The 69,712-nt window shown below is 49.6% G+C and overlaps 3 protein-coding genes and 2 pseudogenes across 3 annotated transcripts; 2 read left to right on the top strand and 3 right to left on the bottom strand.

Annotated features, from left to right (window-relative positions):
* The window catches only part of LOC141963255 (insulin receptor-like), an 8,349-nt pseudogene extending 3,343 nt beyond the window's left edge, over positions 1-5,006 (bottom strand).
* A 5,710-nt stretch (positions 5,007-10,716) lies between these two features.
* LOC141963254 (E3 ubiquitin-protein ligase RBBP6-like) lies at positions 10,717-19,927 on the top strand. The gene is made up of 5 exons (XM_074912440.1): positions 10,717-10,882; positions 13,764-13,863; positions 14,461-14,497; positions 15,584-15,628; positions 19,880-19,927. Exons 1-5 carry the CDS (start codon positions 10,717-10,719, stop codon positions 19,925-19,927), a joined length of 396 nt encoding a protein of 131 aa, XP_074768541.1.
* Positions 19,928-35,768: 15,841 nt separating this feature from the next.
* On the top strand, positions 35,769-44,172 carry LOC141963253 (E3 ubiquitin-protein ligase RBBP6-like). Its single transcript, XM_074912439.1, has 5 exons — positions 35,769-35,934; positions 38,817-38,916; positions 39,514-39,550; positions 40,637-40,681; positions 44,164-44,172. Exons 1-5 carry the CDS (start codon positions 35,769-35,771, stop codon positions 44,170-44,172), a joined length of 357 nt encoding a protein of 118 aa, XP_074768540.1.
* Positions 44,173-54,424: 10,252 nt separating this feature from the next.
* On the bottom strand, positions 54,425-55,930 carry LOC141963252 (T-cell activation Rho GTPase-activating protein-like). The gene is made up of 6 exons (XM_074912438.1): positions 55,888-55,930; positions 55,543-55,634; positions 55,184-55,345; positions 54,990-55,099; positions 54,639-54,834; positions 54,425-54,451 (listed from the first exon to the last, which is right to left on the bottom strand). The coding sequence occupies exons 1-6, from the start codon at positions 55,928-55,930 to the stop codon at positions 54,425-54,427; spliced, it is 630 nt and encodes a 209-aa protein (XP_074768539.1).
* A 1,438-nt stretch (positions 55,931-57,368) lies between these two features.
* LOC141963251 (RNA polymerase-associated protein CTR9 homolog) lies at positions 57,369-69,175 on the bottom strand (annotated as a pseudogene).
* Between the last annotated feature and the right edge of the window lie 537 nt (positions 69,176-69,712).

Below are 69,712 nucleotides of genomic sequence, written 5' to 3'. Positions count from 1 at the left end.
TCTCTCTCTTGGGACTGGCAGTATCTCCTTTTCCCAAAGAGCACAGCAAGATCAGAAAACACACAGCAGGAGCCCACCCCAGGTAATCCCACGCTTCTGACAGACCACCCGTTGTGATCTGCCCAGACCCATCCTGCAACCGAACAACCCCGGAGGAGCACTCTGCACCTTTTGCTTTCTTCTGCATATGCAATTTTCTCCGATAAATTAGTTCTGCACTGCTAATGACAGCACCGGTTAGGAGAAATCCTCTCAGATGGGTCTCCTCGGGACAAAACCAGAACAGTGCCTGTCGGTCTCCTCTCAACACCGCCCTGAGAAGGACCCTTGGAGGCACAAGAAAGGACTGAAAACCAATTCTTTCATTGCTCTACACTTGGTTTCTTGACAATTCTTTATTTGCTATAAAATTTACCTCAATAACCCCCAGGTAGATGGGGACAAATCTCTATGCAATTTAGGAAGTCGTTCCTAGCTGTAATTTTTAGGATTCAATGATTTTTCCTGTCCTTCCTTGACCTGCACCATCCCTGAATCTCAGGTAGTCTCCTGGCAGCAGAGATGATGCAGGACTGGACTAAGAAGCAAACGCTGTTACCTACTTACCATTCGGACTATCTGTCTGTACTGGATGGAGGATCTCTGTGCAAGCCCAGAGCCATGAAACCGTGTGTGCTGGATGGAAGCACACAGGAACTGTGCTAATAAAGAACCACACTATTGTCTTAGGCCAGCTCAGGACCAGATTACTAGCTTGACACACTCCATCAATAGAGCATAAGATTCTGTCCTCTAGGTTTTTAAGGTTCGTTCTTCTTCAGTAGTCCTTGCTCCACTCATCTGAGTCTAGTGGTGAAAGTGCCTAAACTGAAGTTTCTTTCACACACGAGAGGGGTTCCAGAAGCAAACGTCTTTGAAGGCCTCAGCATTACTCATTGAACAGCACATTACTGAATGCAAACCAACAGCACATTAATTCTGAACGCAAACCAAAACAAAAGCAACACACAAGATGGTCAGAGTAACCCAGCAGAGCATCAAGCAGCAGCATTCCAATTGTTTATGCCACACAAGACTATCTTAGATGCACTGCAGTGAACTGAAAGCAATAGAAACAGAACCAAAACCTTCTGTTAAAATAAAGGAAATGCATTCTGCATCCCACAGCCGTGCAGAGGGGCTGTACTCCCCGCTCCCCTCGTCACTCTCAGGACCCTCCTCATCACTGTCCTCACTTCCAACACGCTGCTTTCCGATGGCCTGAGATCCTCCCCATTGTTCCCCTGCTGCTTGCATCCCGCTCCTTGTCTTCCTCAAGGAGACTTTCTCCTGACTCCGCCCATTTGAGCTCCCCAGGAACTTCAGGACTCTGACGCTGTACTGCTGTTGTATCTTCATCAACAATTCCAGCGTCTTCCCTCGCTGTGAGATCTGGGTTTGCCTTTTCCTCTTCATCTGCTTCAGCCTCAGAAAGGCTCGCTGCGATTTTTTGTATTATGTGCTCGGAAGATCTCGCGATGTACGGGAACAATAGAGGCGCATGAGAGATCTCATGATGTACGGGAAGAACAGGGAACTAAAGACCTCGCGATGTGCAGAAAGGCGTATATAAAGCGATTGCACGGTTAATAAAATTGAGCAAATAGCAACCACCATATTGCCGTTTGTGCTTTTGTTCCCGCGAAGGTTTTAACCTCCTGCAAGGGTTAGCTCTGATCTGAGCGCCACATGTCTGTGGATTGGCAGGTAGAAAAAGACAGCGAATGCCTTACCACAACACTGCAACAGCCTTCTAAGGGAAATAAAGCAAGGAGGTGATACAAGGAAATGATCACCTGCTTTGCAACTTCTTTACTTATAGCAACTTATATCGACTCCTGAATATTGCTTAATAATCCTGCTTGCCCTGACTGCTCTGTGAAAGCTTACCAAGGGCTACTGTGTTCAGCCCTGGGGGACACCACTCGTGACTGGCTGCCAACTGGATTTAACTCCCTTCACCACCACTCTTTGGGCCCGGCCAGCCAGCCAGTTTTTGACTCAGCAAAGCGTGTGCCTATCCAAGCCTCGAGCAGCCGGTTTCGCCAGGAGAATGCTGTGGGAAACGGTGTCAAAGGCCTTTCTACAGTCAAGGTAAACTCCATCCACAGCCTTTCCCTCATCCAGTAAACAGGTCGCCCTTCGTAGAAGGAGATCAGGTTTGTCAGGCAGGACCTGCCTTTCCTAAACCCATGCTGACTGGGCCTGAGCATCTGGGTGTCCCGCATGTGGTGTGTGATGGTATTCAGGTTGAGCTGCTCCATCAGCTTCCTGGGTACCGACATCAAGCTGACAGGCCTGTAATTTCCCGGATCATCCTTCCATCCTTCTTATAGATGGGCATCCTCTTCAAGTGGCCCAAATGCTTTCCTATACTTCCCACTTCCTTTTCATGAGGTTAATATTGTGCAACAAATTCTAGATTGCACTAATTGAGAGACACAGCTTCTGCTTTTATCGCATAAAGCAAGATAATAGATTAAAGAAAAAGTCCACCTACCAACCCGAAATGGCTCACAGTCTTAATAACTCAAATTTTCTGGTAGTCAACTCCCAAGATCAAGAAGTTTACAGACTCCTACAAAGGTTTCATTCAGGGGGAACAGGAGAACTTGAATTTCATCATATCCTCTAGGGAACAAAGCCTATATTTCAGATATCCATCTTCATATTCCAGGAATGCAGCCCTTCGGGATTCACTAAGGGCCTGTCCGATACTGCAGATCATTTTCCTGGTCACTTCTATTTGCCTGTTCCACTTTTTTTTTCCTATTACCTTACTCCACCTCCAGATGACGCAATATGCAAGTAAAAGGCTGAGCCCACCTTTACAATTAGATTGTCAAAAACATCAGACTGCTTCAAATGGGGTATAAACAGAGAAGAATGCAAGGACAATTGGCAGGAAATCCTGTTTCAGAGGGAATTGTTCCTTCCACAAGTGGACTGAGAGACATATAGCATTCTTATTACATTAAAAATAAACGTGGAAAAAAATGCAAAATATGAAAATCATCTTTGGCAGATCTAGACTGAGGTCTAGGACACGGCATTTCCAGCGTCTTTGTTGTCTGCATTCTTCAGCAAAGACACTCTCTGCATGAACACATTGCACTGAACCAAGAACTACATTTTTACGGCAATAAAACTAAGTATGTATGTACAAAATGTTATAAAAATGTCAGCTGCAAAAGTACAAAACCTTCGGAACACACTTGGCTGCCATAACAGCATCAGGCTAGACCCAAAAAGACTACATATTCTCTCCCTTCCGACCCAAAATGTAACATGAGTTGGCCTTAACTGAACAAATTTGCTTTTCACTAGAAATTGGCCACAAGCTGGCCCCCAGACAACCCCTTAATCCACAGAGCTACTCCCCCTGCTCCAAAAGCACAGCTAAAAAGAGGCATGCTAATACAGTTGAAGAACTGGAGTTCAGGGGTTGCAGCAGCAGCAGCTAAATTTCTGACCATACCTTCTCCCCTGAACAAAACCCCAGGTCAAAGCCCAGGTATTTCACCCTCCCCGGGACTCCTGCTGCGGGCAATCCCCACCCAGGTCCTCTCTCCTCCTTCTCCTTTTCCCTTCAGCTCTGACTTGGCTTCCAGCTTCTTGCTCTGTGCAAGCATTGCTCACTCACCCACAGGCCTTACACCTTCCTACACCAGTAATGCTTCGGTCAAAATGGAATTGCACCTGTACAGAGTTGGGCTTCTTCCATCAGACTTTTCTCTCCTGTTCTGTTGCTGCCTGCAGCAGCCTTTCAGTCAGTCTGGACTTTTAATCCCTTACCAAAACCTCAGCAGAGATACTAATACCACCTTAAATATGACACAAGGTACCAGATACACCCAGAGTCAGTTACACTTGTGAGCTTTAGGCAGTCCCTAACGTGGCAAAGAAACCAAAGACGACATTCTTGCATACTTTATTCACATAGGTGAAAACTGATAAAACAGCCCCAACCCATAGGCCCTCTCTTCACCTGAATCATGTTAATTTTGAGCCTTGCTTTTAGGAAGCTGTGCTTAAAGGTAGCAGGTTAATAGGCACCTATTATCCCACCAATAGGTCTGACAGGTTAAAAACTGACAGCAAAACCACAGCTGACATGCACCACGCCCCAGACTCACCTCTCTGACAGCCATCGTGGGTCCAGCAGCGTTCACTGAAAATGCCATTTATCACAGTAGGTGCACGGTTGCTCTTCCCTCTCACGGCTCCTGGACACACATCTCCACACTCTTCTTTGTCATCCTTGTTGGCCACAATGTAATTATCTTCTACAGAATCTAAAATCCTTGACCAGCCCATCGTGGACAAGTCACATGATTCATTGTTCTTCTCAATCCGCACAGAGCCTCGAGTAACGTCCATCAGGTTACAGAGGCCGATCTCCTGCAGGTGAACCATCTCAAGAATGACCAGCGCCGAGTTAAAAAACAGAGGAGTTCCTCCACTCGCAGTGAGGTTGGGAAAAGTCCCTTTAAACTCGTCAGGCCACGCACACAAAAAAGAAGCAACTAGTTTATAACCATAGTCAGTTTAGGAAAGCTGAGCTCACGGAAATCTTCAGGCTTGGTTTTAAACATCAGCAAGATTTGCAAGTGCAGTTCTCCAGCGTGTTCAGCCGGGTCAGACTGTTGTGACTGTCCGTGCTTCTGCAGACTGGAAGGCAAAGAACAATGTTATTCATTTATTTAATAAAATGTAATTCGTTTAGTTTTCTAAATACACATTTCTGTCCAACCGCACCATAACACATAGCTACACTCAGAACTCACGACCAGGACCCTTTCAGTAAAGCGTGCTTCAAGTGCTAAGAAATATCCTGTGGGGAACATTCCCTGGTGGAGGATTACAAAAGAAGACTGAAGGGGTATTTCCTAATTTTTTTCTGCCATCTTGGTTTGCTGGATGTTACCTCTATCACAACAGCCGTTGTAACACCAGTTCTTAGGCATCGTTTGCTGTTTACAGAAGTAAGAGATGTCTATGCAACAGAGTCTGCTTTCTTTAGATATTGCCAGTGGCACATCTACTCATCTCAGATTGTGCCATTAATGCCAGTGGATTAGAGGAAGTAGTTTAGAATGGCTGCAGGGAGGGGCAGAAAGGACAAGAACAATGGCTAGGAAATGGTAGTGCTGCGGCAGAGAGCGGAAGAACCTGGACGTACACACCTGCACGAGTACAGCCCACACTCTCGCCCAGACTTTGCTGACAGCAGTCATTTACTACACTAGTAGTAAAAGAATGCCCTAAGCATTCTTTTCAGATTAGGTGTTAGGGCTTTTTTGATATTATTTTCTCAAGGTTGCGAATCTCCCTGCCTTGACTATCCAGACAGCTTATTTAGTAGAACCAGAAACACCAAGACCGGCAAAGTGAACAATTACATGAAACATAAATTAGAAGGTAAACTGAATAACATGAATCCAGGCCCCAGCAAAAGGAAAAGACAGAAAGCAAAAGCTTTGAATAGGGAAATACTTTTCTAATCTCTCAGCACAGGTAAGAAACCAAGAAAGAAATTCAGGGGGCCATGCCTGTACAGCACAACCAAAGCCCCGGGGATAACCCTTTTCAACCCAAACTTCACAGAAATATACGGCTGGACCTTGAAGTTCAAGGGAGAAGCCTGTGGAAAGGCAAACCTGCTTGGCAACACAACACTGCAAAACAACCTGTCCTGTTCAGGGGAATGCTTTATTAATTATTTTTTTAAGACTGCGTCCACTTTAGGGATTCTCTTTTGGCTACAGCTGAGACAGCCCAGCCCTGCCCCTCTCCCCCCTAAGAATTTAAAGCACAGGATCGTTGCTCTGTTTGTCACTCTATGTAAAGCTCACCAACTATAAAATTATCATGCCACAGCTCCAAGAAATCACCCAGCAATAATCAGGCCGTACAAAATTGATGTGGACACAGATGTTTAATAGTGACAATTGTCTGGCTCCTCATGGTTTTACACAGACCACTGCTGTCTGGGATAAAAATAAGTTCTATGCAAATGCCTTCATGATTATTCAAAACTCTGCTCCCCTGCAATTAAAAAAAATAAATCTGGCAACACTAATACAGGATCTGAAGCAATCTTATTGCCCAGTGGGATTTTCTGTCACTAGACCCAAGTCGTTTCATAAATTGCTTTCTGGAAGAAGAAGCTAATGCACACAGGGCCTCGAAGAGCAACTTTTTCAAAGTGGGAAAGGAAATCTGATGACCAATTACCAGCAACCTCTTTGCCCCATGAAAAGCTGCAGCCAGACTGGAAGTAAGCCAGAAAGCTGTCTTGATGCACATCCCAACCGTGGGCTAAAAGAACTGGGAAGCAACAGATTCAGTTTAAGTACTCTAAATAGCTAATTGTCAATAATTAAGACAGGAATTTCCAAGGAAGCAAGTGTGTGACAGGGCAGGCCAGTGGTTTCTTCATGAAAGGAGAAACAACAGAAGGGCAAATAAAACTCAATCACTGAAATTCGATGTACAGGACACCGGTACAGCTAAAGCTACCTGATAAATGCAAAATCCAACATCTTGCTTCTTATTTACTGCTTGCTGAGCACACAGGCCACATACAGCAAGCTAAGGTGGTCCCACGGCCCAACGGCCGTGTCCCAGGATTAACTACTACCTGGAGTAATCTGACTGTGCACAGCTGACCTGAAGGAAAGGTCAAAAAATACAGCTCAGCTCTACAGACTAAGAATTACTTCCGAGAGTAAAAGCTCTAGGCTTTTATTGTGGCTTAAGGCCACAAAATGCATCTATACACTAAGCATAATTACCCGAGTCTTTCACCATTTTCACTAGAATTAGGTAAATCACTAGAAACTGGCCACAAGCTGGCCCCCAGACAACCCCTTAATCCACAGAGCTCCCCTGCTCCAAGACGCAGCTAAAAGGAGGCAAGTGAAGCTTGGGAGTAAACAGCAAAGCATCCTGAAGGGTTAAATCATCATATAAATCTACCAGAGCTGGAAGCACACAGCCACAATCCATCAGCTGTCTGCATCTTAGAAATATTTCTGTATTTTTCACCAGCTCTCAAACAGAATGCATTATTTGTCATTAGTGCTGCCAGCGCAGACCAAACAGGAGGTTCTACGCGTCCTGGCAAATCGGGATGTGACCCGAGTTGTTCAAACTCTGCTGCTTTCAAAGCTGAGCAACAGCAACGTAATAAACTGGCACCTTGTCTGCTGGGCTTCAGGGGTTCCAGCACTGGGGGCTCCTGCACAAGGCCTCTTCATGGAAGGCAATGGCAGAGGCCAGCCTCAGCCTGGAACAGAAACTGAGGAGAAATTTAAAGCAAATTAGGGTGGGTTTTGTGTTTGTGGTGTTGGTTTGTTTTTTTGGGTTGGTTTTTTGGTTGTTTTTTTTTTTTTTTTTCTGAAATAAACAATAGAACAAAAGGCTAATAGAATTCTAAATGTACAAAGATTAAAAGGGTTTATACAGATTTTTCCACAGTGAGAGAAAATTGCACTTGAGAATTACTTTTCATGTTTGACTTTAGTTTGGCTTTTAAGTGATGAATACCACCATGGTATCGGAGCTTTTTTTAACCACCTCAAGGATCAAGGAGAAGAGTAAAGAGTTAAGAACATTTGAAAGAAAATCTGCTTTTGTTGCAGCGTCCTCATGCGTTCTCATGCTGAGTTCCACTCAGCAGTTTGTAACTTCTGTTCATGCAGAAGCTGCTTAAGCCACCCCATCAAGTTATTGTTACCAAGACAGCAAGAAGCAGTTCTAAGCAAAGCAATAAGTGGTTTTCTGTTGGAGAACGGCTTGCAGAGAGCAAGGCCATGGGTCTCTGCAGGAGCTGGTCACAGCCACCTGAGGTAAACAGAGGAAAAAACCCAGGGTACAGTTATGCCTAACAAAGGACTGTTATGTTAACAAAGAGAGAAACTGAGGTACACAATGGCCTTGATGGTAAAACAACCTTGGGAAAGGAGGCAGGCCAGAAGAGGGAAGATGTTGTGACATACCTGAAATGCCACAAGGGGCTGGGATATTATAATGTAGCCTTTTACATGTATCCAATAGATTTGTGAGTAGTATGCATGGTTATTGTAGAGTGCTTATATAAGGGGTGACTTCTTTCAATAAAGTTGAAGCTTGCTCTATCATTCACATTGAATCGGCTGCTTGCTTCCTCCGCCCGCAGCAGTTTTCCACAACTTCTCTTGATAGTATTGCTTCTGCAGGGGCAGGGGAATTAATCAACAATTCAGTATGAAGGCTATGCAGGTGTGATCCCAGAAGAGGGAGACCAAAGTTGAGCAGTCAATTAGAATGCAGACAACCTGGTCACAAAAAATACATAAATCAGCTTTCAGGAAAACCCAGATCTCAAATCGATTCTCCAGTAGGAGGCCCAAAAATATTGCTGGTCAAACGACTGGCAAAATCGTTACTAAACATAAATGCCCCAATTTCAGCAGAAACAGGCCCCATGTCCAGCAGCACAGCATTGTTCTGCCAGAGAGGAAACACTCCTCCATCCCTAGTTACCAAGTGACTCAAAGTAACTTAAAAAAAACACCATTACAGACACGTTTCATCAGAGCCCCAAGAAAAAAAGTTGCAAGGCTTGCTTTTTATAAACAAACCAACAAAAAAATCCCAAGATGCCAAAGCCTCTTGAACAAACTCGTTTGGTACCAACCTTAAAGTACTGAATGAAGAAACTGGATTGGATGTCAAAGGTTGGTTTTCAAGACAGAGTCTAACCAGGGGAACTTAAGCCCTGTTTCCAGTAAAGCATGTGGGTACCAAACCTTAACGACTCCCTGCTTCAGAGCTCTGGCCATCACGGAAGACCAGAATAAGGCAGCACTGCACAGAAAGATCACAAACCATTTAAGCTGTTCGTCAATCCCGCATTTTTATAGCGTTCACTGCCTACTTGAATAAGCAAATTACTTAAGAACAATTACACTCACTTCGGTCAAGTCAAAAGCTTTGCAATTCTGTGTAAGGCTCACTTTCAGAAGTGGTGTTGGGGAACTGGAAACAGGGCTTTGGGGTGTGTCTGGGGATAAGTGCTGAGAGAGGAAAACATCCTGTCAAGTGGCAGGTTAGTAGAAGCTGTAGGACAGCTTCTAGCCACTGGAGCGAGAGTTTAATGAGCACTCAACAATCTAATGGTGACATATCAACTTTTAAACTCCGGTTTTCCCCCTCAGCCGTTTAGGTCTGAGCAGTGAGGCACAGGGAGACATGGACCCCCAAGTGAGCCTGTCGATAAACCTCCAGCCCCTGCGGTCACACCTCACTCCGCTGCCTCCCCTCTCTCAGCGCTCCAGGCCGCGCTGCCGCGCTGCGGGCAAACCTCTCCCGGGGCCGCTGCCTTTCGTGCCGAAGGCCCCTGGAACCCCCCAGCCCGGCCTCGGCAGCCGGGTTCGCTGTTCCCTCCCGCTCTCCTCCTTACTCCAAGGCAGAAGCAGAGTCCCGGCGGGTCAGGAGGCACCGGCGGGTCCCTCCTCAGGCGACCCGGGGGGAGCTGCCGCCCGTGCCGGTACCGCGCCAGCTCCCACCGCGGCCGCCCCCCCCCCCGGCCACAAAGGCCCGAAGCGCGGCGGGGCCGCCCCGCGCCGCCCGCCCCGGCCCCTCCCGCCGCGGGGCCGCCGCCGCCCGGGCCCCGCCGCCCTCCTCGGCCGCGCCCCCGGCCCCGACTCACCGGCCCCGCGGCTCCGGCCGCCCCGGGCCGCCGGCGCCACGGCCACGGGCAGCGCCGCCGCCGCTCCCGGGCCCGGCCCGCGCCGCTGGACCGGCCCCGGCTTCGCATCGGCGGTGACAGACCCGGAGAAAGGCGCCGCGGCGGCCCCTTTAGAGCGACCGGCCCCGACCGGCCCCGGCCCCGGCGGGAAACAAGGGGCTGCCCCGTCAGCGGGGAGCGGGGCGGCGGCAGAGGGGATGTGGGGCCTGGGTCGGCACCCTGAGACGTCCCCTCCCGTCCCCGCCCGGCAGCTCCGGCAGCCGAGGCCACAGGGCAAAGCCCGCTGCCTCTGCCCCAGGCTGCCTTGCCCTGGGGGCTGCTGGCAGGAGGGGACAGCGGGTGGTGACAGCCTGGGGGGGACAGGAGGTCGGGCCCTGACGGGCGCGGGGCTGTTGGGAGGGACCCCACAGGCCCAGGGGCTGGCGGGAGGGAGCTGATGCTGCGTGGTGAAGGCCTGGACAGTGACAGGGGGGACACCACAGGCCATGGGGGTGGCAGAACTCCAGGCAGGGACAGCCCCGGGGGTGGCAGGAGGGACACCGGGCAGGCACAGCCCCGGGCGGTGACAGAACACGGGCCTTGTGTCACCATGGGCCGGGTCATAATGCCGCGGGGTGGGCGTGGCAGTGCCGTGGCCGTCTGTGGCGACTCGTTGCCGTGGCAGTGGTGGTGGCAGGTCGCAGACTGTGCTGCTGGAAGCCTGGGAGCGCTGCCCGTGAGAGAGGGAGCGGAGGCTGATCCGGGGCCGCGGGGCCTCTCCCATCGCCCATCTGCTGGCCCGGGCTGCCAGGAGGAGCCGGGTGGGCGCTGCCGCCGCAGCCCAGCTCCATCGCTGAGGGTCCCGGGCCGGAGGCTTTGCAGGGGCCGGGGCCAGGGGCTGGCAGATACCACCTGCCACGCACGGCAGACGCTGTCAGGAGCAGGCGTCGCCAGGACCAGCCATGCCGTGCGTCCATTATCAGTTCTTCTCCCAGCTGCGCCGCGACACTGTCACCTTCAGCGGCCTCCACATCTCCGTCGGCAACCTGAAGCGCGAGATCATGGGCCGCCAGAAGCTGAAGGCGGCCAACTGTGATCTGCGGGTCACCAACGCTGAGACCGGAGAAGGTGCGTGGGGGCGGCGGGCGCGGGGCCTCGGGCACTGCCCGGCTGGCGGCGCCCGCGGCCTGCGGGACCACACGCTGCTCTCTGGGGCTTGTCCCCACGTGCCGTGAGTCAGCCCGGGGCCTGACCCGCCGGCGTACGCGGAACCGGCGCCAGCAATTTGGTGGGTTGGGAAGGGACCGTGCGATTCGGCCACCGTCGGTGGCTGTGGCGTTTGTGGGGACCTCACAGAGCCGTTCCGATCTGTTTGTGAGACAGGGAGCTGGGCGTAGAAGACTTCCTGCTCGATGTGCAATGGGTAGTGCTTGCCGAAGCCCCCCCTGTAGCCACTTACTGGCCATCACTGGCAGTAAAACAAGCTTTGTGCTAGAAGGGAGTAGGAATCAACGATGGTGTTGGCTCCAGCTTTGTTGAACATTTCTGTTGGAGCTCTGCTTGGAGAACTGTCAAAAGTAGCCCTCTTGAGTGTGATGTCACTGCTCAGCCTGCAGATGTGGAGTCGTGGCCAGGCAGAGTGACACTGCTTCGCAGCTCCTGGTACCTGCCAAGGCTCTGCTAGGGGATGCTGCTGCCTGCGGGGAACAGGTTCCTGCTGGCAGATGCCAGTTTTGTCTGAGAGCTGTTAGGCTAAGCTGGCAGCTGTTAAAGAGCAAACAGAAATTTCCAAGGACTTCAGGAATAATGCTCCGGTTTTAGTCCTTTCCTATTTAAAAACAAAAAAGTTAACTTTTAAGTCGACATTGTTTGACTTCACCAGATTTCATCATTGACACCAATTTCATCACCAAAATGAACTCAATGAGTTGAGGTGAAGGAAAATCAAATGTATCAAAGCCAACAGGTGCCAGGTCCCGGCACAGAACTACCTCGGCAGTGTACTCCGCTGTTTGTAAACCCTCTTCCACAAATTCTCTGCCTCGGTGACCAAGCTAGTGGGAGGATACTTCAAGTCCCCCCCACAGATATGTGCCGTGATACGTGCCCTGTGCAAATAAAGCCTTTACCTCACCAGGTTATTGTCACTCTTCAGTTTTCAGCTGATCCATTTAAATGTGTACTGATTGACCTGTAAGGGGAATTCATTTTTCTATCAGTCTGCTGTTAGATGGCTGGAGGTCTCCTCCCTGTGCACTTCACCAGTGGATGGAAAACAAGCATGCATCTCTCTCTATATATATCTCTGCATGCAAGGACAGTGTGTTCAGAAGGCAGATGTCAATGGTTCTCTTCCAATGGTCAAAGAATTGCCACAAAATACAAAAAGAGGACCCCCTCCCCTTTTTGCCTCATACACCTGTTGTGCATGTCCCAGCTGACCTCTGCAGGCTTGCAGAACTGGCGAATAAGCGCACTGGTTGCTGTCCTCATACACACAGCCTCCCTCGCGGAGAGGTGCTGCCACCTGCAATCTTCTGCAGACCCAGCACAACCCTCAGCGGGGCACAGGCCTAGCAAACTCCTGCCTTTTTGTGAGGCCACTGTTGCTTATCCTGTGCCTCTGAAATCTCAGTCCAGTGGTTTGTGATCTGGACCAGAAAGAGCACTCTGTTTGACTCCGCTCAGCAGGTGGAAACAGCTGCTTTGGGCTTCCAGAGCTGCCGCTGGCATCACGTCCCCGTTGCTTGTCAGCCTCAGTGGTGTTTGAGCTCCTCCGACATCAGAAAGTCCCGGCGCAGGCCTGTCTTGACAGGTGGCTGCGTGATGGTGAGATTCCCCATTTGAGCAGAGCTCTAGGCGTTGGTTTCGGGTATGACTTCTGTAAAAGCTTCGGGTTCTGTCATTAGTAGTACTTTCACAGCAACTTTGGCTTTCGGGCCATCGTTCTGATTTGGCCTCCAGAGGTGAGGGCTTTTAGTAGTTAGGACTGGAGGCAGATGACAGGGAATGGCTGCTGATGGCGCTTTAAAACATTTAGTCCTATCCAGCTTGTGTAAGTACAATATATAAACCCTTCTCATGGAGACGTCTTTAAGTTTGAAGCTTACTCATGGAGAGATCTTCACATTTGAGGCCTACTCAGTCCGAGTGTCTCAGGTAGCTCCTCCTCTTCAAAAGAGGGACACGGTGTAAGCCATGGCAAAGCATGGAGACCCTCAGGCACACACTGGTTTCAAAAGGCTTTTCAGAAGGCTTGTCTTTGTAATTGATTTGAGTCTCTCTGCTCTGCAAAAAGTGAATTGAAAGAATTCACGTCCCTTTGCCTTATTCAAACTGGATGGCTAGCTTAAGAGAGGAGAGACCCCTTTAGTTGGAGCCCGTTCTGCCCTGCCTGTGAAAGCAAGCTCAAAACCCCCTCCGGTTTCTGTGATCCAAACTCTAGCCCTGCCAGTCCCATTTCCATGTGAGGGTACAGCGCTGAGCAGCTGTCAGTGTGGCTGTCGATGGATGAAGCTCCGAGGAGCAGAGAGATGGCGGCTCCTTCTGTGTTCTGTCAGTCCCCAGCACTCGCGGCACGGGGGAATGGTTTTTAGTGAACAGCTCGGAAAGCAACGGGGCAGAGTTTTCGTGCTTTAGCCAAGTGCCTGCTTAGTTGCAGGGCAAGCTGGTCAGACTTTCGAATCTGGTTTATGCGGGTGAGACTTTGCTGTGGTTTGTTTCTCTCCACAGATCTCTTGGGTTTGTAGCCCAGCAGAAGCAAAAGCAACTTAGGGCAGGTCAGGAAAGAACCTCATGCATGAGCACACTCTCCTTTAGGGACCTCTGAGACCATTTTGCTGCTGGCATCCAAACTGTTTGAAAAGAGTGGAAAAGGTTTTGCTGCTGGTGCTTGATATAAAATTTTGCTTTCCTGTCTGTGAAGGGATTCTCTCAAGTGCTATGTAATTACATCTTAATATTCTTACAAACTGACTCATGTTTTCTTCTGTATTGGTGTTGTTTTCAGAATACACAGATGCCAATGCTCTCATTCCTAAGAACTCCTCGGTAATTGTTAGAAGAGTCCCTGTTAGAGGAGTTAAAACTACCAGCAAAACACCAGTTATGTAAGTACCCGTAAAGCACTGCAGTCTCTGTCAGGGGTTGCAGTCTCTTAGCCTTTTCTGTGGAGATTAGTTTAGAGAGGCACTCGGCTTGCATCGATCTTCTTTCTCGTGCTTTTATAGGAAAGACAGATACGCATGTTCCCATCTCAGAAGAGTCTGTTTGTCAGTGTTTGACTGTGTCTTGCATTTGGGGGAGGCGGGGTGGGGTATGGCAGGTATTCTTATGCCTCCAATCTGGCTTTTTTGCATACTGGCTCTAGAGGAAAGGGCAACAGTCGCTAATGTGATGGTTGATTGTTTAAGAGCACAAAGCTGTAGCACAGACTTCATCGTTTTGATACTTACACAGCAGAGACAAAATGTCTGAGGACTTCCTCTGGCACTGTTGGGTTCTAGAGCTGTAAGTCTTACAGTAATTGCTGACAAACTACAAATGGGATCTGGGATTTGATTTATGCGTACAAATACATTTCCACATGCAGCACACTATCAGAACAGAATGTCTTGAAGTTTAGGTTTCAGAATCTGCTTTCACTGCTTTTGGCTGGGTGCAAGTGCTTTGTTCTAAGTTCTCATCCCCTTTATTTCTTCTTCTAGAACTCGAACCGAGCCAGCGAGTGGAACATCCAGAGCAGTATGTACAAACACAATCTCACACTTTTTTCCTACACATTGCACGTCATTCTAAACAATGTAGCCTCCTATTAATCTCCCAAACATGAAGTTAATCTGTTTTGCAGTGAGACATAGTGTATGTTGTAGAGACCCTGTGTTTGATTCACAGCACAGTGAACACTGAGTAATGCCATCATTTGCACAGTTCTAATGTGAATATTGGTATTTGTGCCTAGTGAGGCATTGTGTTTCATACTGAATATGCTGGAATATTTCCTGGATGACTTTGTGTTGTACAGATAATGTAGGATAGTTTCTAGGTCATGTAGGTTCAAGGTTTGCACAATTCAATTGGTGCTGTGTTCTACACCTCTCTGTCTAGAGCTAGTGTGTTTGTATAGGCTGTCGTGTGTTCTTGGTTTCTTGCAATTAAAATTGTTTGGAGCGTATTTTTTGCCATTTTCGCATTGTATCACTTAGCTTTTGTTTATAAGTACTTTCTTTGCCTAACAGTTTTGGAAGATGTTGTCAAAACGCACTGAGAAACCGTTGTTGTGCCACTTGGTACTTTTTCTTACTTTTGACTTGGTGGTTCCTAGAAATCCCAAAATCAACATATCCCCTAGGTTTTGAGGACAGTTCTGTGCAGCTAAGAATCCTTCCCGTGTCCTGAAATACTTGAGTATTTGTTCCTAAAGCTGTATGACTGAAGTGATGTTGTTTGGCCCCCTCTGAGTACATGAAGGTCTCTATCAGATTGCTGTGAGTTTAAATGTTGTTGGTACCCAAAGTGGTATTCCAAAGTTGTGCATTTGATCTTTCCCCTTTACCCGATGAAATGGTTTAGTTTCACAGTTTGTCTGCAAATGCAAATATCTAAACCCCAGCAGACTGAGTTTAGCTGCTTCTCATGAACCACGTAGGCCCTCTGAAGCGGTCATAGCTTTGGACTTTGTTTTGAACCAGTACAATTACATTCCGTTGGAAATGACTCTTTCCATGACACACGGAGGTTATAGTGCAGACTTTCAGACTGCAGTAGAGGTTAACTTCTGCTGTGTTTTGATAGTACAACTTGAATATGTGTTTAATTTTTTGTGAACAGATTGAGGACTCTTCTGCAGCCATTCCTCTGGCCCAGCTCATTAAGGTATGTGTCTATTCTTGTCAAAGGCTTAAACACACCACCCACCCACCCCCAACAAAAAATCCCACTTGCTTCATATGTTTAAATCTTGTACGGTGATGTATAACTGGGTAACTGTTATAATGGGAATAAAACTTACTTTTTAATCATTTACAGTATTGGTTTTAACTTTAAGATGTGTATATATTTCCATAGTGTCCCATAAAGAGTAGTTCCCAGTTTGGGAAGATAGCAGGGGAGTCCCTCAACGTAATGTTGCGCTATAGCTCACCTTCAAGACACAAAGCAGCAGCACTTCAGGAGCTGTTTACTGTTTCTCAGACCTCTTGTTAATTTTGTGTTGGAGACTGACATAATTTTCGCAGAAGAATTTAACTGGCTGCAAGTCATGGACATTTCAGGGGGGGCTTGCACCAGCCAAAATAGAAACGTTTCTGTAGCACGGGCAATTGCGTGGCTACTGTTGGTTTCTAGTCACTGCAGTTATAGATCCACTCTCGGAAAGCTGCACAGTTTCATAACTTGTAGTCTGTGGAGAGCGGACAACACAACCTAATTTGTTTGAACGCAGACTGTGTAAATTGTGTAAATGTGCCTCATTGTTTGCGGGAATATACCAATGTGTGAGTGCAGTGTGTTAGCAGAGGTGACCTTCTGAAGCTGTTGTAATGCCAGGGTTTGCTATGGAACTGCTTGTGTTTTCTTCTCAACAATGTGTGACTTTGTCTGGGAAAGCACTAGTGGCTGCACTTTGTGAAAAGGCGAAGTGCGAGCCAATTCAATTACTCGTCTTAAAGAATAGAGGAGGCGGGGCCTAATGCAGAGGAGCTAGTTCTTTCTTCTGAAAATAAAGGCTGGCGTTCCTTTCCAAGAGAGAGAGATCTCTTCCCACTCTCTTCTTCCCTCTCCCACTGCAGAATTAAATTGTGTACATTTGGGGAAAAAACCCCAACGGTTACTTTGGAAAGTAGTCACCAGAAGAAACTGGTCTCTGTTAGTGCTGTCCCTAAACACGTCCTTGGTTCTGTAAACTCATGTGAAGTTTGACTCTACAATGTGAGAAACTGGCCAAGTGCAGGGGACATGCTGTTTGGGCTGCCTACAGCGCATGATGGACAAATTTCTACTGCAAAGAATCTTTTGTCTTGCTGAGGAGTTATAAAAATCTTGATTCCTCTCAATGCTTCTGTGTCTGAAGCTGAATTTCAGCAAGCAAAAGCAACTTCCCCAACTCATAAGTTGTATGTCTTTTTAACGCTGCAAAATATAGACACTGATACTTGCACACATCTGTCTCAATTGAATGTACAGTGGAGATTTTCTCCTTCCAATACTCTGGAACTCAAGAATCCGTTTAAAACTAGTAGATAATGTAATTCTTTCTACACATAGCTTCAGTCCACTTGGAAGACATTTGGGCTGGTTACACAAGTCTTTCTGTAAGGTACAAACAGAGCCTCAGGATTTGAGTGCCCAAAAATGCTCCTTCCAAGCAGGTTCACAGGCCCAGAGACACCGTGTGATGGCGTAAGGGCTCCCCAGAACATCTCTGGGACAGCTCTGGCTCACACAAGCAGTTGCTTTTGTGCAACCCCAGCTCCTGCCGGGCTGCCTTTTACAGGGTTGGGTGAGTCTTTGTCTGGGGAGTTAAATGGGCTTCTAATGTGCGTGTCCCATAATTACCCGTTAAACAGACCGGCAGTCTGGCTGAAGCCAACGCTTCCGAAGAAGATAAAATACAAGCCATGATGACCCAGTCTTGCTGTCAGTACGATCCAGTCAAGTAAGTGTTGGCAAAGTCCTGTCTGTTCTGTGAAGACTGTGGAGACATTGCAGAGATGGTTGTTGGAACAAGAGGGATGCATGCATACCATTTTCTTTTTCTCCCCAAACCCTTTTAGTTACGTGAAGAAACCCCTGGCTACACCTCCACCATCCTATGTTTGCTTTCGCTGCGGAAAACCTGGCCACTATATAAAGAACTGTCCAACAAATGGGGTAAGATTGTGGGGGGCTTCTGGTGACACTTGGTTTTTAATAGTTTTACCTTGGCAGTTACACAGCAATTACATGGACCCCCTATGAGGAATTGTTTCTCTTGGGCTGAAATACAGAGGTTGTATGGCAGTGGTGCAAAGCCCTTCAAAATTCCAGGGAAAGCTGGAGATTTCAATGGGAAATTTTCTTTCTTTGAGGTCACAGACATTACATATGTCCATAGATCTTTCTCGGTGAACTTTAATGCATATTTTTATATACTTCAATGTTACTGCAAGGTTTTTTTTGTCATAACTCTTTTTAATGACAGTTTGCATTTTTTAGTATTTTGTAGGAAAAAATGACATTTCTCTTGGCCCCAACTATTGAATATTTGCATGTTATAATTACACAAGTCTCTGGTTGAGTATTCATGCCATTTAAGGTTACTCACTGAACGCACGGGCATCAGCTCCGAATTCAACCTTCGTGTGTAGATGGGGAATACCAGTTTCCCCAGTGGCCGATCCAGAGCCCTGCATTCAGCTCTCCCTCTGAACTGCCCTTTGGAGGAGGAGGGGGTTTGTGCCTCTCCTCTGAGGGGACGGTGAGCTGAGGGATATTTCACCCTTCAGGACCCTGAAGTTAAGCCAAAGAATATCAACTGAGCTCAGAACACTGCTCGGGCCTTTGGAGCATGCTGGCTGTATTCATTTGGGAAAAAGAGTATTTCAGTCGAGCAGCCCTTGGGCTAGCTAAAAGGAGAGGATTAAAGCTTTTGCTGCTTAAAATAGTGGTTGAAATGCCATTTTAAGTGTGGGTCTTGAGATATGTCTGCATTTCTTTTCTTAACAGGACAGTAATTTTCAGTCTGTTCGCAGACTTCGAAAGAGCACGGGAATTCCCAGGAGTTTCATGGTGGAGGTGGAAGATCCCAATATGAAGGGTGCGATGCTGACACCGACTGGAAGATATGCCATCCCAATTATTAATGCGTGAGTATGGAATTAGCTGGTCTGACCAAAAAGTGAAGGAGGGAAGCCAAGTGTCCATGTCTGAGTGGCAACGCCACCAAGCTGGCCAGCATCTGTAATTATGGGGGAAGAAGCACTGTCGTTGTATCTTCACCTTAAAATCTGTGATGATTTCTAATATTAAAATGGGGCAGTCCTGCTGTTCAGGCCCCTGAACGCTGGGTAAGCTTTTGGTATGCTAAGAACCCCTATTTCTGCAAAACATCTCCGTCGTGTTTACGGTGGCATCATTCTTTTTGAAAGCTCCTTCTGCTCCTGTTTTGTCTTTGTAAGGCTTCTTGCAGAATTTAACAAACAGCTGTTGGACTGAGATCCCCTCCCCCTCTGCCGTTTGCCCAATCCCATGTGTGAAGCAGAGGGATGTTTTCCTGTTGCTGTAAGCTAAGAAAACACTGGTGTGTGCTGACAAGGGTGGCTGTTTTAAAATGCACTTGGGAGCACCTCTGTTTTTCTGTCATGCATCTCCTTTTGCAGAAGCTGTAACATAGATTTCCGCCATTTATAAAACATGATTAGGCGGAGACTGACTTTATCCTGAGCCTGCGATTCACATTCACCCTCTGGTGAAAGGAGACGTGGGATTCATTTCACCCGGTCTCTAGCTGTCAGAAAATGATTTCTGTAGTCTGAGCTAATTTCTTAGTTGATCCAATGAAGGGAAGAGCTCTGCAGAAGGAAAATTGTTCTCCCCTCCCTTTTCTAGTGCTCTGGCTATAGGAAAGTATTTTAAACTAAATGCCTGCATTTTTGAAGGCTAATTTGGAGTGAGAATGCCACCTACTGTCTTCACTGGATAAAACGAAAAGCTTGGGAAAGTTCTCCTTTACCCATCTGTAACTTTTTTTCTTTTTCCTTCCCCACCCCCCTCCAGGGAAGCGTATGCCAGAGGAAAGAAGGAGAAGCATCCCTTTCTACCTGAGGAGCCGTCCTCTTCCTCCCTCTCCTCCTCCTTAGACAGTCGTGTTCCAGAAGAGCTGTTATGTTTCATTTGTAAAGAAATCATGGTGGATGCAGTTATTATCCCCTGCTGTGGAAACAGTTTCTGTGATGAGTGTAAGTGTTACTCCCATGTTTGTCAATTCAAAACATCACACCTGATCTTCTGGAAGCAGAAAGATTGTAACATTCCTTTCTTACCAGCTCTGTTTACTACTTAAGTATACCCCAAATAGGAAAGGACTCTTCTTGTAGTCAGGAAAAAAATAAGGCAGAAGGCGTTTTTCCCTTTCTATGCATCATCTAGTTAAACCCTCTTTACATGCGGAAGGATGAGCACGAGAAGAGTGCGTAATGGTGCAGCTGATTGCAGTATTCGCTATCAAATGCATTTAGTTTGTGCACAGTCCTTTCTCTCATACAAAACTCTAGAGCCAGTGCTGGTGACTTGCTGTGGTCTGCAGCAAATGGCTCGTTAGGCATTTAATCCACATTCTTCTCCAGGGGAGAGCTGGTTAAAACTATCAGAACTTGAACCTACTCATGGGTTTTGGAGATGTGTCTTATTCATTAACCTTGAGGTTGGTGACTTCTCACTCTGCTGGACAGTGGAGAACAGACTAGTCAAAACATCAAGACACGGCCTACTCTACATCTTCAAATGTTACAGTAGTGAAATATCAAAGCTGGGCAGCTATTTCCTGCATCCTCGAAATTTTTTACACTGCTGAACATTGCATGCTCTCAGTTCTCAACTTCGTGCTCTCAATTCAGCACCATATTCACCCATTAACCATCTACAGGCTTTTAGAACTGAATAGAACCCCCAAAATTTCCTTAGTTTAGCTAAAACCTGTTGTGATGATTCTGATTATACCCAGGTGTTAGAACAGCATTGCTGGACTCTGAGGAACATACGTGCCCATCGTGTCATCAGGCAGATGTTTCTCCTGATACTTTAGTTGCCAACAAGTTCCTACGCCAGGTAATGCGGTGACTTTTAGAAAAACTCTAAGAAAAGTCTGGTCAGTCAATTAGCTGAAAGGGAAGAAAATATTAATTTACATCTCCTTAAACAAGGCTAAATGGAATAAGGCTAAATTTACTTTGCAAATACATTACCTGCTGTTACAGATGCTGACAACTCTTGAGAGACAACCTAGCAAACTCAGCTCACACTTGTGTTTAACAGGATTGACTCGGTTTCAAATTGAGTGTTAACACTGAAGAGCTTTACGTACAGATAGTCTGAGTTACCAATCCGTAGCCCCAGTGCGCAGTGGGATGTGTGCATATATCACAGAAGGGTTTGGCTTGGAAGGGACCTTAAAGCCCATCCAGTCCCAGCCCCTGCCCCGGGCAGGGACACCGTCCACTAGCCCAGGCTGCCCAAAGCCCCGTCCAACCTGGCCTTGAACCCTGCCAGGGAGGGGGCAGCCACAGCTGCTCTGGGCAGCCTGTGCCAGGGCCTCACCCCCCTCACAGGGAAGAATTTCTCCCTTAGATCTAATCGGAATATATCTGTATGTTGGTTTGTTTTAGGAAGGACAGTATGTATGGGAATACACCAGTAATTTTACTCTGTGGAGACTTCTGTTCATCAAGCTGCTGAAGGTTCATGTTACCTCTTCGTAAATGTTTTTCTGCCTCTAGGCTGTGAACAACTTCAGAAATGGCACTGGTTATGCACAGATTATCCAGAGGCAGCAGCAGCAGCCACCAGCACCTCCACCAGCACCCGTGGCTCCTGCTGCGCTGGTGGCTGCCATGGAACGTACTCGACCTTCCCCGCTGTCGGTCCGTGGTTTGTGGGAAGAGAAGGTAGGTTTTCTCTCACCATATGCAGTGATTCTTGTGTTTAGGTAGAGCTTATTTTCCAACTGTTTGCACCAATTCACAAGGGCTATCAGGATCCTGGACTGGGACAGAGAGCATCACCAAGTCTTCTGGGCCCCCAGGGACGATCAGTACCCACAACTGGTAAGTAACCGTAACTTACAAATTGCTCTTAAAAAATTATCTTCAGGTAAACTGAAAGGGATTTTTTTTCTCTCCCCATGCCTGAAGGTCATCCAGTGAGAGCCGGCAAAATTCGCTCGGCAAGTGGCAGGCCAGACTGGGAAGTGTAAGTAGGCTACAGAAATTCAATATACTGCTGCTTGTAACCTGTTAAAGGAGGCCATAACACAGAACGGACACAACAGCTGGTTTATAAGGGAATAAGTAGGCACAGATTGTTGTTTCTTTAGAAGCTCAAATCGAGGATGCCCGCGCAGTGAACGTACCCAGAGGACGCAGGGCCCAGCACTACCAGCACCAACACCGCTCTCTGTGCCGGTGCCTCCACCTCCTTGTATCCTCCACCCCCCCCAGCACGTCCTCTTCCCCCGGGGGTACCGCCACAACCTCAGTTCCCACCTGGGCGGCTCCGTCTGCTGGGTGCACTCTCCCTCCTCCAGGATATCCCCCAGCTCCTGCAGACACGTCACCAGCTTGAGGACCAGCAGCAGTTCCAATGGCTCATTCACATGCCATCCCAATGGCACAAGCTCCTCCTTTGGACAATCGTAGAGTCACTGAGTTTGGAAAAAAACATTAAGACCATCGAGTCCAACCGATAACCCAACCCTGCCAAGTCCACCACTAAACCATGTCCCTCAGCGCCACATCTACCCGTGGATGGTAGCTTGGGCAGCCTGTTCCAATGCCTGACAACCCTTCCGGTGGAGAAATGTTCCCCAGTAGCTGATCTAAACCTCCCCCGGTGCAACTGGAGGCCGCTGCTTCTCCTGTCGCTTGTGACTTGGGAAAAGACACCAACGCCCACCTTGCCACAACCTCCTTTTGGGTAGCTGTAGAGGGCGATGAGGCGTCCCCGCAGCCTCCTCCTCTCCAGGCTAAACGCCCCCAGTTCCCTCAGCCGCTCCGCACAGGACTTGTTCTCTAGACCCTTCACCACCTTCCTTGCTCTGCTCTGGACGCGCTCCAGCCCCTCAGGGTCTGTCTGGAGGCGAGGGGCCCAAAACTGAACACGGTATTCGAGGAGCGGCCTCACCAGAGCCGAGACAGGGGCACCGTCGCTCCCCTGGTCCCGCTGCCATTTCTGACACAAGCAGGGTGCCTTTGGCCTCCCTTATCTCGGGAGGAGTTTGACAGAGAACGACGAGACTTAAAGAGGAGTGGGGGTTTGGCTCAGTGAAGTTGGGCTGGTTTTCACGTCTGTGTTTCGATGGGCTGTCGGACGGCAGTTACACTCGAGTGCATCTGACATCAGCAGAAATGACAGAGTGTTTTCTCCCACAGACGTTCTGGGTGCAGGTGGTAAACATGCAAAACTAAAAGAAGGCAAATGTCATCCTAAAACTTTCCCTAAGACTTGTAGGAAGAATTCTACACTGGTTTTGCTTAAATAGCATGTCCACCTTTGCATCTGCAAGCAGTATGCATCTTCTCATTCTGGCTATGTTTTGTTTCTTTTGTCTTTGTGTAATAAAGGTCAAGCTGTAATTGTGATAACGGTCAAATTTATTTTAACAGGGAAAAGAAAAAGTCCAGGCTTGATGAGTTCACAGCTGGTTCGGGAAGGGATGGAATATAAAGAAGAGTCCGAAGGTGCGTTCGATTTCCAGGTAACTGCTTTACCTGTCCGTAACGGAGGAGCAGGCTGGCTAGAGGGATCTCCGCTGCCCCTCTCCAGGTGGATGGGGTGATTCCAGGGATTAGCAGGGAGAGGGTTCCGTATGCAGGTTACTAGCTCAGCTACGGCAGAGATGACAGTTGACCGAGAGTTACAGTTTGGCAGCAGTGGCTGAGGAGCAGGTGTCTCTTTCACTAAAGCTTCTCTGCAGCGACACCCTTCGGCTCCTGACAGCCCTGAGGAGGCCAGAACCTGAAGAGGTCCAGTGCCGGGATTTTCTGCGTCTCCCTGTTCTGGGTGTAAGCGTTACCTCAAAGCACCTGGGAGGAGAGATGGGAGAGAAATTGCCTTCATCTCCTCTTTGGTTTATCTCCTGTGGGTACACGGGGAGGTGTTAACCTGGACTGCACACCGGTGGCTTTCCGAGGGATTCCTGGGCATTGATGGATTTTCTGAGGAACTAAAAGATCAGACTTGTTTGTGAGGAAATCTTAAATGGGTGAAGGACTTTGAGAGGAGGAATGATGCTAACGAACATATGCGGGATAATGTGAAATGGTTCTTTAAAACATCGTGAAAGAGAAACTTGTGAAGGAAAAACTTGGGGTAGCTGATGTTTCCCGTCCCCAGAATTCCCTTGGGCAGGAGTCTGAAGAGCTCTCCCCTACTAGTGCCGTCAGCATCTCTCGTGGAGTAACGGCGTTGAGTCCTATCACTAGAAGCTGACTTCAGAAGCTTTTAGAAATTATTTTTCCTGCAGTGCAGCCACTACCCTTGGCTAGAGCCAGCGGTATGTGAAAATTTTGCTAGGACCTCTGGGCTGGAAGTGTGGGTTAAATGCTCCTGTGTGTCAGATCGCAGTACCCGTGTTTGGCATCCTGTACAAATTGCCCAACAAGTAGTGACATGGTGGCACATGGGATAGAAGCCCGTGGAAATAGAGGTTCCCTTCCTCTGTGTGTTTGCACTAACAAAGCAGCGGCTGTTCTGCCTTCTCAGCAGAAACTTTCACACGTTGGCAAGTTCTTCAGTTTGCAGTGGTAGTGTGTCAGCAGCTGAAAGAAGCTTTGACATAAATAAGCACATGGAGAGTCAAAAAGCAAAAGAAAGTGGGAGGAAATAAATGGGGAGAGTGACTGCTTAGAATTAACTTTATTTTGTTGTGTGTTGTGTTTTCTGTTAAGGTCCAAGTCTGCACCTAGAAGTTCACCCACCTAGTGTGAGGGAAGATCACGTCCTTCCTGCCCCTGCTCCTGACTTTCTGTTGGATTCTAACCTGGCTGAGCTTATCATTATTTTATTTTTAGTAATACAATTTAGTAACATGATTATTGTATGTAAAAATTATTAAGACAGGTTTTCAAACAATAAACAACACAGGACAGAAAGAAACCTGGCTTGGTGTGTGGTTAATTAGGTTTGTTGGATATTACAAGCTGTGTCAGGTCACTGGAAATGAACTGGGTTGGTCAATAGAGCAGACAGCTCACTTCTGTGTTTTCTGTCTCGTATTGTGTGAATCAGAAAGCTCAAGAAATTAAAGATAAGAAAAACTCAGGAAAGGTACAAAGAGGCAACGGTTACTAAAGACATACACCTAAGAAAATACGCCACAGGTTAGTTGCAGGAGTGTTTGTCCAGGAAACAGCAGCAGGTTGCTGACAAACTCGGGGTGCAGCGAGTAGATTCCCTCTCCACGGTTTAAGGCTTCTCAGTCCTTGGAATGAGACCTGAGAGGGCTCTGTGGGTTTTCTCCTCCTCCAGCTCCAAAGCGAGCTCTTTACCACCCAAAGTGGGCTCTTCATCCCGTCATCGTAACGTCGCTGCCACACAGCTTTGAAGAAGGAAGGATTGGGGGGGGACAGTGAATGAAGGTGATTTTTTGGGGAGGGAGGGGCGTGTGGGGGGGTGTCAGGCAGAGGGTTGGTGCTGAGGAGAAGAGCTGCTTTTCTCTAGCAGTCTTGCCCCTTTGGAACCACCAACCCCCCAGAGCCCCCCAAAATCCGTGGGGATGCCCAAAAACCCCTTGAGGCCATCCAAAATAGTGGGGAACACCTCAAGTTCCCCTAGCATACCCCTCAACCGCTTGGGACCCCTAAGCCCCTCTGGGACCAACAAAACCTCCCCAGCAACCCCCCAAAATTGGGAGGACCCCTCCTTAGCCCCCCCAAGAACCTCAATTCCCCACTTGGAACTCCCCCACTGTCCCCTGCAGGGCTCTGGGGAAGGTCCCGGTGATGTCACCCCTTTTCCTGCACCCCCGATTCCCCCACTGGGACACCCAAACCCCTCCTCCACTTCCCTACTGTCCCCTGCAGGAGCTTGGGGGGTCCCAGCACTGTCACCCCCCCACACCCCCCAGTTTCCCCCCACACTGTGTCCCTGCTGTCCCCACACCCCCTGCCGGTGGTGGTGGGGGTGCAGGGACAAGGGTGTGGCATTGGTGGGATCCCCCTCAAACTCTCGAGGACACCTGGGAAGGGAGAGGTGCATCCCAAGCCCCCCGCAACCACTCCCCTCAGGTTTGGGGAGCCTGTGGTCACCCGTGTCCCCTCCCCCACCCCCCAGGAAGGGAACCACACCGGGCTGACAAGGAAAGTCACCAACGGCCTCCACTGGTACATCAACGGCATTGTCCAGGATGGGGGACACAGGGACACCCCGGGGGGGCCATGGGGACACCCCACACACCTCTCAGGGTCTCCTTAAGTCCCCAAATTGTCACCCTGGGCATGGGAGGGCACACGGGGACACCAAGGTGGCTCTTGGGGACATCCCCGTCCATGAGCTGTCCCCTACGTTGATGCCCCAAGACCCTGAGGGACCCCAAGGTGGCTCTTAGTGATGCCCCCATCCTCAGGGTGTCCCCCACATTGACACCCCATGACTTTGAAGGGACACAAGAGACCCCAAGCTGGCTCTTGGGGACGTCCCCATCCCTGGGCTGCACCCCACTTTGATGCCCCACAACTGGGAGGGGACCAGGGTGGCCGCAGGGCGTCTGTGGTGACGTCTCCATCCCTGGAGTGTCCCCAGCGTTGACGCCTGTCACCTTACAGGGTAATTTGGCAGAAAATAAACCCCCTTGCGTCTCAGTTTATCCTCAGGTGTCAGAGGGGCTGGGGGCGGCTACGTTTAGATTCTGAGTGATACCAACTTGTCACTGTTCTTGTCACTTGCTCCATCCAGCCTCCACCCTCCCGCGTGACTCTGGGCTTGGGTTTCCCTCCTCAAGCACCTCGACTCAGCCCTGACACCCCCTGGAAAGGGTGTTGGGACAAGGGACGATCCCAAACTCCCCCCTGAGGATTCACCTCAGAACAACCGCTCCCCGCTTCAGAATATCCCGTGGCAGACTCAGTCACAAGAGAGAAAATATCTTTTTATTTTATAGGGCAAGTGCGGGGCCCCGGAGGCACAGCGGTCCGGGCAGTGACCACGAGTCGGCACCTGCAAGGGCAGAGTCAGAAAGCTCTGGTGAGTCCCTGGCGGCAGGAAGGGGCAGGGCTGTGCTGCCTCTCTGGGAACACCGTGTGTGAGGGATTGCTGACGCCCCGACAGAGCTGCTGCCGGCGCTGCCTGCGGGGCGGCTCTGGCGCCTCGTCCCCCGGGCAGTGCCCCTCGAGCCCCGAGCGCGCGCAGAGACGCGCAGGGCCCCTGTGCCACCCGCAGGGCTCGGCCGGGAGCCCCCGGGCCCCGCCAGGGAGTTATGGCCAGAGCCCGCGCAGCACCGGGGCACCTCGCTGCCCCTCGCCAGCGCCTGGGGCTGACGGAGAGCAGTGTGGAGAGGGGGGAAAGATGGGCAGCAGAGCCCGGCACGCACCTGGCCTGCCCGACCTCTGCCCCTGCCGGCGGCTCTGTGCTGGTCCGTCCCCACAAGAACCTTCCCTCTTCCTCCTCTTCTTTTCCGGGCAGCCGTCGCTCTCCTCTCCCCAGGCCGCTCTTCTCTTCCGGCTCCTCTTCTTCTCCTGGTCCTCGGCAGAGCCTGAAAATCTTTCCACCCCACAGTGGGATTAGATAGAGAAAGCCACAGCCCGCGGGAGTCAGTTCTGATTTTAACCAAAGCCAGCTCATTTTACCTTCGTTCCTCGGAAAGCCTGGCCAGTTGTTCTGGGCGCCCCAGGGACTCTGCCGTGCTCTCGGAGGTGGATGGAGGCAAAGCTGGCCGTGCCTAAACCAGAAATGTCACAGTTGGCATGTGGCAAGGAGTGACCTGGGGCGGTAAGGGACTCTTGCTAAATTGGTCCCTCAGCTCTCCCGAGGAGATGCCTGGGGCTGGTTTGCATCAGCCACAGTTCACACAGTCCCCCTGCTGACCCACAAACAGCCCTGAGGAAGCTCTGACAAAATAGGGCCTGAGCAAACCCCCCTGAAGTTGACAACTGCTCTTCTCTGACTTTCTGTGGGCCTTTGGCTGATCAAACACCTGCCGAGTGCATTTGAGACACCACCGTGCCGATTTCCCTTGCTATGTATCATCCCCAGGGGCGGAGGAATAACCCAAACCCACACCAGCTCTACTGCCAGGCCGAGGCACGGCAGCGACTTGGCCTCATCGGAAACTCCCCTCCTGCCCCAGACACGCTGTCACCGTGTTGGGGGAGCTGACGTACCTCTCCCCTTTCCCTCTCCACCGCTCTATCTCCCCCAGCTCCTGTGAGGACACCAAGCAGAGAGGGGGGTGCATGCAGCAAAGCTTCTGCCCGACGCTCGGTGTCCACTTTGCCTGCAGGGACACTTTGCTCTTCCAAACGCAGATCTAGAAAGCCTTCTCAGCCTTCTGCCCTCTATCCTTTCAAAAGCAAGATAGAGAACCGTGCCAGAAGTCCCTTGACTCCATTCGATGCAGCCTTAAATCAGGCCATTGCACACCCTGCAGAGGGGAGGTGGGCAGCGCTGCTGGAAACATCGCAGTGCTGCTCCTGGGTCATTGCTTGGCTCTGCGCTGGGTGAGGAGGTCAGAGGAGCGTGTGTGCCGGGTCGGCGTTCGTTGGAAACAGGGAACGGGCAGGTGTGGGGGAGCTGCTTGATACCGTTTGTTCTAGTGAACCCTCTGCAGCGGGCTGGGCTGGCGCAGAGACAGGGCACAGGGCTGGCACAGAGCTAACTTGAACTTGGTTCCAGTCCCATTAACTCCTGTGATGCTTCTGTAGCTCGTTTTTGACTGATTGCTGCTGTCTCCTGTCTCAACAACTGGGATAACATGGCTTGGAGCAAAACACCTCTAAACGATTCAGCTCTAAATGAGCTGTTAGTGCTTCCCGCGCAGGCAGGAAGGAATCCGTGCTGGTCAGCTGGCTCCTTGTGGCCATCAGCAGCGCCTCGGCCGACCCAGCCCTGCCGGTTAATAAGAGCGTGGACTGGAGACATCGGGGGGGCAACCGTCAGAGGTGTCGGTGCCCTGCTCCGCGGACAAGCGTTGGCTTCCGCAGGCCGGGGCGAGATGAGCGCGGTGAGGCCGGGCCCTCGGCTCGTGCTCTGCGGAGCGCCGGGGGTCGGGGGGGCCTGGGCAGACCCCGTGTGGGCCGGGCCTGGGCCTGGCCCCGGCGCTGCAGCCCTGGAGAAACGCTGGAAGGATGGGCTCGGCGACAGCTGTCACCAACAGCTTCGCCTTACGCCGCGGTGTAAATCTGTCAGCGTGCAGAAGATGGCTGCAGCAAGGGGGACAGTCGGGAGAGGGTTGGGCGACTGCAAACGGCGGTGTCACACCCTGGAGAATGGCTGAGACGGGTGATCCCAGCGTCAGGGCAGGGCTGGAGAGCTCGCTTGCTCTGTGATCGGTCTGGCAGCGTTCTGGTGAAGGGCACATCCCCAATTACCTCAGACCTGCTGCTCTGCCATAGGCAACAGATGAGCTGTTTGCTATGAGATTGGAAATTGGGTCCTAAAATTTTTTTTAAAAAGTTAAATCTAAACTTAGTCATTGTTTGGTTTACAACATTCCTCCTATGCAGCATGCCATTATCCAAAGGGTTGTTAACCTTTACAGTCACTTGGGTTTTCAAGGGATTCAGGTGATGTAGCTGATGTGTGCTGTACGATGTCTGCCCGACAGAGTTCTCTTTATAGGAATGAAGAAAAACAAATGACTGCACTCAATTTATTTGCTGAAAAATTATATGTGAATTTTGAAAGCTGCTGATTGCTGCTGCTTTCCATGACTCTGTCTGGTTTCACTATGGATGTTACATTCTAAAGAACTGTTGAATTTGTTATCAGAACAACTGCTGGCACTTTGAAACTCACACTTTGTTCCCTTTGCTTTAACAAAAACCTGGTAAATCAAGATGTGGTTCATGGTTTATTTCCATTTGACAGACTTTCTTACTCTCCTTCAATACTGTCATTTTAAAATTTCATATCACTTTGCAAAGTTTGTTCGTTGTTAGGCAGGACTTTTTACAGACGGAAATAACAGTATGTCAGCGTAAGGGACTGTGTTGGACTGTACGTCTCAGGCATTGCTGTTGCACCACCACCACGTCCTGGCCTCAGTGTCCCGTGGACAGGGAGGAGTACGCTCTGGAGAAGAGGAACTGTCCCAGACAAAACCACAGCCTCCGCCCGCAGTTAAACCGGGGGGAAGAAGACGTGCAGGCCGGCACAACCACGGTCAACGCTGGGGCGTGCGCGCACGGAGGGCCACGAGACAGTGAGCCCCATGGAAATGGGCGGACTTTTGGGAGAAATCGGGGACAATAAAAGGACTGCGTACTCCTCTCTCGGGATCTCTCTCTCTCCCTCACAGCCTTGTCTTCACTTTTGGAGCTTGGAGCACCATCACTTGCACCAGGCCTGAGCCAACAGTACGCTGCTGGATTCGTGGTGGTGGTAATTAATCTTGCTGCATCTCTACCATTCTCCTGCTTAGGGATCCTGACCCTTCCTTTTTCTCTCTGTCCTATCACGATTACCAGTTGTAAGCAAAATAAAGTTCACAAGGTTGTACGGCTTCTGACCTCGTTTGTGTCTTAATCTCACTCTTGGGATCGTTTAAGAACCCTCCCCAATACAAGAACAATGGCTAGGAAATGGTAGTGCTGCGGCAGAGAGCGGAAAAACCTGGACGTACACACCTGCACGAGTACAGCCCACACTCTCGCCCAGACTTTGCTGACAGCAGTCATTTACTATACTGGTAGTAAAAGAATGCCCTAAGCATTCTTTTCAGATTAGGTGTTTGGGCTTTTTTGATATTATTTTCTCAAGGTTGCGAATCTCCCTGCCTTGACTATCCAGACAGCTTATTTAGTAGAACCAGAAACACCAAGACCGGCAAAGTGAACAATTACATGAAACATAAATTAGAAGGTAGACTGAATAACATGAATCCAGGCCCCAGCAAAAGGAAAAGACAGAAAGCAAAAGCTTTGAACAGGGAAATACTTTTCTAATCTCTCATCACAGGTAAGAAACCAAGAAAGAAATTCAGGGGGCCATGCCTGTACAGCACAACCAAAGCCCCGGGGATAACCCTTTTCAACCCAAACTTCACAGAAATATACGGCTGGACCTTGAAGTTCAAGGGAGAAGCCTGTGGAAAGGCAAACCTGCTTGGCAACACAACACTGCAAAACAACCTGTCCTGTTCAGGGGAATGCTTTATTAATTATTTTTTTAAGACTGCGTCCACTTTAGGGATTCTCTTTTGGCTACAGCTGAGACAGCCCAGCCCTGCCCCTCTCCCCCCTAAGAATTTAAAGCACAGGATCGTTGCTCTGTTTGTCACCGTATGTAAAGCTCACCAACTATAAAATTATCATGCCACAGCTCCAAGAAATCACCCAGCAATAATCAGGCCGTACAAAATTGATGTGGACACAGATGTTTAATAGTGACAATTGTCTGGCTCCTCATGGTTTTACACAGACCACTGCTGTCTGGGATAAAAATAAGTTCTATGCAAATGCCTTCATGATTATTCAAAACTCTGCTCCCCTGCAATTAAAAAAAATAAATCTGGCAACACTAATACAGGATCTGAAGCAATCTTATTGCCCAGTGGGATTTTCTATCACTAGACCCAAGTCGTTTCATAAATTGCTTTCTGGAAGAAGAAGCTAATGCACACAGGGCCTCGAAGAGCAACTTTTTCAAAGTGGGAAAGGAAATCTGATGACCAATTACCAGCAACCTCTTTGCCCCATGAAAAGCTGCAGCCAGACTGGAAGTAAGCCAGAAAGCTGTCTTGATGCACATCCCAACCGTGGGCTAAAAGAACTGGGAAGCAACAGATTCAGTTTAAGTACTCTAAATAGCTAATTGTCAATAATTAAGACAGGTATTTCCAAGGAAGCAAGTGTGTGACAGGGCAGGCCAGTGGTTTCTTCATGAAAGGAGAAACAACAGAAGGGCAAATAAAACTCAATCACTGAAATTCGATGTACAGGACACCGGTACAGCTGAAGCTACCTGATAAATGCAAAATCCAACATCTTGCTTCTTATTTACTGCTTGCTGAGCACACAGGCCACATACAGCAAGCTAAGGTGGTCCCACGGCCCAACGGCCGTGTCCCAGGATAAACTACTACCTGGAGTAATCGGACTGTGCACAGCTGACCTGAAGGAAAGGTCAAAAAATACAGCTCAGCTCTACAGACTAAGAATTACTTCCGAGAGTAAAAGCTCTAGGCTTTTATTGTGGCTTAAGGCCACAAAATGCATCTATACACTAAGCATAATTACCCGAGTCTTTCACCATTTTCACTAGAATTAGGTAAATCACTAGAAACTGGCCACAAGCTGGCCCCCAGACAACCCCTTAATCCACAGAGCTCCCCTGCTCCAAGACGCAGCTAAAAGGAGGCAAGTGAAGCTTGGGAGTAAACAGCAAAGCATCCTGAAGGGTTAAATCATCATATAAATCTACCAGAGCTGGAAGCACACAGCCACAATCCATCAGCTGTCTGCATCTTAGAAATATTTCTGTATTTTTCACCAGCTCTCAAACAGAATGCATTATTTGTCATTAGTGCTGCCAGCGCAGACCAAACAGGAGGTTCTACGCGTCCTGGCAAATCGGGATGTGACCCGAGTTGTTCAAACTCTGCTGCTTTCAAAGCTGAGCAACAGCAACGTAATAAACTGGCACCTTGTCTGCTGGGCTTCAGGGGTTCCAGCACTGGGGGCTCCTGCACAAGGCCTCTTCATGGAAGGCAATGGCAGAGGCCAGCCTCAGCCTGGAACAGAAACTGAGGAGAAATTTAAAGCAAATTAGGGTGGGTTTTGTGTTTGTGGTGTTGGTTTGTTTTTTTGGGTTGGTGGGTTTTGGTTTTTTTTTTCTGAAATAAACAATAGAACAAAAGGCTAATAGAATTCTAAATGTACAAAGATTAAAAGGGTTTATACAGATTTTTCCACAGTGAGAGAAAATTGCACTTGAGAATTACTTTTCATGTTTGACTTTAGTTTGGCTTTTAAGTGATGAATACCACCATGGTATCGGAGCTTTTTTTAACCACCTCAAGGATCAAGGAGAAGAGTAAAGAGTTAAGAACATTTGAAAGAAAATCTGCTTTTGTTGCAGCGTCCTCATGCGTTCTCATGCTGAGTTCCACTCAGCAGTTTGTAACTTCTGTTCATGCAGAAGCTGCTTAAGCCACCCCATCAAGTTATTGTTACCAAGACAGCAAGAAGCAGTTCTAAGCAAAGCAATAAGTGGTTTTCTGTTGGAGAACGGCTTGCAGAGAGCAAGGCCATGGGTCTCTGCAGGAGCTGGTCACAGCCACCTGAGGTAAACAGAGGAAAAAACCCAGGGTACAGTTATGCCTAACAAAGGACTGTTATGTTAACAAAGAGAGAAACTGAGGTACACAATGGCCTTGATGGTAAAACAACCTTGGGAAAGGAGGCAGGCCAGAAGAGGGAAGATGTTGTGACATACCTGAAATGCCACAAGGGGCTGGGATATTATAATGTAGCCTTTTACATGTATCCAATAGATTTGTGAGTAGTATGCATGGTTATTGTAGAGTGCTTATATAAGGGGTGACTTCTTTCAATAAAGTTGAAGCTTGCTCTATCATTCACATTGAATCGGCTGCTTGCTTCCTCCGCCCGCAGCAGTTTTCCACAACTTCTCTTGATAGTATTGCTTCTGCAGGGGCAGGGGAATTAATCAACAATTCAGTATGAAGGCTATGCAGGTGTGATCCCAGAAGAGGGAGACCAAAGTTGAGCAGTCAATTAGAATGCAGACAACCTGGTCACAAAAAATACATAAATCAGCTTTCAGGAAAACCCAGATCTCAAATCGATTCTCCAGTAGGAGGCCCAAAAATATTGCTGGTCAAACGACTGGCAAAATCGTTACTAAACATAAATGCCCCAATTTCAGCAGAAACAGGCCCCATGTCCAGCAGCACAGCATTGTTCTGCCAGAGAGGAAACACTCCTCCATCCCTAGTTACCAAGTGACTCAAAGTAACTTAAAAAAAACACCATTACAGACACGTTTCATCAGAGCCCCAAGAAAAAAAGTTGCAAGGCTTGCTTTTTATAAACAAACCAACAAAAAAATCCCAAGATGCCAAAGCCTCTTGAACAAACTCGTTTGGTACCAACCTTAAAGTACTGAATGAAGAAACTGGATTGGATGTCAAAGGTTGGTTTTCAAGACAGAGTCTAACCAGGGGAACTTAAGCCCTGTTTCCAGTAAAGCATGTGGGTACCAAACCTTAACGACTCCCTGCTTCAGAGCTCTGGCCATCACGGAAGACCAGAATAAGGCAGCACTGCACAGAAAGATCACAAACCATTTAAGCTGTTCGTCAATCCCGCATTTTTATAGCGTTCACTGCCTACTTGAATAAGCAAATTACTTAAGAACAATTACACTCACTTCGGTCAAGTCAAAAGCTTTGCAATTCTGTGTAAGGCTCACTTTCAGAAGTGGTGTTGGGGAACTGGAAACAGGGCTTTGGGGTGTGTCTGGGGATAAGTGCTGAGAGAGGAAAACATCCTGTCAAGTGGCAGGTTAGTAGAAGCTGTAGGACAGCTTCTAGCCACTGGAGCGAGAGTTTAATGAGCACTCAACAATCTAATGGTGACATATCAACTTTTAAACTCCGGTTTTCCCCCTCAGCCGTTTAGGTCTGAGCAGTGAGGCACAGGGAGACATGGACCCCCAAGTGAGCCTGTCGATAAACCTCCAGCCCCTGCGGTCACACCTCACTCCGCTGCCTCCCCTCTCTCAGCGCTCCAGGCCGCGCTGCCGCGCTGCGGGCAAACCTCTCCCGGGGCCGCTGCCTTTCGTGCCGAAGGCCCCTGGAACCCCCCAGCCCGGCCTCGGCAGCCGGGTTCGCTGTTCCCTCCCGCTCTCCTCCTTACTCCAAGGCAGAAGCAGAGTCCCGGCGGGTCAGGAGGCACCGGCGGGTCCCTCCTCAGGCGACCCGGGGGGAGCTGCCGCCCGTGCCGGTACCGCGCCAGCTCCCACCGCGGCCGCCCCCCCCCCCGGCCACAAAGGCCCGAAGCGCGGCGGGGCCGCCCCGCGCCGCCCGCCCCGGCCCCTCCCGCCGCGGGGCCGCCGCCGCCCGGGCCCCGCCGCCCTCCTCGGCCGCGCCCCCGGCCCCGACTCACCGGCCCCGCGGCTCCGGCCGCCCCGGGCCGCCGGCGCCACGGCCACGGGCAGCGCCGCCGCCGCTCCCGGGCCCGGCCCGCGCCGCTGGACCGGCCCCGGCTTCGCATCGGCGGTGACAGACCCGGAGAAAGGCGCCGCGGCGGCCCCTTTAGAGCGACCGGCCCCGACCGGCCCCGGCCCCGGCGGGAAACAAGGGGCTGCCCCGTCAGCGGGGAGCGGGGCGGCGGCAGAGGGGATGTGGGGCCTGGGTCGGCACCCTGAGACGTCCCCTCCCGTCCCCGCCCGGCAGCTCCGGCAGCCGAGGCCACAGGGCAAAGCCCGCTGCCTCTGCCCCAGGCTGCCTTGCCCTGGGGGCTGCTGGCAGGAGGGGACAGCGGGTGGTGACAGCCTGGGGGGGACAGGAGGTCGGGCCCTGACGGGCGCGGGGCTGTTGGGAGGGACCCCACAGGCCCAGGGGCTGGCGGGAGGGAGCTGATGCTGCGTGGTGAAGGCCTGGACAGTGACAGGGGGGACACCACAGGCCATGGGGGTGGCAGAACTCCAGGCAGGGACAGCCCCGGGGGTGGCAGGAGGGACACCGGGCAGGCACAGCCCCGGGCGGTGACAGAACACGGGCCTTGTGTCACCATGGGCCGGGTCATAATGCCGCGGGGTGGGCGTGGCAGTGCCGTGGCCGTCTGTGGCGACTCGTTGCCGTGGCAGTGGTGGTGGCAGGTCGCAGACTGTGCTGCTGGAAGCCTGGGAGCGCTGCCCGTGAGAGAGGGAGCGGAGGCTGATCCGGGGCCGCGGGGCCTCTCCCATCGCCCATCTGCTGGCCCGGGCTGCCAGGAGGAGCCGGGTGGGCGCTGCCGCCGCAGCCCAGCTCCATCGCTGAGGGTCCCGGGCCGGAGGCTTTGCAGGGGCCGGGGCCAGGGGCTGGCAGATACCACCTGCCACGCACGGCAGACGCTGTCAGGAGCAGGCGTCGCCAGGACCAGCCATGCCGTGCGTCCATTATCAGTTCTTCTCCCAGCTGCGCCGCGACACTGTCACCTTCAGCGGCCTCCACATCTCCGTCGGCAACCTGAAGCGCGAGATCATGGGCCGCCAGAAGCTGAAGGCGGCCAACTGTGATCTGCGGGTCACCAACGCTGAGACCGGAGAAGGTGCGTGGGGGCGGCGGGCGCGGGGCCTCGGGCACTGCCCGGCTGGCGGCGCCCGCGGCCTGCGGGACCACACGCTGCTCTCTGGGGCTTGTCCCCACGTGCCGTGAGTCAGCCCGGGGCCTGACCCGCCGGCGTACGCGGAACCGGCGCCAGCAATTTGGTGGGTTGGGAAGGGACCGTGCGATTCGGCCACCGTCGGTGGCTGTGGCGTTTGTGGGGACCTCACAGAGCCGTTCCGATCTGTTTGTGAGACAGGGAGCTGGGCGTAGAAGACTTCCTGCTCGATGTGCAATGGGTAGTGCTTGCCGAAGCCCCCCCTGTAGCCACTTACTGGCCATCACTGGCAGTAAAACAAGCTTTGTGCTAGAAGGGAGTAGGAATCAACGATGGTGTTGGCTCCAGCTTTGTTGAACATTTCTGTTGGAGCTCTGCTTGGAGAACTGTCAAAAGTAGCCCTCTTGAGTGTGATGTCACTGCTCAGCCTGCAGATGTGGAGTCGTGGCCAGGCAGAGTGACACTGCTTCGCAGCTCCTGGTACCTGCCAAGGCTCTGCTAGGGGATGCTGCTGCCTGCGGGGAACAGGTTCCTGCTGGCAGATGCCAGTTTTGTCTGAGAGCTGTTAGGCTAAGCTGGCAGCTGTTAAAGAGCAAACAGAAATTTCCAAGGACTTCAGGAATAATGCTCCGGTTTTAGTCCTTTCCTATTTAAAAACAAAAAAGTTAACTTTTAAGTCGACATTGTTTGACTTCACCAGATTTCATCATTGACACCAATTTCATCACCAAAATGAACTCAATGAGTTGAGGTGAAGGAAAATCAAATGTATCAAAGCCAACAGGTGCCAGGTCCCGGCACAGAACTACCTCGGCAGTGTACTCCGCTGTTTGTAAACCCTCTTCCACAAATTCTCTGCCTCGGTGACCAAGCTAGTGGGAGGATACTTCAAGTCCCCCCCACAGATATGTGCCGTGATACGTGCCCTGTGCAAATAAAGCCTTTACCTCACCAGGTTATTGTCACTCTTCAGTTTTCAGCTGATCCATTTAAATGTGTACTGATTGACCTGTAAGGGGAATTCATTTTTCTATCAGTCTGCTGTTAGATGGCTGGAGGTCTCCTCCCTGTGCACTTCACCAGTGGATGGAAAACAAGCATGCATCTCTCTCTATATATATCTCTGCATGCAAGGACAGTGTGTTCAGAAGGCAGATGTCAATGGTTCTCTTCCAATGGTCAAAGAATTGCCACAAAATACAAAAAGAGGACCCCCTCCCCTTTTTGCCTCATACACCTGTTGTGCATGTCCCAGCTGACCTCTGCAGGCTTGCAGAACTGGCGAATAAGCGCACTGGTTGCTGTCCTCATACACACAGCCTCCCTCGCAGAGAGGTGCTGCCACCTGCAATCTTCTGCAGACCCAGCACAACCCTCAGCGGGGCACAGGCCTAGCAAACTCCTGCCTTTTTGTGAGGCCACTGTTGCTTATCCTGTGCCTCTGAAATCTCAGTCCAGTGGTTTGTGATCTGGACCAGAAAGAGCACTCCGTATGACTCCGCTCAGCAGGTGGAAACAGCTGCTTTGGGCTTCCAGAGCTGCCGCTGGCATCACGTCCCCGTTGCTTGTCAGCCTCAGTGGTGTTTGAGCTCCTCCGACATCAGAAAGTCCCGGCGCAGGCCTGTCTTGACAGGTGGCTGCGTGATGGTGAGATTCCCCATCTGAGCAGAGCTCTAGGCGTTGGTTTCAGGGCATGACTTCTGTAAAAGCTTCGGGTTCTGTCATTAGTAGTACTTTCACAGCAACTTTGGCTTTCGGGCCATCGTTCTGATTTGGCCTCCAGAGGTGAGGGCTTTTAGTAGTTAGGACTGGAGGCAGATGACAGGGAATGGCTGCTGATGGCGCTTTAAAACATTTAGTCCTATCCAGCTTGTGTAAGTACAATATATAAACCCTTCTCATGGAGACGTCTTTAAGTTTGAAGCTTACTCATGGAAAGATCTTCACATTTGAGGCCTACTCAGTCCGAGTGTCTCAGGTAGCTCCTCCTCTTCAAAAGAGGGACACGGTGTAAGCCATGGCAAAGCATGGAGACCCTCAGGCACACACTGGTTTCAAAAGGCTTTTCAGAAGGCTTGTCTTTGTAATTGATTTGAGTCTCTCTGCTCTGCAAAAAGTGAATTGAAAGAATTCACGTCCCTTTGCCTTATTCAAACTGGATGACTAGCTTAAGAGAGGAGAGACCCCTTTAGTTGGAGCCCGTTCTGCCCTGCCTGTGAAAGCAAGCTCAAAACCCCCTCCGGTTTCTGTGATCCAAACTCTAGCCCTGCCAGTCCCATTTCCATGTGAGGGTACAGCGCTGAGCAGCTGTCAGTGTGGCTGTCGATGGATGAAGCTCCGAGGAGCAGAGAGATGGCGGCTCCTTCTGTGTTCTGTCAGTCCCCAGCACTCGCGGCACGGGGGAATGGTTTTTAGTGAACAGCTCGGAAAGCAACGGGGCAGAGTTTTCGTGCTTTAGCCAAGTGCCTGCTTAGTTGCAGGGCAAGCTGGTCAGACTTTCGAATCTGGTTTATGCGGGTGAGACTTTGCTGTGGTTTGTTTCTCTCCACAGATCTCTTGGGTTTGTAGCCCAGCAGAAGCAAAAGCAACTTAGGGCAGGTCAGGAAAGAACCTCATGCATGAGCACACTCTCCTTTAGGGACCTCTGAGACCATTTTGCTGCTGGCATCCAAACTGTTTGAAAAGAGTGGAAAAGGTTTTGCTGCTGGTGTTTGATATAAAATTTTGCTTTCCTGTCTGTGAAGGGATTCTCTCAAGTGCTATGTAATTACATCTTAATATTCTTACAAACTGACTCATGTTTTCTTCTGTATTGGTGTTGTTTTCAGAATACACAGATGCCAATGCTCTCATTCCTAAGAACTCCTCGGTAATTGTTAGACGAGTCCCTGTTAGAGGAGTTAAAACTACCAGCAAAACACCAGTTATGTAAGTACCCGTAAAGCACTGCAGTCTCTGTCAGGGGTTGCAGTCTCTTAGCCTTTTCTGTGGAGATTAGTTTAGAGAGGCACTCGGCTTGCATCGATCTTCTTTCTCGTGCTTTTATAGGAAAGACAGATACGCATGTTCCCATCTCAGAAGAGTCTGTTTGTCAGTGTTTGACTGTGTCTTGCATTTGGGGGAGGCGGGGTGGGGTATGGCAGGTATTCTTATGCCTCCAATCTGGCTTTTTTGCATACTGGCTCTAGAGGAAAGGGCAACAGTCGCTAATGTGATGGTTGATTGTTTAAGAGCACAAAGCTGTAGCACAGACTTCATCGTTTTGATACTTACACAGCAGAGACAAAATGTCTGAGGACTTCCTCTGGCACTGTTGTGTTCTAGAGCTGTAAGTCTTACAGTAATTGCTGACAAACTACAAATGGGATCTGGGATTTGATTTATGCGTACAAATACATTTCCACATGCAGCACACTATCAGAACAGAATGTCTTGAAGTTTAGGTTTCAGAATCTGCTTTCACTGCTTTTGGCTGGGTGCAAGTGCTTTGTTCTAAGTTCTCATCCCCTTTATTTCTTCTTCTAGAACTCGAACCGAGCCAGCGAATGGAACATCCAGAGCAGTATGTACAAACACAATCTCACACTTTTTTCCTACACATTGCACGTCATTCTAAACAATGTAGCCTCCTATTAATCTCCCAAACATGAAGTTAATCTGTTTTGCAGTGAAACATAGTGTACGTTGTAGAGACCCTGTGTTTGATTCACAGCACAGTGAACACTGAGTAATGCCATCATTTGCACAGTTCTAATGTGAATATTGGTATTTGTGCCTAGTGAGGCATTGTGTTTCATACTGAATATGCTGGAATATTTCCTGGATGACTTTGTGTTGTACAGATAATGTAGGATAGTTTCTAGGTCATGTAGGTTCAAGGTTTGCACAATTCAATTGGTGCTGTGTTCTACACCTCTCTGTCTAGAGCTAGTGTGTTTGTATAGGCTGTTGTGTGCTCTTTGTTTCTTGCAATTAAAATTGTTTGGAGCGTATTTTTTGCCATTTTCGCATTGTATCACTTAGCTTTTGTTTATAGGTACTTTCTTTGCCTAACAGTTTTGGAAGATGTTGTCAAAACGCACTGAGAAACCGTTGTTGTGCCACTTGGTACTTTTTCTTACTTTTGACTTGGTGGTTCCTAGAAATCCCAAAATCAACATATCCCCTAGGTTTTGAGGACAGTTCTGTGCAGCTAAGAATCCTTCCCGTGTCCTGAAATACTTGAGTATTTGTTCCTAAAGCTGTATGACTGAAGTGATGTTGTTTGGCCCCCTCTGAGTACATGAAGGTCTCTATCAGATTGCTGTGAGTTTAAATGTTGTTGGTACCCAAAGTGGTATTCCAAAGTTGTGCATTTGATCTTTCCCCTTTACCCGATGAAATGGTTTAGTTTCACAGTTTGTCTGCAAATGCAAATATCTAAACCCCAGCAGACTGAGTTTAGCTGCTTCTCATGAACCACGTAGGCCCTCTGAAGCGGTCATAGCTTTGGACTTTGTTTTGAACCAGTACAATTACATTCCGTTGGAAATGACTCTTTCCATGACACACGGAGGTTATAGTGCAGACTTTCAGACTGCAGTAGAGGTTAACTTCTGCTATGTTTTGATTGTACAACTTGAATATGTGTTTAATTTTTTGTGAACAGATTGAGGACTCTTCTGCAGCCATTCCTCTGGCCCAGCTCATTAAGGTATGTGTCTATTCTTGTCAAAGGCTTAAACACACCACCCACCCACCCCCAACAAAAAATCCCACTTGCTTCATATGTTTAAATCTTGTACGGTGATGTATAACTGGGTAACTGTTATAATGGGAATAAAACTTACTTTTTAATCATTTACAGTATTGGTTTTAACTTTAAGATGTGTATATATTTCCATAGTGTCCCGTAAAGAGTAGTTCCCAGTTTGGGAAGATAGCAGGGGAGTCCCTCAACGTAATGTTGCGCTATAGCTCACCTTCAAGACACAAAGCAGCAGCACTTCAGGAGCTGTTTACTGTTTCTCAGACCTCTTGTTAATTTTGTGTTGGAGACTGACATAATTTTCGCAGAAGAATTTAACTGGCTGCAAGTCATGGACATTTCAGGGGGGGCTTGCACCAGCCAAAATAGAAACGTTTCTGTAGCACGGGCAATTGCGTGGCTACTGTTGGTTTCTAGTCACTGCAGTTATAGATCCACTCTCGGAAAGCTGCACAGTTTCATAACTTGTAGTCTGTGGAGAGCGGACAACACAACCTAATTTGTTTGAACGCAGACTGTGTAAATTGTGTAAATGTGCCTCATTGTTTGCGGGAATATACCAATGTGTGAGTGCAGTGTGTTAGCAGAGGTGACATTCTGAAGCTGTTGTAATGCCAGGGTTTGCTATGGAACTGCTTGTGTTTTCTTCTCAACAATGTGTGACTTTGTCTGGGAAAGCACTAGTGGCTGCACTTTGTGAAAAGGCGAAGTGCGAGCCAATTCAATTACTCGTCTTAAAGAATAGAGGAGGCGGGGCCTAATGCAGAGGAGCTAGTTCTTTCTTCTGAAAATAAAGGCTGGCGTTCCTTTCCAAGAGAGAGAGATCTCTTCCCACTCTCTTCTTCCCTCTCCCACTGCAGAATTAAATTGTGTACATTTGGGGAAAAAACCCCAACGGTTACTTTGGAAAGTAGTCACCAGAAGAAACTGGTCTCTGTTAGTGCTGTCCCTAAACACGTCCTTGGTTCTGTAAACTCATGTGAAGTTTGACTCTACAATGTGAGAAACTGGCCAAGTGCAGGGGACATGCTGTTTGGGCTGCCTACAGCGCATGATGGACAAATTTCTACTGCAAAGAATCTTTTGTCTTGCTGAGGAGTTATAAAAATCTTGATTCCTCTCAATGCTTCTGTGTCTGAAGCTGAATTTCAGCAAGCAAAAGCAACTTCCCCAACTCATAAGTTGTATGTCTTTTTAACGCTGCAAAATATAAACACTGATACTTGCACACATCTGTCTCAATTGAATGTACAGTGGAGATTTTCTCCTTCCAATACTCTGGAACTCAAGAATCCGTTTAAAACTAGTAGATAATGTAATTCTTTCTACACATAGCTTCAGTCCACTTGGAAGACATTTGGGCTGGTTACACAAGTCTTTCTGTAAGGTACAAACAGAGCCTCAGGATTTGAGTGCCCAAAAATGCTCCTTCCAAGCAGGTTCACAGGCCCAGAGACACCGTGTGATGGCGTAAGGGCTCCCCAGAACATCTCTGGGACAGCTCTGGCTCACACAAGCAGTTGCTTTTGTGCAACCCCAGCTCCTGCCGGGCTGCCTTTTACGGGGTTGGGTGAGTCTTTGTCTGGGGAGTTAAATGGGCTTCTAATGTGCGTGTCCCATAATTACCCGTTAAACAGACCGGCAGTCTGGCTGAAGCCAACGCTTCCGAAGAAGATAAAATACAAGCCATGATGACCCAGTCTTGCTGTCAGTACGATCCAGTCAAGTAAGTGTTGGCAAAGTCCTGTCTGTTCTGTGAAGACTGTGGAGACATTGCAGAGATGGTTGTTGGAACAAGAGAGATGCATGCATACCATTTTCTTTTTCTCCCCAAACCCTTTTAGTTACGTGAAGAAACCCCTGGCTACACCTCCACCATCCTATGTTTGCTTTCGCTGCGGAAAACCTGGCCACTATATAAAGAACTGTCCAACAAATGGGGTAAGATTGTGGGGGGCTTCTGGTGACACTTGGTTTTTAATAGTTTTACCTTGGCAGTTACACAGCAATTACATGGACCCCCTATGAGGAATTGTTTCTCTTGGGCTGAAATACAGAGGTTGTATGGCAGTGGTGCAAAGCCCTTCAAAATTCCAGGGAAAGCTGGAGATTTCAATGGGAAATTTTCTTTCTTTGAGGTCACAGACATTACATATGTCCATAGATCTTTCTCGGTGAACTTTAATGCATATTTTTATATACTTCAATGTTACTGCAAGGTTTTTTTTGTCATAACTCTTTTTAATGACAGTTTGCATTTTTTAGTATTTTGTAGGAAAAAATGACATTTCTCTTGGCCCCAACTATTGAATATTTGCGTGTTATAATTACACAAGTCTCTGGTTGAGTATTCATGCCATTTAAGGTTACTCACTGAACGCACGGGCATCAGCTCCGAATTCAACCTTCGTGTGTAGATGGGGAATATCAGTTTCCCCAGTGGCCGATCCAGAGCCCTGCATTCAGCTCTCCCTCTGAACTGCCCTTTGGAGGAGGAGGGGGTTTGTGCCTCTCCTCTGAGGGGACGGTGAGCTGAGGGATATTTCACCCTTCAGGACCCTGAAGTTAAGCCAAAGAATATCAACTGAGCTCAGAACACTGCTCGGGCCTTTGGAGCATGCTGGCTGTATTCATTTGGGAAAAAGAGTATTTCAGTCGAGCAGCCCTTGGGCTAGCTAAAAGGAGAGGATTAAAGCTTTTGCTGCTTAAAATAGTGGTTGAAATGCCATTTTAAGTGTGGGTCTTGAGATATGTCTGCATTTCTTTTCTTAACAGGACAGTAATTTTCAGTCTGTTCGCAGACTTCGAAAGAGCACGGGAATTCCCAGGAGTTTCATGGTGGAGGTGGAAGATCCCAATATGAAGGGTGCGATGCTGACACCGACTGGAAGATATGCCATCCCAATTATTAATGCGTGAGTATGGAATTAGCTGGTCTGACCAAAAAGTGAAGGAGGGAAACCAAGTGTCCATGTCTGAGTGGCAACGCCACCAAGCTGGCCAGCATCTGTAATTATGGGGGAAGAAGCACTGTCGTTGTATCTTCACCTTAAAATCTGTGATGATTTCTAATATTAAAATGGGGCAGTCCTGCTGTTCACGCCCCTGAACGCTGGGTAAGCTTTTGGTATGCTAAGAACCCCTATTTCTGCAAAACATCTCCGTCGTGTTTACGGTGGCATCATTCTTTTTGAAAGCTCCTTCTGCTCCTGTTTTGTCTTTGTAAGGCTTCTTGCAGAATTTAACAAACAGCTGTTGGACTGAGATCCCCTCCCCCTCTGCCGTTTGCCCAATCCCATGTGTGAAGCAGAGGGATGTTTTCCTGTTGCTGTAAGCTAAGAAAACACTGGTGTGTGCTGACAAGCGTGGCTGTTTTAAAATGCACTTGGGAGCACCTCTGTTTTTCTGTCATGCATCTCCTTTTGCAGAAGCTGTAACATAGATTTCCGCCATTTATAAAACATGATTAGGCGGAGACTGACTTTATCCTGAGCCTGCGATTCACATTCACCCTCTGGTAAAAGGAGACGTGGGATTCATTTCACCCGGTCTCTAGCTGTCAGAAAATGATTTCTCTAGTCTGAGCTAATTTCTTAGTTGATCCAATGAAGGGAAGAGTTCTGCAGAAGGAAAAATGTTCTCCCCTCCCTTTTCTAGCGCTCTGGCTATAGAAAAGTATTTTAAACTAAATGCCTGCATTTTTGAAGGCTAATTTGGAGTGAGAATGCCACCTACTGTCTTCACTGGATAAAATGAAAAGCTTGGGAAAGTTCTCCTTTACCCATCTGTAACTTTTTTTCTTTTTCCTTCCCCACCCCCCTCCAGGGAAGCGTATGCCAGAGGAAAGAAGGAGAAGCATCCCTTTCTACCTGAGGAGCCGTCCTCTTCCTCCCTCTCCTCCTCCTTAGACAATCATGTTCCAGAAGAGCTGTTATGTTTCATTTGTAAAGAAATCATGGTGGATGCAGTTATTATTCCCTGCTGTGGAATCAGTTTCTGTGATGAGTGTAAGTGTTACTCCCATGTTTGTCAATTCAAAACATCACACCTGATCTTCTGGAAGCAGAAAGATTGTAACATTCCTTTCTTACCAGCTCTGTTTACTACTTAAGTATACCCCAAATAGGAAAGGACTCTTCTTGTAGTCAGGAAAAAACTAAGGCAGAAGGCGTTTTTCCCTTTCTATGCATCATCTAGTTAAACCCTCTTTACATGCGGAAGGATGAGCACGAGAAGAGTGCATAATGATGCAGCTGATTGCAGTATTCGCTATCAAATGCATTTAGTTTGTGCACAGTCCTTTCTCTCATACAAAACTCTAGAGCCAGCGCTGGTGACTTGCTGTGGTCTGCAGCAAATGGCTCGTTAGGCATTTAATCCACATTCTTCTCCAGGGGAGAGCTGGTTAAAACTATCAGAACTTGAACCTACTCATGGGTTTTGGAGATGTGTCTTATTCATTAACCTTGAGGTTGGTGACTTCTCACTCTGCTGGACAGTGGAGAACAGACTAGTCAAAACATCAAGACACGGCCTACTCTACATCTTCAAATGTTACAGTAGTGAAATATCAAAGCTGGGCAGCTATTTCCTGCATCCTCGAAATTTTTTACACTGCTGAACATTGCATGCTCTCAGTTCTCAACTTCGTGCTCTCAATTCAGCACCATAATCACCCATTAACCATCTACAGGCTTTTAGAACTGAATAGAACCCCCAAAATTTCCTTAGTTTAGCTAAAACCTGTTGTGATGATTCTGATTATACCCAGGTGTTAGAACAGCATTGCTGGACTCTGAGGAACATACGTGCCCATCGTGTCATCAGGCAGATGTTTCTCCTGATACTTTAGTTGCCAACAAGTTCCTACGCCAGGTAATGCGGTGACTTTTAGAAAAACTCTAAGAAAAGTCTGGTCAGTCAATTAGCTGAAAGGGAAGAAAATATTAATTTACATCTCCTTAAACAAGGCTAAATGGAATAAGGCTCAATTTCCTTTGCAAATACATTACCTGCTGTTACAGATGCTGACAACTCTTGAGAGACAACCTGGCAAACTCAGCTCACACTTGTGTTTAACAGGATTGACTCGGTTTCAAATTGAGTGTTAACACTGAAGAGCTTTATGTACAGATAGTCTGAGTTACCAATCCGTAGCCCCAGTGCGCAGTGGGATGTGTGCATATATCACAGAAGGGTTTGGCTTGGGAGGGACCTTAAAGCCCATCCAGTCCCAGCCCCTGCCCCGGGCAGGGACACCGTCCACTAGCCCAGGCTGCCCAAAGCCCCGTCCAACCTGGCCTTGAACCCTGCCAGGGAGGGGGCAGCCACAGCTGCTCTGGGCAGCCTGTGCCAGGGCCTCACCCCCCTCACAGGGAAGAATTTCTCCCTTAGATCTAATCGGAATATATCTGTATGTTGGTTTGTTTTAGGAAGGACAGTATGTATGGGAATACACCAGTAATTTTACTCTGTGGAGACTTCTGTTCATCAAGCTGCTGAAGGTTCATGTTACCTCTTTGTAAATGTTTTTCTGCCTCTAGGCTGTGAACAACTTCAGAAATGGCACTGGTTATGCACAGATTATCCAGAGGCAGCAGCAGCAGCCACCAGCACCTCCACCAGCACCCGTGGCTCCTGCTGCGCTGGTGGCTGCCATGGAACGTACTCGACCTTCCCCGCTGTCGGTCCGTGGTTTGTGGGAAGAGAAGGTAGGTTTTCTCTCACCATATGCAGTGATTCTTGTGTTTGGGTAGAGCTTATTTTCCAACTGTTTGCACCAATTCACAAGGGCTATCAGGATCCTGGACTGGGACAGAGAGCATCACCAAGTCTTCTGGGCCCCCAGGGACGATCAGTACCCACAACTGGTAAGTAACCGTAACTTACAAATTGCTCTTAAAAAATTATCTTCAGGTAAACTGAAAGGGATTTTTTTTCTCTCCCCATGCCTGAAGGTCATCCAGTGAGAGCCGGCAAAATTCGCTCGGCAAGTGGCAGGCCAGACTGGGAAGTGTAAGTAGGCTACAGAAATTCAATATACTGCTGCTTGTAACCTGTTAAACGAGGCCATAACACAGAACGGACACAACAGCTGGTTTATAAGGGAATAAGTAGGCACAGATCGTTGTGGAGAATACATGTGGTAATTAATTATTAAATGGCTTTATTTGAATTGGCCTTCACGAAGGGGATCTGTGCTTTCAGGAAGATTATTTAAAATAAAACTCCAGTACATGATTGAAAAGAGGGCTCTGAAGAATGAAGTCTCTCTGAGGAAATCATAATCACATGTAAAAATGAAACATAATGAAAGGATCAGATGGAAAGGCACCCTCTTGATTACTGGCTGAAGAGGGCTGAAGAAATTGATTTCCCAATCGAAATCGTCTCCAGAATTCTTTTTTTAACAACATAGCTAATACTGGTTGAGCAAACCATTGGAAAAAGCAAGGCTGTTATCTGACTATTTAGTCATCTCAAATAGCCAAGCTGCTTTCTCTCAGTTGGAGAGAGAGGAGTCTCTTTTGGTTTATTGCTGCATCGTTGGTCCTTCCTTTTGGTATCTATTTGTTATAGAGAGATTGTAAGGGTGCACTGTGTGTATAAAATCTTAAAGATAAGTCAAAACAAAAACCAGGGTCCATCCCACAGATAGTCTAAAACCAAAAGTTCAGTAAGCAAAAAAATCACAATTCAGGGCCAGGAACGGGTCAAAGACATCATCATGAGGCAACAACCTAGGAAGCGTGTGCGGAAGATGTTAAAAGAAGTTTGAGAGAAGATGAGTTAATGTCTGTGCAGTGCTTTGAGATCAGAAGTGTGGAGTATTGTGTGTGTCAAGCTGTGTCAGAGTGGCACATGTCGCTTTTAGCACGGGCAGCCTCCAGCTGCAGTTGCCAAACTGACTATGAGAAGGGGAGACTGAGGGATTTGTTGGGGGTGAGGATGTGGAAGGCAAGTATGAGGACCCAGAAATGAGCGTAGTCTCAAATGAACAAAAAGCAGGAGAAAAATGCTGAAGTTGAGATCAAGTGCTCGCCACCACGCTCCTCCTCCACTCGCCTTCCTCTTTATGATCAGGGCAGAGTGTAACAAACAGTGACTCGTGTTCTGGGGTTTCTTTAGAAGCTCAAATCGAGGATGATCACGCAGTGAACGTACCCAGAGGATGCAGGGCCCAGCACTACCAGCACCAACACCGCTCTCTGTGCCGGTGCCTCCACCTCCTTGTATCCTCCACCCCCCCCGCACGTCCTCTTCCCCCGGGGGTACCGCCACAACCTCAGTTCCCACCTGGGCGGCTCCGTCTGCTGGGTGCACTCTCCCTCCTCCCGGATATCCCCCAGCTCCTGCAGACACGTCACCAGCTTGAGGACCAGCAGCAGTTCCAATGGCTCATTCACATGCCATCCCAATGGCACAAGCTCCTCCTTTGGACAATCGTAGAGTCACCGAGTTTGGAAAAAAACATTAAGATCATCGAGTCCAACCGATAACCCAACCCTGCCAAGTCCACCACTAAACCATGTCCCTCAGCGCCACATCTACCCGTGGATGGTAGCTTGGGCAGCCTGTTCCAATGCCTGACAACCCTTCCGGTGGAGAAATGTTCCCCAGTAGCTGATCTGAACCTCCCCCGGTGCAACTGGAGGCCGCTGCTTCTCCTGTCGCTTGTGACTTGGGAAAAGACACCAACGCCCACCTTGCCACAACCTCCTTTTGGGTAGCTGTAGAGGGCGATGAGGCCTCCCCGCAGCCTCCTCCTCTCCAGGCTAAACGCCCCCAGTTCCCTCAGCCGCTCCGCACAGGACTTGTTCTCTAGACCCTTCACCACCTTCCTTGCTCTGCTCTGGACGCGCTCCAGCCCCTCAGGGTCTGTCTGGAGGCGAGGGGCCCAAAACTGAACACGGTATTCGAGGAGCGGCCTCAGCAGAGCCGAGACAGGGGCACCGTCGCTCCCCTGGTCCCGCTGCCGTTTCTGACACAAGCAGGGTGCCTTTGGCCTCCCTTATCTCGGGAGGAGTTTGACAGAGAACGACGAGACTTAAAGAGGAGTGGGGGTTTGGCTCAGTGAAGTTGGGCTGGTTTTCACGTCTGTGTTTCGATGGGCTGTCGGACGGCAGTTACACTCGAGTGCATCTGACATCAGCAGAAATGACAGAGTGTTTTCTCCAACAGACGTTCTGGGTGCAGGTGGTAAACATGCAAAACTAAAAGAAGGCAAATGTCATCCTAAAACTTTCCCTAAGACTTGTAGGAAGAATTCTACACTGGTTTTGCTTAAATAGCATGTCCACCTTTGCATCTGCAAGCAGTATGCATCTTCTCATTCTGGCTATGTTTTGTTTCTTTTGTCTTTGTGTAATAAAGGTCAAGCTGTCATTGTGATAACGGTCAAATTTATTTTAACAGGGAAAAGAAAAAGTCCAGGCTTGATGAGTTCACAGCTGGTTCAGGAAGGGATGGAATATAAAGAAGAGTCCAAAGAGCGTTCGATTTCCAGGTAACTGCTTTACCTGTCCGTAACGGAGGAGCAGGCTGGCTAGAGGGATCTCCGCTGCCCCTCTCCAGGTGGATGGGGTGATTCCAGGGATTAGCAGGGAGAGGGTTCCGTATGCAGGTTACTAGCTCAGCTACGGCAGAGATGACAGTTGACCGAGAGTTACAGTTTGGCAGCAGTGGCTGAGGAGCAGGTGTCTCTTTCACTAAAGCTTCTCTGCAGCGACACCCTTCAGCTCCTGACAGCCCTGAGGAGGCCAGAACCTGAAGAGGTCCAGTGCCGGGATTTTCTGCGTCTCCCTGTTCTGGGTGTAAGCGTTACCTCAAAGCACTTGGGAGGAGAGATGGGAGAGAAATTGCCTTCATCTCCTCTTTGGTTTATCTCCTGTGGGTACACGGGGAGGTGTTAACCTGGACTGCACACCGGTGGCTTTCCGAGGGATTCCTGGGCATTGATGGATTTTCTTAGGAACTAAAAGATCAGACTTGTTTGCGAGGAAATCTTAAATGGGTGAAGGACTTTGAGAGGAGGAATGATGCTAACGAACATATGCGGGATAATGTGAAATGGTTCTTTAAAACATCGTGAAAGAGAAATTTGTGAAGGAAAAACTCGGGGTAGCTGATGTTTCCCGTCCCCAGAATTCCCTTGGGCAGGAGTCTGAAGAGCTCTCCCCTACTAGTGCCGTCAGCATCTCTCGTGGAGTAACGGCGTTGAGTCCTATCACTAGAAGCTGACTTCAGATGCTTTTAGAAATTATTTTTCCTGCAGTGCAGCCACTACCCTTGGCTAGAGCCAGAGGTATGTGAAAATTTTGCTAGGACCTCTGGGCTAGAAGTGTGGGTTAAATGCTCCTGTGTGTCAGATCGCAGTACCCGTGTTTGGCATCCTGTGCAAATTGCCCAACAAGTAGTGACATGGTGGCACATGGGATAGAAGCCCGTGGAAATAGAGGTTCCCTTCCTCTGTGTGTTTGCACTAACAAAGCAGCGGCTGTTCTGCCTTCTCAGCAGAAACTTTCACACGTTGGCAAGTTCTTCAGTTTGCAGTGGTAGTGTGTCAGCAGCTGAAAGAAGCTTTGACATAAATAAGCACATGGAGAGTCAAAAAGCAAAAGAAAGTGGGAGGAAATAAATGGGGAGAGTGACTGCTTAGAATTTATTTTGTTGTGTGCTGTGTTTTCTATTAAGGTCCAAGTCTGCACCTAGAAGTTCACCCACCTAGTGTGAGGGAAGATCACGTCCTTCCTGCCCCTGCTCCTGACTTTCTGTTGGATTCTAACCCGGCTGAGCTTATCATTATTTTATTTTTAGTAATACAATTTAGTAACATGATTATTGTATGTAAAAATTATTAAGACAGGTTTTCAAACAATAAAAAACATAGGACAGAAAGAAACCTGGCTTGGTGTGTGGTTAATTAGGTGTGTTGGATATTACAAGCTGTGTCAGGTCCCTGGAAATGAACTGGGTTGGTCAATAGAGCAGACAGCTCACTTCTGTGTTTTCTGTCTCGTATTGTGTGAATCACAAAGCTCAAGAAATTAAAGATAAGAAAAACGCAGGAAAGGTACAAAGAGGCAATGGTTACTAAAGACATACACCTAAGAAAATACGCTACAGGTTAGTTGCAGGAGTGTTTGTCCAGGAAACAGCAGCAGGTTGCTGACAAACTCGGGGTGCAGCGAGTAGATTCCCTCTCCACGGTTTAAGGCTTCTCAGTCCTTGGAATGAGACCTGAGAGGGCTCTGTGGGTTTTCTCCTCCTCCAGCTCCAAAGCGAGCTCTTTACCACCCAAAGTGGGCTCTTCATCCCGTCATCGTAACGTCGCTGCCACACAGCTTTGAAGAAGGAAGGATTGGGGGGGGACAGTGAATGAAGGTGACTTTTTGGGGAGGGGGGGGCATGTGGGGGGGTGTCAGGCAGAGGGTTGGTGCTGAGGAGAAGAGCTGCTTTTCTCTAGCAGTCTTGTCCCCTTGGAACCACCAAACCCCCAGAGCCCCCCAAAATCCGTGGGGATGCCCAAAAACCCCTTGAGGCCATCCAAAATAGTGGGGAACACCTCAAGTTCCCCTAGGATACCCCTCAACCGCTTGGTGCCCCTAATCCCCTCTGGGACCAACAAAACCTCCCCAGCAACCCCCCAAAATTGGGAGGACCCCTCCTTAGCCCCCCCAAGAACCTCAATTCCCCACTTGGAACTCCCCCACTGTCCCCTGCAGGGCTCTGGGGAAGGTCCCGGTGATGTCACCCCTTTTCCTGCACCCCCGGTTCCCCCACTGGGACACCCAAACCCCTCCTCCACTTCCCTACTGTCCCCTGCAGGAGCTTGGGGGGTCCCAGCACTGTCACCCCCCCACACCCCCCAGTTTCCCCCCACACTGTGTCCCTGCTGTCCCCACACCCCCTGCCGGTGGTGGTGGGGGTGCAGGGACAAGGGTGTGGCATTGGTGGGATCCCCCTCAAACTCTCGAGGACACCTGGGAAGGGAGAGGTGCATCCCAAGGCCCCCCGCAACCACTCCCCTCAGGTTTGGGGAGCCTGTGGTCACCCGTGTCCCCTCCCCCACCCCCCAGGAAGGGAACCACAGCGGGCTGACAAGGAAAGTCACCAACGGCCTCCACTGGTACATCAACGGCATTGTTCAGGATGGGGGACACAAGGACACCCCGGGGGTGCCATGTGGACACCCCACACACCTCTCAGGGTCTCCTTAAGTCCCCAAATTGTCACCCTGGGCATGGGAGGGGACACGGGGACACCAAGGTGGCTCTTGGGGACATCCCCGTCCATGAGCTGTCCCCTACGTTGGTGCCCCATGACCCTGAGGGACCCCAAGGTGGCTCTTAGTGATGCCCCCATCCTCAGGGTGTCCCCCACATTGACACCCCATGACTTTGAAGGGACACAAGAGACCCCAAGCTGGCTCTTGGGGACGTCCCCATCCCTGGGCTGCACCCCACTTTGATGCCCCACAACTGGGAGGGGACCAGGGTGGCCGCAGGGTGTCTGTGGTGACGTCTCCATCCCTGGAGTGTCCCCAGCGTTGACGCCTGTCACCTTACAGGGTAATCTGGCAGAAAATAAACCCCCTTGCGTCTCAGTTTATCCTCAGGTGTCAGAGGGGCTGGGGGCGGCTACGTTTAGATTCTGAGTGATACCAACTTGTCACTGCTCTTGTCACCTGCTCCATCCAGCTTCCACCCTCCCGCGTGACTCTGGGCTTGGGTTTCCCTCCTCAAGCACCTCGACTCAGCCCTGACACCCCCTGGAAAGGGTGTTGGGACAAGGGACGATCCCAAACTCCCCCCTGAGGATTCACCTCAGAACAACCGCTCCCCGCTTCAGAATATCCCGTGGCAGACTCAGTCACAAGAGAGAAAATAACTTTTTATTTTATACGGCAAGTGCGGGGCCCCGGAGGCACAGCGGTCCGGGCAGTGACCACGAGTCGGCACCTGCAAGGGCAGAGTCAGAAAGCTCTGGTGAGTCCCTGGCGGCAGGAAGGGGCAGGGCTGTGCTGCCTCTCTGGGAACACCGTGTGTGAGGGATTGCTGACGCCCCGACAGAGCTGCTGCTGGCGCTGCCTGCGGGGCGGCTCTGGCGCCTCGTCCCCCGGGCAGTGCCCCTCGAGCCCCGAGCGCGCGCAGAGACGCGCAGGGCCCCTGTGCCACCCGCAGGGCTCGGCCGGGAGCCCCCGGGCCCCGCCAGGGAGTTATGGCCAGAGCCCGTGCAGCACCGGGGCCCCTCGCTACCCCTCGCCAGCGCCTGGGGCTGACGGAGAGCAGTGTGGAGAGGGGGGAAAGATGGGCAGCAGAGCCCGGCACGCACCTGGGCTGCCCGACCTCTGCCCCTGCCGGCGGCTCTGTGCTGGTCCGTCCCCACAAGAACCTTCCCTCTTCCTCCTCTTCTTTTCCGGGCAGCCGTCGCTCTCCTCTCCCCAGGCCGCTCTTCTCTTCCAGCTCCTCTTCTTCTCCTGGTCCTGGGCAGAGCCTGAAAATCTTTCCACCCCACAGTGCGATTAGATAGAGAAAGCCACAGCCCGCGGGAGTCAGTTCTGATTTTAACCAAAGCCAGCTCATTTTACCTTCGTTCCTCAGAAAGCCTGGCCAGTTGTTCTGGGCGCCCCAGGGACTCTGCCGTGCTCTCGGGGGTGGATGGAGGCAAAGCTGGCCGTGCCTAAACCAGAAATGTCACAGTTGGCATGTGGCAAGGGGTGACCTGGGGCGGTAAGGGACTCTTGCTAAATTGGTTCCTCAGCTCTCCCGAGGAGATGCCTGGGGCTGGTTTGCATCAGCCACAGTTCACACAGTCCCCCTGCTGACCCACAAACAGCCCTGAGGAAGCTCTGACAAAATAGGGCCTGAGCAAACCCCCCTGAAGTTGACAACTACTCCCCTCTGTCTTTCTGTGGGCCTTTGGCTGATCAAACACCTGCCGAGTGCATTTGAGACACCACCGTGCCGATTTCCCTTGCTGTGTATCATCCCCAGGGGCGGAGGAATAACCCAAACCCACACCAGCTCTACTGCCAGGCCGAGGCACGGCAGCGACTTGGCCTCATCGGAAACTCCCCTCCTGCCCCAGACACGCTGTCACCGTGTTGGGGGAGCTGACGTACCTCTCCCCTTTCCCTCTCCACCGCTCTATCTCCCCCAGCTCCTGTGAGGACACCGAGCAGAGAGGGGGGTGCATGCAGCAAAGCTTCTGCCCGACGCTCGGTGTCCACTTTGCCTGCAGGGACACTTTGTTCTTCCAAACGCAGATCTAGAAAGCAAAAGCATGTGCAACATGGTGACTTCTTGGAAGCAAACAGAGCTAAAGCAACACCCACCCAAAGCCCTACACTTCTGTGGTCAGCCCTCCGATGGCCTGTCTGCAGGCTTCAGCTCATGCTGCAGAGGAAAACGTTCATCTTTGGAGAGCAGTGGCCAAAGAGAGGCCACAGGACAAGCGGGGCTCAGAGGACAACACTCGATGCCTGTTCCTGTCAGAAGGAACACAGAGGTTTCTGGTGCCCCAAGCCCCAGCCGCTGCCAACCCCCAGTCCCCCCTCTCACCTCTGAAACTCTCCAGGGGGGCTGCCAGCTCCTGGTCTGCTGGGCTGGAAAGGCTGCCCGCTTCCTCCTCAAAGAGCTCCCTGCAGTTCTCCACCAGAAACTCCACCAGCACGTTCACCTGCACGCATCAAACCGTCGGTCTCCACCCCGCTGCCTGACAAGGGGCCAAGCACCTTTGCCACCCCTGCCCCCTGCTCCTGCCCAGAGGCTGTGGCTGTGGGGCTGCTCCTCCAGGCAGCCACCCCGACAGCATTTGCTGGCGGGAGGAGGCCGGCAGAGCCCTCTGCGCAGCCAAGCGCTGGTGGGCCGGGAAGGCTGCCCCGGCGAGTGGGGACGCGCACCTTGTGTGTCACCTCCAGCATGGCCTCCAGCGGGAGCAGGTCCGCGTGGGCTGGGCTCAGCAGGTTCGGCCCAACGCAGACGGCCAGGTTGCTGCAGCCCATCCTGCTGGTGGCTGCGTGGTGGCCGATGTGCCGGAGGAGGGACAGCAGCCTCTTCAGGAGGAGGAGGTTGGCTGCGGGCAACTTCTCGGCCACCCTGGGGGAAAGGGAACACGGCGCTACTAAAGCAGATGCTGCCCACAGCGTCCCCCAGACTCGCCCGAGGCTGGTGGGAGCCAGCGCAGCTTTCCAGGTGCTCTGGGCCAGCGGTCAGGGCTCCTGCTCAACAGGCAGGCTGCTGCCCACACTCACGCTCTCAGCTCCCAGATCTTCTCCTCCCTGCTGGCCTTCTGCATCGCCGCCATCCAGTCCTCGTAGAGCTCGGTCACGAGGAGCTTGCAGGGGATGCTCCGGAGAAATTCCTGCAAGGCCCAGGCCTCCAGGTGAGCCTTTGAACACTGGGGGCCAGCCGGGAGCTCCTCCAGCCGCAGGGCAGAAGCGCTCACCTTCAGGATGGCGGCCAGCAGCAGCGCGGGCTGGCTTCCCATGTCGACGTCTGCGCCGTGGTCCAGAGCCTCCCGCAGCTCTCGAAGCGCTGTCCCGCTGGCGGCTCTGCGGAATATCCCCTCCGTCGATGGTCCTTCCTGCTGCAGCACGGCCAGCAGCTCCTGCGGGAGAGGCAGGAGGACAGTTGTGTGGCCGAGGAGCCGCCTTCCAGCAGCGGCGGCCAGAGCACTGCCCAGAGCTGGCTCCGTGCTGGGGGTGAAGAGCCCAGTGCCCCATCCCCAGAGCTCCCGGGGACACCCGCTGGCCCTCCGGAGCCTGCAGAGGGAGGGCTGGGGACCCTCTGCCCAGGCTGGCTGACCTGGATGGGCTGGGGCAGCGTGCCATCCTCCCCACAGAGGGCTGCCAGGGGCTGCCCAAAGAGCGCCCTGCTGCAGCCGGAGCCCGCCTGCCCTGGCGCCGGGGCAGTGGCCGGGCTCCGCCACAGAGCAAAGGGCCAGGGCAGCCCCCTCCTCCTCCTCCTGCTGCTGCTGGTTCCTCCTGCTGCAAAGGAAAAGAGAGCAAGAGCCTGTCAGAGGATGCTGCTGGGCCAGCGCTCCCAGAGCCTGCCCTGCCCTCAGGCTGCCCAACCTGCATGGGGACACTCAAGGGACAAGTGAGCACAGCCCAGCCACTTGCAGGAGGGGCCTTTCTTTCCCAAACTCACCTGGTGAGCGGCAAAGTCCTCCCTCACTGCTCGACGGGGCCATCGGAGGCCCTTTCCTGACATCAGCCTGCAAGAACCCGGCACCAGCAGCCTGAGCGTGGCAGAGCGGGGACCCTCTGATCTCCCCGGCCCTCTGCCCCTTGTGGCAGGTTTCCTCCCAGTGCCACCAGCCAGGATATGCCGGCATTTCTGGTGGCTCCTCAACATTCCCCACTCCCGGAATTGCACCAAGGGACCCTCCCAAGCTCCCCCCACTAGCACACCCATCCCTGCCCCCCGGCACAGCCTGAGGGCAAAGGCAGCCGTTCTCACCTCTGCCTGGCTCTCCACCAGCTTCTCCAGGCTCCTGGTGCTGAACGGCCTCCACTGGGCAAGAGAGAAGCAGAGGCAGAAGGTGAGCAGCCATGCCTGTGCTGCTGGGCTGCAGGAGCAGTGCTGGGGACAGTGCCCGTGCCAGAGAGACACTCACGGCATGGCGGCGGCTCCGCTCCTTCTCCAGGAGCTTGAGTGACGGGACGAGGGTCACTCGGGGCTTCTTGCTTCCGTCGGGTGTCCTGTGCACCGGGAAGGGACAGGGAGAGAGCTGGGTGAGCCCCAAGCCGCCTCTTCTCTCTCGTCAGGCAGCTCTCCCCGAGAGCCGCCCGCAGCCGCAGGGACACCTCTCCCCAGCTGGGAAGCTGTGTTCCCCATCTGGCTGTGCCTGCAGCACCCCCCAGCTTACCCCAGCAGTGTGTGCACCCACAGCTCCTTCAGCGCCCGGGAGCTGCAGCAAGAGGAGAAACAGCGTCAGGCCCCGCTGCTCCCCAGCCCGTTGGCAGAGGCAGGCGTCTGCACAGCCCTGCCCCGTGGGGAAGGACACAGGGGCAGGACGAAGCCCCGTGGGGCGGGACAGAGCCGCTGCCCAAGCCCTGGTCCCTCTGTGCTGCTGGAGCAGCTGCTTTGGCCCTTCCCTTCTGGGGACCAAAAGCGACCAGGGGATGCAGGACGTGGAAATGCCCCCCATCCCTCCCTGCCGGCGTGCTGCCCGCTCCCTGCCCAGGCTCTGCACGGAGGGCAGAGGCCCTTCACAGGAACCTCTCCTGCCCGGCTGGGGGACGTGGCACCACGACTCACCCGAAAGTGGCAGTGCAGGAGCCCCTGGGCCAGAGGAAGAGGAGGGAGCTCCTCTCCTCGCGGCTGCCGACACCCTCCGCCTCTTCCTCCCACGCCGCCTCCTTCCCGTCGCTCAGCACCCACAGCTGGTCCAGGGCCAGGCGGAGCTGTGGGCGCAGGGTGGTGCCACCTCTGCAGAGAGCGGAGGCAGGCAGTGAGCTGGAGGTGGCCGCCTTGGGGTGCCCCCCCGGGCAGAGCCCTGCTCCCCCCCTGCCCTTGGGATGGGCACTGGTGCATCCAGCACCCAGGTCCCGGGGCCTGGGGCCAGGGTGTGCCAGCCCTTGTGCCGGGGCCAGGCGTGGGGCGACGGCAGCTGGGCTCGGAGGGTCTCACCGCAGCTTGGTGACCACCAGTTCACCCTGGAGGAGGAGAAGGCGCCTCTCGCTCCTCTTGCAGCCCCGGGTCAGCTGCACGTCTGCGCTCAGCACCGGCTCTGCGTCGGCGAGAGCGTCCCTGCGGAGCAGAGCGCGACGGGCGTCAGAAAGGCCGCTGCTGCGGGGCGCGGCCGTGCCCCCCCGTCCCCGAGCCGCGGGGGGAGCCCACCTGGAGCCGCAGCAGCCGTTGGCCTGGCCCATCCTGCCCGGGACAGGAGGACCCTCGCTGTGCACCGAGGACGCGGCCCAGCCGGGGACAGCGAGGACGGGAAGCGGGTTGCCGGAGCCCGGTCAGCACCGCTCGGCCAGACCCTGCCTCCTCCCAGCGCCGCTCCGGGCCAGCACAGCTCCGTGCTGCCGGCGCTGGGGCTGGTGGCTCCAACGGACCAACGGCCAGACCCCGACGGACAGCTAACGAACAGTGGGCGGGGCTCTGGGGATGGGCCCGCCCACCAGAAGGCCACGCCCCCGGCACTGCCTGCCCTCGGCCAGCAGGAATCACCCAGCCGGGCACCACAGCCCCTGCGGGGAGTCCACCGCCCCCTGCCCTCCGCAGCCCTCTGCCGCCAGGGCCTTCCCAAACCTCGGACGCCGCAGAACAGAACGGCTCCGGGCAGCAGCACACGTGTGGGGGTGGCAGAGCCCCTCTGGTTCCAGCCGCAGGCACGCAGGGATGTGCGGCCACCTCAGGAGAGAGAGAGGCCACCAACCCTAGAGGTGAGTGTTGAGCTGGGGACATCACGATGTCCCCAAAAAATGGGGCGGGGACCCCCTGAGGTTTTGGGGACACGGGGGTACACTCGCAGCGTCTTTGGCCTGGCAGGAGCCCACGCAGGCCTCGGGGATCTCCCTGTAGCAGAGCTGCTGCTCCGCCCAGAGCTCGTGGGCACGGCGGGGTCCCCTCCAGCAAGGGCCCCTCCTTCTCCTGCCCTGGGGGCACCGAAAGGGGGATAAGGTCACCAGGGGCACGGGGGGCCCGATGAATCTCGACACCCCAACTGTGCTACAGACCCCGCCCCCAGAGCTCCCTGAGTGCCCACAGACAAGGGAGTTTTGTGGTGAAATTGGTGGACTTGGGACAAAAAAAATTTGGGATGAAATTGGAAGATTTGGGGCATGGCAGGAATTTTGGAGAGAAACTGAGAGATTTGGGGAACATGGGGTTTGGGATGAAACTGAGGGATCTGGGCCATGGTGGAGTTTGGGGTGAAAAGGGGCAATTGCAGGTATGGGGGATTTGGGGTGAAATAGGGGAATTTGGGTTACGGGGGGGGGGGGAAAGGGATTTTGCATACAGGGATGTTTTGGGGTCAAACTGGGGGTTTGGGGATGAAACTGGTGGGGTTTGGGGGTGCTGGAGTAATTTATGGGTAGAACAGGGGGATTCTGTGGATCCAAGAGAGATTTTGGGGAGAGTGTGGGAGATTTGGCAGTCAAACTAGAACATTTATGGGTAAAACGGGGAATCTGGTGTCCAAGAAAGATTTTAGAGTGAAACCGGAAGGCTCTTGGGGTTGCTAGAACAGATTTTGGAGTCACACTATGTGGTTTTGACTTTCAAGATAGATTTTGGGGATGAAATGTAAGAGTTTTGAGGGTGCTGAGGCTGATTTGGGGGCAAAGTGGGAACACTGGTTCAAAGTGGGAAATTTGGGGGGCAAAGATGGTTTTGGGGGTCAGTGGAGAAATTTTGGGGCAAAACTGTGGTTCTGGGGATTACACACAGATCTGGGGACCAAGGGCCATTTTGGGGTGAAAAGGGGGGGGGCGGTGGGATCCGGGGAACTCACCATGCAGCACCCAGGTGAGGGTGGCCCCAGTGATGGTGGAGGCGCCGTCCCCCACCCCCACGGCGTCCCAGCACTGGCACTGGAGGGGTCGGGGCTGAGGCTCTCGGGGTACCCCTGGGGCAGCAGCACCTGCCGGGGGGGGGACAGGTACCCCTGGGACCCCCAGGAATCCCAAATCCCCCGTGCAACCCACCCAAACTGCATTGCCACGGCCAGGTCCCTCCAAAACACCCTCAGCGCCCCCCCCTCCCCCCAACCTCATTAGTGTTTGTCCCCCCCCAGATCCTATTGGCCCCCACTTCTCCACTTTACCCCCCAAGATGCCAGATATCTCCCCGGGACCCTACCAGCCCACCCCCAGGACTCCACTGAGTGCCGTTAGCCTCCCCAATATATCCCCAGGACCCCAATATCCTCCACAAGATCCCCCCCAGGACCCCAGTGACCCCCCTCTGGACCCTTCTTGCACCCCATTACTGTCCCCAGGACCCCAATATCTCCTCCAGAAACTGCCCCCAGGAGCCCATTAGACACTGCCCCCCCCGGACACTAATAACACCCTCAACTCCCCCATGACCCCAATTAACACCCCCCGAGCACCAAGACCCTCCTCCAGACCCCAATGCCTCCCCCAAGACACCCCCAGGACCCCAGTAAACCTCCCAAACCCCTCCAGAACATCCCCCTTCCCGCCCCACCCCGACTCCATTACGCTCCCTCTAGGACCCAAATACCCCTCCCCCAGGACCCCGATAACCCCCACAACTCCCACAGAACCCCAACAGCAAGCTCAGTGCTTCAGCAGCAACAGCCTGGGACGACTTCAGATAGGAATGGCTTCTGCATTCACATTCCTGAGTAGCTTGTTGGGCTACCAACACCAACACTCTGTAGCATGATGTCCCTTCAGTAAATTGATGAGATTCAAAGATAAAGGAAAAAAACAAAACCACAAACAACTAAAAAACCCCCTTCAACCACCGTTGGTTTAAAACCATCCATCTGAAACCTGTCTTCAGCAACCCTGGAGGAAAAAACAACAAAACTAAGCAAATATGGCATTACTTATATATTTACTGTCATTTTGCCTTAAACCAAAGCATTTACTCCTGAATTACAATCTTCTCAAACTCAACAGATGAGTACATCTCACCAGTTTTGGCTGCGTGCAGCCCCTTTGAATACAACAGTAGAAAGGTACATTCAGAGTTCTCCAAATTTAAAACATTCTCAAACCCCTCTAGAGCAGAACAAACCCCCTGCAAAATTCTAAAGAGACTTCTAAGATTTCATTTACTGCTCCTAGCAGTAAGTACATTGCTGATGCCCGCAGATTTATTCCTTGTCTGTCACAGCTTAACTGCTTGAATCCAGCATCAGGAAAGGAAGGAAAACTCATGTTTTACAAGACCTTCCAGAACACCCTCCTGGAACCTAGTTGTCTGACAGGCCCTCACGAATACAACAAACCTTCAAGTCGATGCGCAAGCTGTGATGATCAGTGTCTTGAAAACAGTTTCTTCAATTAATTTAAAGAAAACGACTTCCTAACTTTCAAGGTTGCCAGTTTCTTCCCATACTCCATCAGAGACATTTTAAATTAAGAACTTTTGTGCTAGACTGAACTCAAGTTCTTGTGCATGTGGAGAAAATAATTCCTTGCTAAAGTTTTAGATTATGGAAAATATTTTCCAAAGTGATAGACTTCTGAAAAATAAAGGCTTTCAAGCAACTGTCTCAAAACAGTAACAGCAAGCTGCTAATGGAATTTCAGTGAGAATTTGTGTCTGAATCTTTAGTTTAGTATGTAAAGCACTAGAATTGTGAAGTGCTTGCTTGTGTGAACAGCTGGCTTCAGTTGCCAAAATTACTGAAGGGCAACATCTGTCCTCAACATAACAGCAGAGCTAGGAGCGCACAAAGCAAGCACCAGATACGGGAGGAATACCTAGGAGCAGAATAAGGGGTTGAAGAAGAGGGTTACAGTTGGATCAGATTAATCACACTGTTCTCTGCCCAGATTTTTTTTTTTTTCTTTTTCAAAGAGAACTGAAAGATCCCAAACACACCAAAACTCCTTCTGTTAAGACATGAAGTAATTAGGATTTATTTGCCAATAGGAGGGCAAAATTAGTTTTCAAGAATTACCAGTCATTAACTAGCCTTATATAATAATGATGTGCTTTTGAGCCTTATAGGCTGTTTTGAAAGAAATCATAAAAAAAAAGTATTAAGTTAGTGGAATAATTTTCAACTTTTTTTTTTTTTTTTTTTTCCAACTGTGCTTTTCCAGGAAGAAGCACATCTTCACCGTAGTAACACAAAACCCTTTGGGAAACATATTGGCCACGTGGCCAAACAAAACTGGCTCTCGAGCAAGTTTGAATACACAGTTTTGTCAGGCTCAGTCTTGTTTTCCTACTAGAAACTCTAGAATTGCATACAGCGCTTCACAGGAGATGATGGTCTGTCTAACCAGATCTGTGATCTATACTGCAAATTCACCACAAGGGAACAACAAAATAGATTCTAATGATTAGAAACAAATCATCTTTACCTGTGGGCTAGCTCCAGCTCTTTCACAGCATTAAGCATCTCCTTTAGACTGCTTTTTACATCTTTCAGGACACAGGTAGCTAGTCTTCGTAGCACTAAAGCCGTATGATACGTAAGGACTGCATCCCCTGGCGCTACGTGCCTGGCCTGTAAATAAAAAGCGAGTTGTGAAGATGTGCCGCAGTGTGATACAGGGGTATACTGAAGCGCCATACAGAGAGTGAGCACCATTATTTCAATCCAAGACTACTGAATTTAGAGACACAAACATGCATCAACTCACAGTAATTTCACTCTGTGATAGATGATGTTTTATGTTTGTACCTTTAACAAAGTTGGTTTGCATTCCTGTAATTTCCCACATTTGAAGAGCGCCTGGGCCAAATATAGTAAAACTTCAGCATTTTGATACTTAGAGAACTTTCTGAGGCAGTGTTCATACTGAAATGGAAAAAAAAAAAAAAAAAAAAAAAAGAAAACAAGAGGTGATAATCATTACTTATTTAACCTAACTCCAGTAAGCGTTTCTATTCCTAAAAAGCATTACTGCTAATATGCCTTTTGCTTTTTAAAGTGTGTCATGCTACATAGACGCCTCCTTTTCACTGATCAGAAAAGTCTGTCTGCTGGTCTGTAGCAAGTACCTGATTTTCCTGGAAACTTACAGCAGTGCAGGAGGCTCTCTAGGTCTTAAAATACAATAGAATCGTTACAATAGGTGGTACTTGCAAAGTAAGTCCAACAAGCACGACTTATTTTAAGTGCACTCAATTATTCTCCGCTATACGATATGAAATCTATTTTCTTTATTCATACAAGATATTTTATAAATTGAAGCATATTTAATGTAGCAATTCCATGTGTCTGATGCAATTAATTAAAAAAAAATCCACACCTTTCAGATAACTCAGCAACATATTGGTTTTGTCCACCTAGCTGAATAACCTGGCATGCCAAGGGCTATCTAGTTGTTCTAGAGTGTAAAGGAAGACTCGTTACTACAGGTTTTGTGGGTCTAGATTCAAAGCTTCAGTTACAAATCTTGTATCCTTTCCAGTAACAAGCACCTTTTGTTTGACATACTCTTTTCTCAAGGAATCATTCACCCTTTCTAAACCTCCAAAATAGTAAGAAATACAAAGTCATTTTTATTTCCAGCTCAGTACAGGAACTGCCCAAACTGTAATGCTTGGATCCACTACTCTTGGATCACACTGTTGTGAGCGCCCAATTTTCACTCATCTTTAGAGTCAAAGTTTTTGTGTTTAGCTTATGTCTGCCTTGGGTAGGTATGCTTTGTGGTAGAGTACAGTAGAATAACTGTTGTGGCTGTAGTAAGCTAGACTATTCAGTTCATCTCCCTTTGAGTCCAGTGCCATGGGTCTCAGACTGTGGCTTGTGCTGACTGCATAGCACAACCCAGGGAACAGTACAACACCGCAGGAAATAAACACATTTCTGCTAACAGCTGTAGTTAAATATACAGGCAAATGAGTACAACGTTTTTCTGACAAATCAAAAGGTGAAAATGATACCCAGCTTCCCACTGTAATTCAAACACAACAGAATAAATGTGATTGTGTGACCAAATAGGAGTTCACTGGCGGATAGGGACTACTGAGGTCTTGATCAGACAAGAAAGGCCCCGTATCTCTTCCTTATGACCATCACAAAAAGCTTCAAGATTCCTTTGATAAAAGTATTTCTGAGCCTCAGTGTGGACCCACTCTCAGTGAAAGAATTTTGTTCTTAGCTTCTGTCCTGTTCAGCGTACGCTTTTGTTTCAGCTTACTTGTATGCCTTTCATCAACTAATTGAGGGAATCTAGTTAGAATAGGTTGATATTTGGAAGTTAGCTTGCTTGAGCAGGTTGAACTAGATGACCTCAACCAATTTCTTCAACATGCATTACCTTGTGATACTAACTTTGGTGAAAGAAATACGGGCACATCTTTTCAGACAGCTCCGATTATTACTTATGCAGTCATTTGCAAGAACAAAAACTGTTGCTATTAAAAAAATCTCAGCAACAAATTGCATTTACTTTCTTCAGTAACATCTGAATGTAAATCACATACAGTTAACTATGCTGACTGAAACCTCTCTCACTGAAAATTAATTCTGAGACCAAAATTCTAAATGAAGTTTTAACTCTGCTAACTAAAAAAAAAAAAAAAAAAAAAAAAAAAAAAAGTGTACAAATGGTAGTTGCTTTGTTACCCTTTACCCACATTTGGCAGTTTGGTTTTAAATCGAGACTTGACAGCTAACAGCATGCTAGAAACAGACCTAACTTGTTAAAATATTATTCAGAAACTTTCACAGCTGCTATGACAGCAGAGAAACACCCAGAAGTCATCTAACCCAACATATTATTTAGTTCAATTTAGAGATGTTACCATCTGCACAGCACTGATGTACTGTTTCTGTTCTACGTAGATACGTGCCAAATTCAGCCACACGTCACTGATATTGGCTGTTGCCTCTCTCATTTGGGTAAAAACTTCACGAGCTTCATGGAAATATCCTTTATGTGCCAAGACAGCTCCTAAGGGGAGAGTAATATTTACAGTGTAAGCTTCCAGGTTCAAGTACCATGTACTCTTACCGAAGAAAACAAAATATTGCCGGAATGAAGTTCCCCATGAAAAACTAAGTGACATAGTTGCACACGAAAGCCATTTTTTCTGTGCTCCACTACATAGCATTCAGGCCCTGCAAAAACAATTCTATACCAAAGCATGAAACATAAGAATATCATCACCTCTGAAGGAAAATTAGAGTCTAATATTCACCTATGCCATCAGCAGCATACACATTCGTTGGATCACTTCTGAGTACTTGCTTGTAGATCTCTAATGCACCATCTTGATGACGCTTCTCCCGCAGAATGAAGTACCTCAGTTGATCCCTCATGTCTATAATGGGGTATTAAAGATCTACCCAGAAGTTTGACAGCCTACAAGATGCCAAACAGGCATCAAGGAAAGGCTCTGAGTAGCTAAGAGCCTACAAAAGTTAAATAAATAAAACCACACACAGGGCAGACAGACGCCCATTACCTTTTCTCTGTCCCTTGCCGGTTGATGTAGCGTCTGGAACCAGATGTTGCCAAGAGCCAGCATGGCGTAAGTATCATTTTGTGTGGAGGGCTGTTTCAATATCATTTCAAATTCCTTCTGTACTGGACCCCATTCTTGTTTAGCCAGATGAAGATTGCCAGTGAGAGACCAAGCATCCGGATGGTCCTAAATAAAAATTCACTGTAATTTGCAAAAGTATCATTTTCCCTTGCAAGGTTACTTTTTCAAGTATAAAACACTATTTTTCTTAAATAGAATTCTATATTTTAAAAAAGAACAACAAAACACACAGACAGCAGATTACAGTAGTTTTTTCCTCTTCCCCTAGTTTATGTGAACAAAATCAAAACGTAACAAAAGGAAAACAAAATTTGAAGGTCGCATTTCAAGTGTTTTAACTGTAAACACTTAAAGGGTTACAAACCAGATTTATCCAAAGTACTTCTTTAAACCAACCAGAAGCCTCATAAAAATTCCCTTTATCCCTAGCCATAGCTCCCAAGCGCAAGTCACCTAAAAACAGAAATGGAAAAGAAAATAAAAATCAGGAAACAGATTAAAGTTATCTCAAACAAAGAAAGTATTGGCCATGCATGAATTTCAAAAGCAATCTTTTTCTTGGTCTGCCAAGGACAGCAAACATCGAGACACCTTTCATACCCTATTCACCGTGAGACACACCTTGTGAAGAGGAATGTCCATCCACAGTGGTGATACAGAAATTGTAGATTTCTAACAGTTAAAGTAATGTGAATGTTTTTCATTAGTTTCATAAGTTAAAGACGATTGGGAAACCTCAAAGAAAAGAGGATACACCAGTTACATAACTCTCTCTTATCACTTTAAACAGCTCTCCCATCTCCACAGTCTTTAGGAAGAGTATCAGTCAGCAGGCAACAACAGAAAACAAACAGGGAAAGGCTGTAGATGAGGCTGGGGCATGCTGTGTGCTGCAGCTTGCTGAGCAAGGGCTACCACCCTGCCTTTGCAGCAAATACCACAGGTCCGCTGCTTGAGGGCAAGAGGAAAAGCAGAGTGAGGAGGAAAACCAGGATGTGCCATAGAAGCTGTGCTAACACCCTCAACAGCTCTTCTTCCCTGGAGGAGGGCCAAGGTCCAAGATAAAATGATTCTCCCAAAGGGTCTCTACTTCCACCCACACAGGCAGGGTTGCAAAGCCTGGGTGTATCAAGTGGATGGCCTTGATTGCACCCGAGGGCTGAGGTACTAAGGCTTTGTTAGGGGTGGGGCGCAAGTAAGCAAAGGCATGCAAGTCTAGATAAGCTAATTTTGCTAGAGTTTTGGAGTACAGTATGATTTAACAAGAATTAGAAGGCTTAAAGCTGAATATTAGACTATAAGGATGATGCAGGCTTTAAAAAAAGAAGGTAGGGAAATAGCATGTAGGTAAGCACCAAAACTACTCTGAAAAGATAGAAGGTGACCCGAAGACACTGTAAATGGGAAGAGTTTTGGTATTAAAAGGAGGACTGTGAAACTAAAGTACCAAAAGTTTCTTACAATCAGCGTAATTCGGATGTTCTCTTAAAATGTTTTAATGGAGTTTTTCCGCTTCATGAAATTCAGACATCACCTCATAGATTTGGGCAAGGTTATATAGTTCGCTGTTACAGCGATAGCGTTGTAATAATGCTCATCATGTTCAGCTTCTGCTTTTGCACAATCCAGCGATGTCAAAAAGTATGTCTAAAGTATAAAAAGAAGAAAAAAGGAATAACGGACTCTAGAATATTCTTCAAGGAAAACTTCTAGGTGATCAAGAAACTCAGTTTAAACTTTGAGTAGTAACACACCTTTGCTTCTCCTCGGTTTCCCAGCCTGAAGTGCAGAGAACCCACATTATTCACAATCTCTGGTGGGACGTCAGCATGTACTTCCTCTCGCAGAATGCGTGTGGCTGTACCATAGGCTGAGAGTGCACCCTTCACACAGGGAGAGAACGTGGATAAAAGAAAGAAGAGGATGAGCTCTCTGTGCTCTTGTGAGAAGCACACACATCATTTGCCAGGTGTGTATTAATAACACCTGTATATCAGTCTGTTCTAGAATTTGGGCGAGCTCAACCCATGCCTCTACGTCTTCAGGACACGGTTCCATGACTTTCTTTAGATGACCCTGAAAAACAGCAAAAAATAATTACGCCTCTTTGCGGACGCACAAACTGTTTAAAAAAATATGAAAACAATCAAAAGAAAGAGTGAAGGTATTAACCTTAACACTAGACAGATATACCTCACTGCAAAAGAAAACATCTTAAACACCTGCACAATTTTGTCACCAAAAAAATTGCATTAGTTTCCTTCCTTCATTAATGAATTTTTCTGTAGAACATAAATGCGCTTAAAGTGTTAGAGAAGCAGAAACTATTACAGCAACATGAGCGGCAAGAAAAATGATGTCTAACACCTTTTGTATTCAGTTATCCAACACTACATTAAAACACACTGTCATTTATAAAAAAAGCATAACATTGTCCTTCCAGAGAAGCTAAGACAAGTGTTTTATGAAACTCACTAGCTAATTTGCTGCCTTCAGGAAAACATTAGCTAACTTACCATCTTCAGAGAATTATAACATACATGTGAGGAATTCTGCCCTTTGCACAGTGCCAAATACAAAGGTGAGGCTGGGGCTCCTCGCAGTTCCGGGACTTGCTTTAGCCACAGCCCCGTAGGAGTCTCAGTTCTGCCGAGAAGTTGTGACTCTCCACAGCTCAGAGGATCTCTCATGACAGCCATATCTACAGCCAAGTAACCCTGAGTTTTATGCAGCTTCAGGTACAGTCTGATTTCAAGTCTGATTTCTAAGTTCTACAGTCGGATGTAAAAGCATGATGCTGGCAGAAGCAAAACTCACCTTTGCAATATCCCGTTTCTCCTGGTCTTCTGAAGCCACATAAAGACATCCAAGGATTTTCAGAGTCTCATAATTGTTTGGATAGGCTTTCAGAACTTTTTCAAAGCATTGTGACGCATTCTCTTTGTCCCCTCGATAAATGTACATTTGACCCAATCCAAAAAATGGAAGTACAAAAGAAGAAGAGGCAAACTGACTGGCCTGGTAATAATACTGGAAACCTTGATCATAATCTCCCTAATGAAAAAGAAGAATCAAAGAAGAGGTAGTGTTTTCACACTTAGAACTTTCATAAAACAGATTTTTAAGTGTAATCTCAATTTGAAAATGGCCCTACCTGTACATGAAAAGACTTAGCCAGCGGATAACAACCCTCTGCCTGCATTGCTTCAACTTTTGTATTATGGCAAGCATGAAGAGCCAAGTTTTGTGCTTTAGCATAGTCCTGAAAAAAAGGAAGTTAAACGAAATTTGAAAGTCTTCACTTTATTCATGGTGCAGTGATTTATTATTTAAACAAGGATAGCTGGAAAAGACAAGAAAGATTTAGCCATAGCACTGACTAAATGAATAACAGATTTAGTTTTATTGGTTACTGTTCTTTATTTCATATTTTAAAGCATGGAAGAGAAAAAAAAAAAAAAAACGCCAAACCATCAAACCAAAAACCAAACCCACACAAAACACCACAAACCAAAAACCATTCAGGACACAAATGTGACCTTGACTTAAGAAGTAAGTGTACCCCTTACTAGACCTAAGATTTAAAGCAAGGCTCCTAGGGACAACCTTGCTTTCTGATACAGCTGACTCATTCTAAAACTACGGGCAGGGGAGAAGTGTACTGATACAAGAAAATGATCATCTGCTATGCAACTTATTTACTTACAGCAATTCATAGCAACTTGTAATGATTTCTGAATATTGCTTAATAATCCTGCTTGCCCTGACTGTTTTGTGGAAACTTACCAAGAACTACAATGTTCAGCAAAAATAGGAGACATGTCCTTGGAAAGCAGATGGCTTCTAGCAAGTTTAGTCTTTGAAGTGGATAGATAGCCATGTACGGGCGGTAGAAACCAATATACTGGTGGTTTTGATTAGATAGAGGGGGTAAACCAGCAGGAACCACTCTTGTTCAAGAAACTGGCTAAGAGAATCTGCACATGCTCCATGGAAAACTACAAGGTGAGGAGGACTGTGAGCCTTCCTCCAACAGACCCCCAGAGACACCCACCAGGAGGCAATGGGCTGGTGCAAACAAAACATCGGCTGCTGACACCAGCCTCTAGAACTAACCCAGCCTCACTCATGCATATGGATGTTTGTGTTACGTAACCCAATGAATATGGATATCCACACTCTATCAGTTTCTGGTAAAACGTGCTGTTGGGGTGCAAGCTTTGTGGTGAAATCCCCTTGCACCCCAGTGCCAGAGTAAACGTACCTGCTGCATAACTCTATTCCAGTTGTAGAGTCTGTTTCTGCGAGTCAGGTCAAACAGAAATTCTGGGGTAAACCTGGGGAATTTGGTGGTCAAACATTGATCTGGAGACCAAGGGCCATTTTGGGGTGAAAAGGGGGGGGTTTGGCATCGAGGGAACTCACCGTGCAGCACCCAGGTGAGGGTGGCCCCAGTGATGGTGGAGGCGCCGTCCCCCACCCCCACGGCGTCCCAGCACTGGTACTGGAGGGGGTCGGGGCTGACGCTGTCGGGGTACCCCTGGGGCAGCAGCACCCACTGGGGAGGGGACAGGTACCCCTGGGAACCTCAGGAATCCCAAATGCCCCCTGCAACCCACCCAAACTGCATCTGACACCACCAGGTTCCTCCAAAACACCCTCACCCTCCCCCCCCCAACCTCATTAGTGCCCCCGCAGATCCTACTGGCCCCCCAGTTCTCCATTTTACCCCCTAAGACCTCAAATATCACCCTGGGACCCTACCAGCCCACCCCCATGACTCCCCTAAATCCCCATTACCCCTCCAGGA

Source organism: Athene noctua, chromosome 8 (assembly GCF_965140245.1).
Source record: "Athene noctua chromosome 8, bAthNoc1.hap1.1, whole genome shotgun sequence".
Classification (NCBI taxonomy): Eukaryota; Metazoa; Chordata; class Aves; order Strigiformes; family Strigidae; genus Athene; species Athene noctua.
Note: the sequence above shows the minus strand (reverse complement) of the source record. Positions and strands in the feature narration are given on the sequence as shown.

Bases quoted from the DNA above. Each gene is read 5' to 3' on its own strand.
- LOC141963254 (XM_074912440.1), top strand. From the start codon at position 10,717: ATGCCGTGCGTCCATTATCAGTTCTTCTCCCAGCTGCGCCGCGACACT. The intron at 10,883-13,763 runs GTGCGTGGGGGC...TGTTGTTTTCAG, and splicing joins CAACGCTGAGACCGGAGAAG to AATACACAGATGCCAATGCT. The intron at 13,864-14,460 runs GTAAGTACCCGT...TTCTTCTTCTAG, and splicing joins ACCAGCAAAACACCAGTTAT to AACTCGAACCGAGCCAGCGA.
- LOC141963253 (XM_074912439.1), top strand. From the start codon at position 35,769: ATGCCGTGCGTCCATTATCAGTTCTTCTCCCAGCTGCGCCGCGACACT. The intron at 35,935-38,816 runs GTGCGTGGGGGC...TGTTGTTTTCAG, and splicing joins CAACGCTGAGACCGGAGAAG to AATACACAGATGCCAATGCT. The intron at 39,551-40,636 runs GTATGTACAAAC...TTTTGTGAACAG, and splicing joins CGAATGGAACATCCAGAGCA to ATTGAGGACTCTTCTGCAGC.
- LOC141963252 (XM_074912438.1), bottom strand. From the start codon at position 55,930: ATGGCCCCGTCGAGCAGTGAGGGAGGACTTTGCCGCTCACCAG. The intron at 55,100-55,183 runs GTGAGCGCTTCT...TGGGCCTTGCAG, and splicing joins TGCTGGCCGCCATCCTGAAG to GAATTTCTCCGGAGCATCCC. The intron at 54,835-54,989 runs GTGAGTGTGGGC...CCTTTCCCCCAG, and splicing joins AAGATCTGGGAGCTGAGAGC to GGTGGCCGAGAAGTTGCCCG.